This window comes from Culex quinquefasciatus, chromosome 1, assembly GCF_015732765.1.
Source record: "Culex quinquefasciatus strain JHB chromosome 1, VPISU_Cqui_1.0_pri_paternal, whole genome shotgun sequence".
Taxonomy (NCBI): domain Eukaryota; kingdom Metazoa; phylum Arthropoda; class Insecta; order Diptera; family Culicidae; genus Culex; species Culex quinquefasciatus.
Window position 1 is genome coordinate 55,229,044 of NC_051861.1, and position 70,587 is coordinate 55,299,630.

At 42.2% G+C, this 70,587-nt stretch overlaps 6 protein-coding genes and 1 long non-coding RNA gene across 11 annotated transcripts in view; 4 read left to right on the forward strand and 3 right to left on the reverse strand.

The window, feature by feature from the left end:
* Positions 1-9,918: 9,918 nt before the first annotated feature.
* On the reverse strand, positions 9,919-12,084 carry LOC6042030. Of its 4 annotated transcripts, none has more exons than XM_038249692.1 (5): positions 11,953-12,084; positions 11,870-11,895; positions 10,752-11,594; positions 10,550-10,689; positions 9,919-10,478 (listed from the first exon to the last, which is right to left on the reverse strand). In XM_038249692.1, exons 3-5 carry the CDS (start codon positions 11,166-11,168, stop codon positions 10,439-10,441), a joined length of 597 nt encoding a protein of 198 aa, XP_038105620.1. In that variant the 5' UTR covers positions 11,169-11,594; positions 11,870-11,895; positions 11,953-12,084; the 3' UTR covers positions 9,919-10,438. The 4 variants fall into 4 exon arrangements, with proteins under 4 accessions (XP_038105620.1, XP_038105621.1, XP_038105623.1 ...); XM_038249693.1 differs by having other exon boundaries at positions 10,752-11,432; positions 11,497-11,895; XM_038249695.1 differs by having other exon boundaries at positions 10,752-11,131; positions 11,211-11,895.
* A 4,070-nt stretch (positions 12,085-16,154) lies between these two features.
* On the reverse strand, positions 16,155-17,349 carry LOC119771180. Of its 2 annotated transcripts, XM_038266719.1 has the most exons (3): positions 17,295-17,349; positions 16,428-17,232; positions 16,163-16,340 (listed from the first exon to the last, which is right to left on the reverse strand). In XM_038266719.1, the coding sequence occupies exons 1-2, from the start codon at positions 17,306-17,308 to the stop codon at positions 16,917-16,919; spliced, it is 330 nt and encodes a 109-aa protein (XP_038122647.1). In that variant the 5' UTR covers positions 17,309-17,349; the 3' UTR covers positions 16,163-16,340; positions 16,428-16,916. The 2 variants fall into 2 exon arrangements, with proteins under 2 accessions (XP_038122646.1, XP_038122647.1); XM_038266718.1 differs by lacking the exon at positions 17,295-17,349 and having other exon boundaries at positions 16,155-16,340; positions 16,428-16,964.
* Positions 17,350-19,059: 1,710 nt separating this feature from the next.
* Positions 19,060-22,346, forward strand: LOC6047885 (nucleolar protein 58). The gene is made up of 5 exons (XM_001864832.2): positions 19,060-19,317; positions 19,808-19,884; positions 20,252-20,689; positions 20,913-21,313; positions 21,523-22,346. The coding sequence occupies exons 1-5, from the start codon at positions 19,273-19,275 to the stop codon at positions 22,248-22,250; spliced, it is 1,689 nt and encodes a 562-aa protein (XP_001864867.1). The 5' UTR covers positions 19,060-19,272; the 3' UTR covers positions 22,251-22,346.
* Positions 22,347-26,238: 3,892 nt separating this feature from the next.
* On the forward strand, positions 26,239-28,754 carry LOC119765632. Its single transcript, XM_038249897.1, has 3 exons — positions 26,239-26,733; positions 27,232-27,342; positions 27,406-28,754. Exons 1-3 carry the CDS (start codon positions 26,358-26,360, stop codon positions 27,825-27,827), a joined length of 909 nt encoding a protein of 302 aa, XP_038105825.1. The 5' UTR covers positions 26,239-26,357; the 3' UTR covers positions 27,828-28,754.
* Positions 28,755-29,091: 337 nt separating this feature from the next.
* Positions 29,092-30,498, forward strand: LOC119771267. Its single transcript, XR_005279127.1, has 2 exons — positions 29,092-29,295; positions 29,451-30,498. It is a non-coding gene; the product is annotated as an uncharacterized LOC119771267 (long non-coding RNA).
* Positions 30,499-38,015: 7,517 nt separating this feature from the next.
* Positions 38,016-39,421, reverse strand: LOC119765580. The gene is made up of 2 exons (XM_038249756.1): positions 38,578-39,421; positions 38,016-38,522 (listed from the first exon to the last, which is right to left on the reverse strand). Exons 1-2 carry the CDS (start codon positions 38,755-38,757, stop codon positions 38,376-38,378), a joined length of 327 nt encoding a protein of 108 aa, XP_038105684.1. The 5' UTR covers positions 38,758-39,421; the 3' UTR covers positions 38,016-38,375.
* Positions 39,422-54,865: 15,444 nt separating this feature from the next.
* The window catches only part of LOC6047872 (inhibitory POU protein), a 62,508-nt gene continuing 46,786 nt past the window's right edge, over positions 54,866-70,587 (forward strand). Inside the window, 2 exon segments of the mRNA XM_038259279.1 lie at positions 54,866-55,229; positions 59,795-60,475. Coding sequence (XP_038115207.1) covers positions 60,350-60,475 — 126 coding nt within the window. The 5' untranslated portion in view covers positions 54,866-55,229; positions 59,795-60,349.

Sequence of the window (70,587 nt, forward strand, 5' to 3'; positions counted from 1 at the left end):
ACAAATTACTTATGGTCGCATCACCTACCACGGTGAATCCTGACCTCATACCCATCTTACTAACCCCTCAAAACTCATGTGATACTTTGTCGGAGACGCAGTCGATTTGGCGGTCCCATCACTCAAGTATCGGACTAACATTCCCATCCACTTCCCCGTGTCTTACCACTGGTCGTGGCCGGCGTCGGTATTGATCAGCACGATAGGGACCTTTGAAAATTGCGAAGGGGTGATGATTGGTTCCTACTTTTCATCTGTGGTCCACGGAGCAATGATTGGGGGTCCTGGTCAATAACGAAGTAGCAGCTACGGGTAGACACCAATGCTATGCTATGCTAAAAGCTAATTGTTATTTTACTGTGTTTTGTTTTCTCCTGAAATATTCCCTAATGTTAAGTCGTGTTTATCTGTTGCTATTTCTTTTGTCGCGGTGTTTTGTTACAATTTTAGGTCCTAAGCATGTTATAAAAGTTTACCAAAAATACAATAGTAATATTTGTGTTAATCCTTTAACCATTCCATAAATTGAGTAAGGGCTCAAACCTCACTTGTTTGAAAAAAGGGTGAAGATTGAAAACAATAGACAGTAAAAGAGAATTTATTTATAAAAATCAAGTATCAATAGTAAGAGAATGATGAGCGTATTTTGAAGAATAAATATGAGAAGCTAGATGTATTAGATGTAAAATTAGACAATAGTTAATAAATAGAGATACAAAACAAGCTTACATTATAGTAATGATAATTTATAGGACAGATAAAGAATTATTCAAATAAATAAATTCGCAATAAAATCAAAAAAAGATTCGGCGAATGATAAATAGACTTGATATTACTAGTACATTAAGGAAAAGTATATTTTTAAGGAAAAAAAAAACAAAGCATAGTTTGTTACAGCAGTATCAATTGATAGAAAAGAGTGGAAAAGCTTTGAGAGATAAGAGAATCAAAAGTTAGTAAAATTAAAATCAAATGTTGGATATTAAATAGAAGAATCAGTGAAGAATTGGGAATCAGAAGAGCAAAATAAAAATAGGAGATAGGTGGTAGCTGAGAATGAAGAGAAGAGAAACCCCGTTGTGCGATGTTTCAGGTACATCCGCAGCAGTTGACTCAACATACTGCGAATCAAAACAATACCGTCTACAATCACAAATTACTTCCCTTTCCCACAGTGTCGCGCCCCTTTCTTTTAGCCGTCTCGACTCTGACCCGCGGTGGTCAAAGGTTTACGATCCGTTTCCACAGGCCACCAGCTAGGTCATCATGGAAACCAAGCCAACGTGGAGGTAAGAAAATAGGACACTCGCAAGGAACCAGAGCTATACTGTTCTGATCAAGATAATTCGGATGATCTAACAGAACTACGGATGTAGTTAGTTACGCTCTTTCCAGGATGTTCCTTACGTGGACGTCAACCGAAGAGCATGCTCTTAGGTATCAATCCTTGCACGGTCCGTGGGGACATGTGAAGGTCCCCGCGGGAGCTGAGCTGAGGCTACCGGGCGGGTTGCAGTTGGCGGATAGCTGAATGCTCTTGCATGTTTACACTGCTGAGCACCCGGACCAACAGCGGGAAGTCGATCAGGACGTGGTGGAATCCAACGTGGGCAATGTTGTTGTTGTTTTCCTACAAAAAGCCACACCAGTCCGTTAAATCCTTCCGACAAAGCGAACGAATGCCGCTTTAAGCGTTCAAAGGCCCATACTTCACAAACCTAAATCCAAGATGTGATGCGATTCGTGTCGAGGGATTCATGGCTAGGAGGGTTTAAAACAGCCTAGTCGCGAACGGTAGCCTGTGGGGCAACAGGGCGCTCCCCACAGTATTGTAGCCCTTACCGCGCTAATGCAGGGCAATGGCGTGGCGGACGGTATATTTCCCTAGCGACTCGTGGGATGAACCAGCATGTTGTCAAATTCAAAAATTTCAAAGGAGGGTTCTGATGCACCCAAAGCATCGGATCAAGAAGAAAGTCCGGTGGAAAACGCGGAGTCTGGGGGGACTACCTCCCAGCCTGCCTTAGTAGTACCAGCCGAGGCGATAGCGAACCAGCCTGAGACTGCGGTCAATGGCCCGCTGATCGTGAAAAATGCTGTGTATCAGTTCGCGAAGACTGGTGCAGGGCAGAAGATGGTGGGGACCTACAAGCGATCCCTCTCTGAGGAAAAGATCCTAGGGGACCCAAAACGTGTGAGGACAGGGCCGATAGAGCGGATGATAACTCCGAAACTACCGCCCATTCCGGGACGAAATAGGAGAAAACCTCCTACCATAGATAGCGACGCAATACGCGAACGAGCGCACGTGGTGCTAAACGACCTCCTGCCCGAGGGTAGCAAGACTAACGTCTACTACACCCTCGAGGAAGTCGCAAGGCTAAACGAGCACATCAGAAGCGCTGGCAATATCAGAAGTGACATCACCAGATCTGGACTGTCACTCACGGTGCTAGTGCGTCAAGCGGAGGAACTCTGGAAGGAGATGCGATCGAAGTACAATACCCTCGCTGAGGAGGCTAGTACGGAGAAAGCTGCGAGACTGTTGCTGGAGGAGAGGGTGAAAGCCCTCGAGGTCCACAACGATTCTCACTCTTCCATCGAAGTAGAGGACCAGGTAACCCACAGTGAATTTAATTCGCTACGGGAGAAGAATGCAGCCCTCCAAGCAACGGTTGAGGAGCTATCCAAACCCATTGCGGAGCTTGCAGCTGCTAAGCCGGCCTCCATCCCAGCTGCGCTCGACAGCGAAGTGTACGCACTTCGCGAGCAGAACCAGGCGCTCAGCGCCGAGGTAGCAGCCATGAAAGAGACGACCGTCACACCACCTTCGTGTGAGTCTCAATCAGGGGCCCAATCGCCTCTTTCTTCAGAGCTTGCGAAGGCACAGCAGGAAATCCTTATCCTGCGTGAAGAACTGAAGGGCCTCAAAGAGGAGAAGGACAAGTGGGAGTCGGAATCGAAGTCTGGAAAGTCTGGCAAGACTGGAAAGAACAAGGGCAAGAACAATGGCAAGAACCAACAAAATCAGAAGCCAAAGCAGGCGAAGGGTGGCGTCCAGAACGCAGATCCCAAGCCTACAGTTCCAATCACGCCTTCAGGTAGCAAGGATGTTGGCACCAGCCCCGATGGGGTGTACCAAGGTGGCAACCCGGGCGACGAAAGCAGTGATGGAAACGCTAATGATGGTTTCACGGTGGTGAACCGAAGGAAACCTAGGTCCAAGCACAAGCCCCGTACGAGGAACGAGGCTATAGCGATAAAGGCCGATGAGAAAAGCTACGCGAGTCTATTGCGAAACTTGCGCTCTAACGAGCAGTTTAAGGAGCTTGGTGAGGCTACTAAGTCGGTGCGGCGAACTCGTCAGAACGAGCTTCTCCTTATTCTTAAAAGGGGTACGAAGCCCAATTCCGAGTACGCCCGACTGGTTAACGAGAGCGTTGGAAGTGACGAAATCAAGGTCCGGTCACTCTGCTCAGAAACCACTCTCCAGTGTAAGAACCTGGATGAGACGGCGACGGCAGAAGACCTCCTTGACGCCATAACAACGCAGTGTCTTACGGGCACCCTCTCGGTACCCGTACAATTAAGGAAGTACAATCAAGGCACGCAGACGGCTACCTTTAAGCTACCAGCGAAAATCGCGGCCATGGTGCTTAAGGTGGGTAAGATCAAAGTCAACTGGTCAGTATGCCCAGTGTCTGCGATCGAACGCCCAACCGTCTGCTTCAAGTGCCTTGAGTACGGTCACAAGTCATGGTCCTGCAAGGGACCTGACCGTAGTAAGGTATGCAGACGATGCGGCGCCGAAGGCCATCAGTTGAAAGGCTGCACGGCTAAGGCAAAGTGTCTAATCTGTACAGGGGACGATAGCAACCATGTTACGGGAAACTATAACTGTCCCAGCTTTAGAAGCGCGAACGAAAAGCTGCGACCGTGCAATGATACAGTTGAACCTCAATCACTGTGACACGGCGCAACAGCTGCTCTTTCAGACGGTGGTCGAGAAGAAATGCGACATAGCGCTTCTCTCGGAACCATACCAAGTCCCGGAGGGGAATAGGAAATGGTTGAGCGACCCGCCAAAGGCTGCGGCAATCTGGGTAACGGGTCAGTTCCCAATACAAGAGCTAGTAGCAGCAGAGTGTAACCTCCTGGTTACACAGCGCCGGTTAGATCAAAGTGAGGAAGGAAATAACTAAAACGAATTTGCCCGCCTCTCCTCACAAACTGTAGATCGGGCGTAGGACCGGCTCTGCCTTTCTTGAAAAGGTCAAAAGAAAATTGAAAAATACTACCTACGTGATGACGTGGCCCAATCGCGATCAGCCACGATCGATTATCGGCTTTTCCTCTTTGCGCTTTCCGCGATCGTCCGAAACTTTGGGGGCTCGAGGCAAGAACGATTGTCTGATCTAGCCCATTAGCATTCGAACCGCGCTCTGAGTCGAATCAAAAGTTAAAGAACACGAAGTTTACGCCAAACCACGTCTTAGACGCTAGAAGGGTGAAAAGATCATCGAGTGTAGCGAGTTGAACTCGATCAGTAGTAGGTATAATTCTGTTGTACTTAGTGCAAAATTGTAATACGTTGTGAATTACTAGGGCGAACAGCGCCGAGAGGCACGTTAAGAACAACGAAAGTGGAAACCGCATATTGTGTGCAAGAATATCTGCTGATACAAAGGTATAGTGCGTTAAACACGGGTAGGGCCCTTTTCCTCATGGTTGTCGTGTTTCTCGCCTGAAGAAACCTTCAGGCGAAGGTTTTTTTGTTGGCCTCTCGTCCGCAGCTCCGGAAATTGCGTCGGCGTCGGCACCCACTCGCACGTGTGGGATTGTGGGTCACCACGTTACACCCGCGCCCTGCCGGCCGACACGCACTGGACTCGAGCTGAGCATCTTACCGTCCGCCCGCGATCGAGCACACGCCGAAAGCTGTCGAGCTTGACGGCGGCCTACGGGAGAAGATCGCAGTTTACCTGCCCCGCCCACGTGGTGGAGCCACGCGGTGAACCAGCCAAGCGCGACTTAACCGCAGCATACCTCGCCGGCCGACGACGGCCGCTGCAAGCACACATCGCTGAATCGTACCAGCCTGCCATCGCAGAACATCCTCGTGGTAAGTCGCACACACACCAAGAATACGACACGTTTGCCCTGCCATTCACCGGCCAGAAAAGTGACTGTTTAAAGTGAACACGTGTTAAAAAGCCCTATACCGCAACGCCTCGCACATCCAACGAGAACGTGGTATCAGTCCGTAGGAGGTCCTCGTTCAAAAGCCTCTGAGCAAGTGGACGCTGACCGTAGGGGAAATCCGGTCCTGTGACCGGTCGCCTGGCCTACAGCGTGCCAAGTGGACACTCTCTGGGTGCACTTGTCACAGTACGCCAGTGGGTTATCCGTAGGGGTCCGATAAAGCCCTGAGACATTGGAGCCCACCGACGGCAGTTCTAACATTGGCCACGTGGGAATCTCGTTGTGATCTTCTCGACGCACCTGAACCGAGAAGATAAGTTGCTTTCGACCTGCGGCGACGCCGCTGGGAATCGGCATCTAACGAACACCTGCCACGTGATCCTGGTCCAGACCGCGCGCCCAGCGCGGCCGAACATTGATCGCCGAACGCGGCGAGCAGATCATCACCACAGCCACCTGCGGCTTGCCGAACACCGTTCGAGAAACGCAGCTAGCAGATCAGCCCGCAGCCACCTGCGGCTTGCGTCGTGAATCCCGGTGAGCAGAGCATCCCGCAGCCATCTGCGGCTACCCGAACGCGCGCTGCACCAGCTGTTCGCGCGACACGACCAGGGAGAACCGACACCATGAACTCGTGAAACAAGGTCAGATAGAAAATGCATGCAAGTTCCCCCCAAATACTGTAACTTGAACCAAATAAACCCCATGGTACTTCTGTTCATCCCCAAGCTTGCGTTTTAACTTATTGCGCGCTAGAGAACTATTTGGTTTCGATTGTTCTTTCCGTTCTTGTTGATATTGGGCATTTTGCCGCCTTGTTATTGATTGACTCCTTTACCTGCCCTGAGCATTGACTAGTCGGGAAGTAGCAGACCTCTCGCAGTACGGTCCCGAGACCGTACTGGCGCGAAAGCGGGAGCGTTTTCAAGGAAGGTTGAGTCTGGCCTGGGTTTTGGATTTTGCAGATGTTGAGTGTGGGAATGATGATGCTATGAGACGCGGGTTCGATTCCCGCCTTATCCACTGAGCTTCTATCGGATGGTGAAGTAAAACGTCGGTCCCGGTTTCTCCTGTCTCGTCAGAGGCGCTGGAGCAGAAATCCCACGTTAGAGGAAGGCCATGCCCCGGGGGGCGTAGTGCCAATAGTTTCGTGAGTGTGGGAATAGGGTTTTCCAAATTCTTTTTAGTTGGTTCTTCCTTGCCTCGACTTAGCTGAAGCGCACCCACGCCCCCCTTAACTGTTACAAGAGGAGGGCTTCGTGATCGCTAAGGTTAACGGGGTCTTCTACTGCAGCTGCTACGCTCCCCCGAGGTGGTCTATAGACAGGTTCGACAGAATGCTGGATAGACTGACGGACGCACTCACAGGCAAAACCCCCGTAGTGGTGGCCGGCGACTTTAATGCATGGTCCACACAATGGGGTAGCCGCGAGTTGAACCGTAGAGGCCAGGACCTACTTGAGGCACTTGCCAGGCTAAATGTTGATCTAGCCAACGAAGGATTCACGAGCACGTTCCGTAGGAACGGAGTCTCGTAAATCGTTGACGTTACTTTCTGTAGTCCCAGCCTTATGGCAAGCATGGACTGGAAAGTGGACGAGGGCTACACTCACAGCGATCACCAAGCGGTAACGTTTAGGATCTGCCGTGTGGCCCGCGGACCCGCGCAACCGACCTCCCGACAAGAATGCCGGTGGAAGACATCGACTCTGAACAAGGAAGTCTTTGTCGAAGCGCTAAGAAGAGAAAGTGCCACTCGGGACATTCTAGAACTCGACTGCGACGGGTTAATGACCATCCTGACTGACACTAGTGATGTAGCTATGCTGAGGTAATCTAAGCCAAGAAACGCGCGATCCCCAGTTTACTGGTGGAACGAGGACATAGCTGCCATTCGAGCAGCTAGCCTGAGGGCCCGGAGGAAACTCCAACAAGCTCGCTCCGAAGAGCAGAGGGAAGCCAGGCGGGTGATCTACAAATTCGCCAAAGCTACCCTTAGCAAGGCAATTAAAGAGAGCAAGAGGAACTGCTTCGGCAACCTCTGCCAAGAAGCCAACAATGCACCATGGGGTAACGCCTATCGGATTGTTATGGCTAAGCTGAAGAGTGGCGCGGTTGCCATTGATCGTTCACCAGAAATGATGTCACGGATCATCGACGGGTTGTTCCCTCACCATGAGGTTGAGCCCTGGCCAACGACTCCCTACTACCATGAGGGGTTGACGGTAGATGAACAAATCATCACGAATGAGGAACTTATCAAAGCCGCATCAGCCCTCAAAGCGAATAAGGCACCGGGGCCCGATGGGATCCCCAACCAGGTCCTTAAATTGGCGATCGAGGAAAACCCGGACATGTTCAGGTCGGCTCTTCAAAAGTGCATTGACACAGGAGTCTTTCCGGACCGGTGGAAGCGACAAAGGCTCGTCCTGTTGCCAAAACCGGGGAAGCCACCCGGCGACCCATCCGCGTATAGACCCATTTGTCTCATAGACACCGCTGGCAAACTGCTTGAGAGAGTTATTCTCAACAGATTAACGATTTATTTAGAGAGGGGTCTTTCAGACCGTCAATTTGGCTTCAGAAAAGGAAGGTCCACGGTCGACGCGATTAAAGCAGTCCTTGAGAAAGCTAAGATCGCAGTCGAACCCAAGCGTCGAGGGATGCGCTTCTGCGCTGTCATCACTCTAGATGTCAAGAATGCTTTCAATAGCGCTAGTTGGGACGCCATTGCGAGATCCCTCCATAGATTTCGCGTCCCCAACTACCTGTGCTAGTTGCTTAAAAGCTACTTCGAAAACCGAGTCCTTCTCTATGAGACGGACGAGGGTCTTCGCGAACTGATCATCACGGCGGGGGTCCCACAAGGCTCCTTGATCGGTCCTGGGTTGTGGAATGGTATGTACGACGGGGTGCTGACCCTGGAGTTACCGACGGGCGTTAGCATAGTTGGCTTTGCCGACGACATCGTCCTAATGGTGCTCGGTGAGTCACAGCTCCAAGTCGAGGTACAAGCAACCGAAGCAATACGGACAATCGAAGAATGGATGGGGTTGCACCATCTAGGGCTTGCGCATCAAAAGACAGAGGTAATTACCGTGAACAACTTCAAGTCTGCACAGTGCATTAACGTCAGAGCAGGGAACTGCTCGATCGCCTCGAAGAGGTCTTTGCTCTACCTGGGTATCCGGGTAGATGACAAATTGAGTTTCAACAGTCATGTAGACTACGTATGTAAGAAAGCTATGAAAGTGATAGCATCCCTATCTCGCATGATGGGGAATAACTCTGCTGTCAAAAGTAGTAAAAGGCGTCTACTGGCAACAGTGGTCGGTTCTGTCCTCCGCTACGGAGCACCGGCATGGGGCGCTGCCTTAGAAGCTAAAACTAACCTACAGAAGGTTACGAGCGTCTATAGGCTAATTTGCCTTAGGGTATGTAGTGCGTATCGCACCACATCAGCAGAGGCGGCCTGCGTACTAGCTAGCATGATCCCAATTGGACTACTCGTCCAAGAAGACATGCGATGCCACGAGCTAAGAGGGGTCAGGAGGCATCGTGCTTCGGCCAGGACAGCCACTATGACTGTTTGGCAACGAAGCTGGGATGACTCGACCAAAGGGCGATGGACACATCGCGTGATACCCAACCTAGAAAGGTGGGTAAACAGGACGCATGGGGAAATAAATTTCTACCTAACCCAAGTCCTATCGGTGCATGGGTGCTTGCTTCAGACAGTACCTACACAGATTCGGACACGCAATCACGCAGAAAAAAGTTTTGTAGAATCAGCCTGTATGAGGTTTGAATCAACAAAATTTTTGTTGAATATAATCAACGCCGATTTTGTGTTGAAACAAACCTTGATTTTTTCGATTAAACAAAAGTCTTTTGTTGTTTTGAAAAAGCTGCTTTGACGTTTAGCGTTGATTCAACAAAAAATATGATTTTCAAATCAACAAAACGTTTTGTTGATTCAAATATGGGTCATTCCATCTCAACTGTGCACGAAAAAGTGCAAATTTGAAAATTAACCTCTCCGATCCTGCTCAAATTTGGCAGAGCTGTTGATACTATCAAAACATTGAAGAATCCCGAATTTCATCCAAATCGGACCACCCCCTCCATTTTTGTACCTCCCCAAAAAATTGACTTTTTGGCGATTTTTGACCAAACCTCCTAGTTTCAAACGGCGATAGCTCAGGAACCACAAATTTCAGAAGGTCGGTCTTAGACTCAATTTTGAAGGAAATTGGACGTAGAATCCATTTCCGTGATCAAAATTTTGATTAATTTATTTTTTCTACCTGTATTGCGCAATTGAAAACTTTAAACGGCCGTATCTCAAAACACCCCAACTTATTTTTTTGATTTGACCTCACCATCGTGTTTCCCGGCCAATTTTACATAAGAATCACTTATCGACAGAAATGAATATGTTTCGTTCCAGAGATATCGAATTTTAAAGTTTTGTGTTTTCTAGATTACACAGAAAAAAATCCGATGGTAATATCGCATCAAAAAGCATGCACATCACCTTTGTGAAAAAAAGCGCTTAAAATTACATCCATGAATGTACACCAAAAAATGTGTAATATTACACAGAGCCCATTTTTGGAACCAGGGATAGATATCGAATTGGTTTTTACCTAGAAATGTCATGTAAAACATAAACAAACGAAATATTTATACTCGATATGATTTATTGCTTTTTTTTCTCTTTGAAACACTAAACATGAACTTAATTATTATATTAGAGTCTTTTTACCGCCACATTTAAGCAACTGGCCGTCCAGCTCGCGAACGATTTGCTGCTGCTGTTCGGCCGAAATTCTTCCTGGGGCCATCGAAGGCAGCTGTAGGGGATGGTTTGCTTCTGTTCGGCAAAGTACTTCTGGATAACTTAAAGTCGAACTCGAACGCACCGTTTGCCGACCCAGCTTTTGATGGATGAACCGAGATCCGTGCTGATCCTGGGAAATCTCGGGTCACGATGGTTCTGGGTGTCAGCTGAGACCGTCCCGAGGGTCGACCCAACTACATTCGCAGCCGCGGCTGCTGCATACTACATCATACCGAAACTTACAGTCACTTGCCGGCCAGAGCGTCACGTCGTCAATCATCTGCAGCACCAGATTCATCTTGGACGCGTTGCTCACGTCACCGAGGTAGAACGAGCTGCGCGTGATGGCTTCTAAGCAGGTTTGGCACCCCCGCTCGCGGGCGGCCAGTGTGATTAGCATGTCCTCCTCGGCCTGGTTCTTCGAGCCTTGAATCTGGGTTTTGATCGTGAAAAAAGAAAATAGTTGTAATCTGCGTTGACGCGAGGTTCGCGTTTAAGGCTTACTTATGCTTCCAGGAACCGGCCTCCTTTGGAGACAATCTTGTAGGCGATGTCCTGCGATGTTTCCGGGTCGACGTCGGGCACTCGACGTAGACCTTGCCGACGAGTTTAACCGACATGACGCCACAGGTGCCGAACAACAGCTGCAATTTGTAACTACACAATTTAGACCATATTCCAGAAATCACTTAAAGAAGTGCCTTACATCCTTCGCGACCTGCGGATCCGACAAGCACGCGAGTGTCACGTCCGTCATCTTTATCACGTCCGAAGGCGTTTCGGCGACCTTGGCGCCCGCCTCCTGGAACTTGTGGCACTTGATGGCGATGCGGTTCCACACCACCGAGTGGCCCGAGTTGAACAGGTGGCAAGACGCGCCACCGTTACTGGGCGGTTCAGCAGGTGTGAAACGGGCACATTGCGACGTACCGACGAGAAGGTATTTAGATCCAGCGTCGACACGTCGCCGGAATTGTGTAGTTTTCGCTTGCGTTTCGGTGATGGCGAGCTCGTAATGTCCTCGATGGCTGCTATCGCGGCTTTGGTCTTGTTGCTGATGGCGCGGGCCTTGGGCGTTGAAGCGACCTAGAACAACATCCAGGTTTAAAAATTCTTCAAACATTTAAACATAGAAAAAGACAACAAGAAAAGCACATACACGTACACGTAGGAACGTACATTATTTTTGGCGGCGGACTTTTTCGTCGCCGTGCTGGGCGTCGTCGGGGTCTCGGCCATTTCGAACGCACTCGGCATCGTCATGATGTTCTCGTCTTCCTTGCCGTCCTCACTTTTGTCATTTTCCACCTCGCGCACCAGAGCTCGACATCCGTATCGGGACGGTTCAAACCCGACTCCTCCACGGCTGGCCAATAGTTTATCTATGCTGTGGAGGTCAGGCCAGGATGAGTGATTCTCTTGGAGTATCGGGGCACCACTAACAGGTTTACTTCGTTGGTCATGTTGCCGAGCATGGTCCGGACATCATTTGAAATTGTGGTATGATCTCGATCAGAAAATTTCCAAAATGGCAGCTTAGTTGCTGAACCTGTTGAGAAAAACAAAGTGATTATCGGCGACACGCGGAGGACACAAATCTCATCTGGCCAATGGCCGGTAGATCGATTTGAATCACAGAGTAGGTGCCCATCCCTGGAAATGACCGTCGACGATTGAGTGGAAGCCGTCAGCTTGCCGCATACTTGAAGTTGAGTCCTACGCTGATTCGTAATCCAAAATTATTCTTTTCCGACCATCACCGATTGTACCCTTTTGTCACTCGCCGGGAGAAAAATTACCGTCCTTTTAAAGCCAGAAACTAACCGGAGATTTACGGAAGGTTGCAAGTCCTGGAATTAGTAAAAGTTTGAGGTATTTTTTTTAGGCAGAAGAGGCAAAACACTTACCTGCACAAACGATTTAATCCTTAAACGAATCCTACTTTTCACTTGAAATTTGTGATTGAATCGTTTGCAATGTTTTGATTAGAGCGAGTTGAGAACTGTTCGCCAATTTTGACAGCTAGATTCCAGCTGCTGATGTAAACAACACGCGAATGCAATATTAATTAAAAGTGTGTATAATATTACACATTTTGGGTGTAAACGGTGATAGGCAAAATTGTGAAGTTTAGTACTACTAAACTGTGTAATATCACATAAAAATATCTACACGACCCATCTTTACATGCGAGCGTTTTACTACTTTTTTTGCTGTGTACCTACATCAGCTTCATTCGCCGCATCTGCTAGAAGCACACAGGCGAGCTGATCAATAACTGCTACCTGGTGTTCTGGGAGATGATTAATTTAATTTATATTTTTATAATTTTACGCAAATATTTATTCAAATGGCTAATAGGGGAAATTCTCGTATGTTTGCCAGGTTAAGTCCTCGCTCCTAGTTTCATCCAATTTGCTCATTTTCACTATTTGAACAACAAAATTTGCAAAACTTTTGATAGAAACTTGCTTGTTCACTTCTCATTGAGCTATTTATCACTCGATTTCAGTTGAAAACGCTTATTTTGAATGCACCGTTTTTTAACGTGTTGCTAACCGTTTTAGAGTACCTTCGAGGCCATGACTAGGGCCTTTGTCATGGGCGGTAGCAAAATAGTGCCATTCAGCAAAACCCCAAAACATGCTTTATTATTATTATTATTATTATTATTATTATTATTATTATTATTATAGTTTATTATTGACACTTTGCCATAATTTGGCAAATCTGATTTATGGTTTAAGAGATTGATCATATTAAATCAATTTTTATATTGTGAGCCAGCTCCATTTGATTAAATGATGATTTTGGTCAAGGTACATTTAATAAAAAAAAAATCCTTACACGTGAGGACAGCAGCCGTATTGTGTTCCAAGAATCTAAGAATTAAAGAAAAAAAAACTGTAGTTCGGACGGTGTCAAAATCATCGCAACTAAATTTGGGGAATTAGCCACTTTGCAGCAGATCAAACTTTGTTATTTTCTTAAATTTTTGGTGGAGTATGAAAAGGATTTCTGGAAGGTATCCAGAAATCCTTTTCATACTCCACTAGAGTAGGGTAGGGTAGTCATCAATGAGACACTTTTGGTTTTCAACTTTCAACGATTTTTCTAATATTTTCATCAGCATGTCTTAATGAGCTTTTAGTTGTATTATCTTTCTTTTAATGTGTTCTATCATTGACCAAAATATGAGATCGATCCGACATCTACAGCCAGAGTTATTCAACTGTCTCATTGTAGACGCACTTGGCAGGAACAATGAGACAGCTGGGGAACATTTTTCTAGCAAAACATCATGTTTTTGTATTGTTCCATTGCAAGTGACTTGCCTTGAACATTTTAGAGCAATTTTGCCAACATGAAACTTTTAATAACAAAAGTTACACTAAAAAGTATTTAAATTTTGTAAAATCCATATATTAATACCAAATAACTTTGTATTTTTGGTTAAATGAAGTTTAAATTCTATAAATATGCCAAAAATCACTTTTAATTCATGTTTTGAAAGATTTCCATCGATTTTGAAAAGTTTATTGAAGAAAAATCAAAGTGTCTCATTGCTACCCATGGGCTGAAATGAGTGGGGAACAATGAGACAGTCCTGGATTCTGGGTTATTCTAAATTTTGGCCAAATCTAATGAAAGGACATTGTAGCCCAACTTAATCCCTATGGAACGTCGAAAGACATTTGAAGAAATATTAGTTTTGGTGTAAATGGCAGCCTACGAGCGAAAAAGTATTTTTTGTCCATAATTTACTTTTACACCCCAGAATCAAACATTTATGAATTACTTTTCAAGGGAGCGTCCATAACCAAAGCCACTTATATGGCAGACGTGTATCCAGTAGACACACCTTTCCCCCAAATATGAGCCTGATTGGTTGAAACTACGACTTGTGAGAGCCATTTTATCATTGTTCCCCGTGTCTCATTGATGACTACTCTACCCTACAACGTATAAACAATTTTTTTCATATGTTTTACTCAATAATGTATCGTGCACTTATTGTTCAGTGTTACTAACAAGATTTCATTTCCTGCTCGCTTCGTCGGATTCCAATTCTGCCCTTAACTGTGTGCCGTTATTACTCTATCCTATGGGTTAGCACAGAAATTCACCTCATTATTTTTTTTGAGCAGATACACATTCGCGATTAAACTCCAGATTCCTACAGTGTTATACAGTTATTTTTTGCCCAATTTGATGAAGATTATTTATGATGAAATATTATTTCAATAAATGACCAGGTAGCAGTTATTGATCAGCTCGCCTGTGTGCTTCAGATGCGGCGAATGAAGCTGATGTAGGTAATCTCAAAAACACTAAACTTTAAAATTCGATATCTCTGGAATGAAACATATTCATTTCTGTCGATAAGTGATTCTTATGTAAAATTGGCCGGGGAACACGATGGTGAGGTCAAATCAAAAAAATAAGTTGGGGTGTTTTGAGATACGGCCGTTTAAAGTTTTCAATTGCGCAATACAGGTAGAAAAAATAAATTAATCAAAATTTTGATCACGGAAATGGATTCTACGTCCAATTTCCTTCAAAATTGAGTCTAAGACCGACCTTCTGAGATTTGTGGTTCCTGAGCTATCGCCGTTTGAAACTAGGAGGTTTGGTCAAAAATCGCCAAAAAGTCAATTTTTTGGGGAGGTACAAAAATGGAGGGGGTGGTCCGATTTGGATGAAATTCGGGATTCTTGCATGCTTTGATAGTATCAACAGCTCTGCCAAATTTGAGCAGGATCGGAGAGGGTAATTTTCAAATGCTGTTCCGCTTCAGATGGAATGACCCATATGCTTTATTTTTCTGCGTGATCTCACCCAATTGCCCGAACTGTTCAGGCACCGTCGAAACGGTGGAACACGTGGTATTTGAATGCCCCCGGTTCCAAAGCAGCAGGGAGATTTTGTTGCTGGGATGTGGTCCTGACACATCGCCAGACAACCTGACATACAGAATGTGCCAGAGCGAGGAAGCATGGGGTGCAGCTTCCACAGCTATAACGCAGATGATGCTTAAACTGCAAGAGAAGTGGCGCACGGACCAGCGTGCGTCCCGGAACGAAGGGCCCCGGGCCCAGTAGTTCTGTTGACATATTAAAGTTGAGATATTAAAAATTGATGAAAAGGCACGCGATGATAGAGCGTGCCTCTCGGAACAACCGTTCCGAAATGAGAGCGCAACTAGCGCTGCTCCTCCCCGACGTAATATCGAAAGACAGTTCCGGGGAGGTTGAAAGCTTACCGTGATATTAGGGCGGGTACGTCCTATGCAAAAGAAAAAAAAAGGTATCAATCCTTGGCCTGCAAATTGAAATAGGTGCAATTTATAACAAAATTCAGGAAACTTTCCTATGAAATAAAACATTTTGATAAAAAAAATCTTTATTTCTTTTGTTTCAACAAACATTTGGAACGGTTGTGAATGGCCTTGTTACGGACTACGGCATTGTCGGGAACAGAGAGTTTCAGGAGGATCTCGTTACGGATTCTTGGCCGCATCGGCGGTTCCTTGTTCACGGAGGACGCGCCTGGCCCAAGCGCAAGTCGACCAATTCATTGGCGTACGTTTCGGCAATTCGCAGGATCTGCTGGGGGACTGTCACGTTACGTGCGAGTGGGAAGTACCCGGTGGTGAAGACGGAGTTGGGTTCCGCGAGGAGTTTGAAAAGTTCGTTGAGAACATTCTGCTCGTTTAACTCGCCGCCGCCGCATGTGCTCGCTTAGTTTGGCATTTTTTACCGCGTGCTGGGAGGACATGGAGCTCTCGAGGGCGCGCTTGGCCCGCGTTTGTACAACTTTGGGATGACTCGGCCAATTCACTGCACCGAAGTTAGGTGTTCAACCTTCTGGTTGTCTAGCCTTGTCTTCAGGTAACAATCTTTGAGATGGACGACGTAGATGTAGGTTTTCCTCCAGTTCCCGCTTGGAACCACAATCAGCGGATTGTTCAACGGCGGCTTCTTCCGGGACTTTTCATCGAGTTTGTCCATAAAGGGGATTTTCTGGGGTTAGGGTTTAGAAGGAGTTTGAGATTTGGGATGATTGGCTGCTTACCGGAGCTACGGCGACAGTGACGGAGAAGTACGACATCCGGGCCCCTCTTCAACTCGCACTCGAATACTGGTGCGACGTGGAGATCACCAGCATCACCAAGCGCAGCCAGTGCCGCTTCGTATCTCCAAAAATCCTCTTCCAATCACGCCCAACTCCTCCCCGGAATGAATTACGGGCATCTGACGAAGATCCCGCGTACTCCAGGTCAACTCGGCGCCAGCTGAAATGACAGAGAGAATATGTACGTTTTTAATCCGCATTAAATTAGACCCATGGAAAGAGTTTAAAAATTTCAACCAAAACTCACCGTTGGTACTGCCCAGCGAAAGTTCGCTCAGGACGGACAGTGAGTCGTTGGCACGCGGCGCTGACGCAAAGGTCGGCTGTAACATCCTTCCGAACAACTTTGCTGGCGGACCGCTTCACGGACTCAATCCACAGAACAAATTTTTCTTGAAGCCACTCTGCCGACAGGATAGCTTGCTTTTCTACGCTGCCAATTGATGGTTCTGCGATGGTGAAATCGCCAGGGTCAATCAAATTGTCTCCCGCGGCCACTTCCGCATGTCCAATGTGACTTTGGTAGGACGACTGAAGCAGATCCGAACCAAAGCTGAATACGTGCTGATTTCGGGATGCCAATGCGTCGAACATTGACGGTGGTGGCGCCGCGAACTTCCCATCTTCGGTGGTGATGATTCTGCGAGTTCATCATACTATCATAGTCTTCAGAGTAGTTTTATCTGATTGATCGAATCTGGGACGAGGTGTTGCGTACGGCGAGCCCGCTCGGCTGTTAACTCCCCCATTGGATGCGAGAGAAGACTGCTGTTGTTGTTGTTGTTGTTGCTGTCGTTGTTGTCGTCGGGTTGCTTGATGCTTTGGAGCTGATCGCCATGTGATCCCTAGTTTCCGTGTCCGTGACCCCGACCTCCTCCGTCCGCGTCTCGGACTTGCGATGGCTGATAGTGGTTGTTCTGCCCTCCACCAACCACACCGGTAACACGGTGATGATTCTGGGTGCCACGCCGTTAAACAGCGGGTACGAATGCGCCTGAAGGTTGGTGTTGATCTTGTACTGCAGCTTGTTGGCGATAGCTTGGCTGTTGCCGCTAAAGAGAAAGAAGCGATTGTAGTTGGTATTCCGCTGTCGGCAGGGTAGGTAAACCATCACCATCGCACTATCATTGATGCATATTTCGGTGCGTTCCTCGTCTCTTAAACCTTCTCTTCTCTTTCGCAGCCGAGTGATGGTCGGCTTGCTATCGCGAATATCGAAAGCCCATCACATCGACGAGAAATACCCTATCGTTGGCTCGGATGGAACTATCGTTCCAACCCGAGAGACACGCACACGAAATTGTTGTATAAATAATATAAATACACTGGAGCTCACGCACACAAATGAACTCATTTCTACAGGGCTTACGGGCGAGAGAATTTCACGATTGCTCTTTCTCTTGCTTTTTGAGCGAGGGGACTGGCTGTGTGTTCGTTGCTCGCTATTTCATCGGCGTCGTTTTCGCTTCGCTCTCTTGATGCAGTTTTGGGAGAACGCCGAAAATTTGATGATTTTAGCGAGGGACGATATCTAAAAGCCCTCGGCCATCGGCGAGGAAATGAGAAAATACCATTCCTGCTGGCGATACGGTGAAGATATTATCACTGCCGCGGAAGAAATGAGCGTGGTTTGATCTGATCAGGGCCGGTTAAGTTGGTGTTGAAGGTTGAGCCACCGCGGTCATCGACACCGGGGGCGAAAGAAGCTCGCTTACTGAACGCTTGAAGCGGTGATGTTGGCATTGGAGGCGCATCGTGGTTGAACCTGGCGAGGACTGCGTTGACATGGTATTACCCTCTGTTGGCATCTCCGATGATGAAGAGAAGTTGCCAAATGAGGTAGCCAGACCCCTGGCTGTAAGATTTGAATCGGAGCGCAACAGTGGTCGGTGCACTGGCTGGCGTAATCGAGCTGCTCACACTAGAGGTCGCAGCTGGCAAGGGTTGCAGCAATCTAGAATACAAAAAAAAAAAAACAAGAAAAAGTGTATTCTCCACCTTCGTGTGGTTTTGCACCATCCGGATCGTCTGAAGATGCAAAATCATAGAAAATACATTCCTTCTCCAATAAGTTTTGCACCTTCCGGACTGTCCGGAAGGTCCAAAAACAAAGAATCAATTGTCTCCTTTAACCTTGTTAGCATCTTCGGAATAATCCGGAGGGAACATAAACAGAGAAACAAATTGCTCCTCAAACGTTATATGCACCTTCCGGAAGGACCAAAAACAAAGAAACAAATTCCTCCTCCAACGTTCTTTCCACCTGCCGGACTGTCCGGAAGGTCCAAAAACAAAGAAACAAATGATTCCTGGAACCACGTTTGCATCTTCCGGACAATCCGGAGGGTTCAAAAACAATGAATCAAGTTCCTCCTTCAACTGAATTTGCACCTTCCGGACAATCCGGAAGGGCTCAACATAAACAAGTCAACTTTGCCGGCAAAAAGAAAACTGGATTGCCACTTTCGCCAGCTGCGAAAGTGGTCCATCAACCTTCCCGAACTGTTCCGGGACAAGGAAAAACGGCATTCGAGCAATACTTACCTCCACTTTGAAGAAAAGTTCACTGCTAAGTGCAAACTACAAGCACCAACTTGACATTTTAATCGCAAGTCCAAACTACTCAAACGATAGTTAAGCTTTTGAACTGTTGTTTGAGTGAAAAATTCACTCAAAATCAAGTTCAGAAAACCACTCATTTTCAGTTCGAGCTCCGAACTTGATTTTGAGTGGATTTGAACTTGATTTTGAGTACATCCAGCCGACCGTGCACATGTGTGAGCGCGTGTACCGCGTCGCGTTGCGCTTCAGCAATGTTTTGACAGCTGCGTGCGCGTCGCTTCATTTTGCTTCATCAACATCCGGTACCGTACCTCACGCACTGACTGACGGGCGACGGCAGTTCAGCTCAGCAGGCGGAGATTTGAAACGGCCCTCACTTTTACCTCGGATCTTGTTGCGCGTGGACGCTTGTTCAAAATGTTGCCATTGAAAGTTTAAATATTATTTCAAAGTCGGAAGTGTAAGTGCGCTGTTAAGCTCGGGGAATTTATTTTTTTACATTAGAGATTCGATAACTTACAGCAGTAAAAATGTTCGTGCTGTACGAAACACCGGCGGGTTATGCCATTTTCAAGGTGAGTAATAAATGTTTTTGTCATTCTTGGAAAACACTTTTTTCTTTTGTTGTGTGTAATGTAATGAAACTAGTCATTTTAAAAGTATAATTATTATGATCTAAAATGTCTGAACCAAACTTTATCTAAAATTGTTTAAATAAAAGCATGGACGAATCCTTTGTCTAAGCCATCCAAGTAAGCTCTGTCTAATATAGGTTATGTTTTGTCTAAGCGTCGACATGCACGCTTAATAATCTGAAGTAATTTTTTAAATTGTCTTCTAATTTCATTCATACAATTTTTTTATTATTTATTATTTTTCAAGTTCAAAAGTAAGGTAAATAAAGTTGATTTTCTTGGTCTTGTAAGTAAATAAGCCAAGTATGCAAATTAGCCACATGTTTTCTAGACTTTGCATCAGAGTTCAGAGGTTCTCAAGCGTATGTTTTTTTAATCATTAAATTTTGATGATTGTTCGACCTTAACATGTATTCTTCATTCTTTCCAGCTGCTGGACGAGAAAAAGTTGCAGCAAATTGATAATCTCTATCTAGAGTTTGAAACGCCGGAGCTGGCAAATAAAGTGTAAGTCGTGTTTTTTGCATTCTTGTTTTAAAGTCGATCGACGCCTCGTTCCGCTTGTTCATTTGCGATTTTTGAAAAAGCTTTAAATTTGTCGTCGTAAAGTAATTTTTCATAAACGCTTCACCCAACATTCAAAGAAGGATTCAAGAGTGTTGATTTTGTTTTATGAACATTTTCGTCTTCATTAGGTTCTACACCGACTCGGTTTAGAGGTTAGGATTTTGACAGCTCGCGTGCACTGTTTACATTTTTGCCACGTGTGCGTCTGTCAAAATGCGGGTGTGTGCATAAAACCTAATTATTATTTTTTATCAAATCATATAAAACTAAAAATGTGAATAAAACTGATAAAATGTCTGTTTTCCAGTGTAAAATTGAAGCACTTTGAAAAGTTTGCCGACACCACCGAGGCACTTTCCGCTGCGACTGCCGCCGTCGAGGGCAAGGTTTCCAAGTCGCTTAAGAAGACGCTCAAGAAGCTCGTTTCGGACGATGTCCAGAACCAGCTGTTGGTGGCGGACGCCAAGTTGGGCAGTGCCATCAAGGACAAGCTGTCGCTGCAGTGCGTCTCCAACACGGGCGTCCAAGAGCTGATGCGGTGCATCCGGTCGCAGTCCGAGAGTCTGCTGTCCGGGCTGCCGAAGAAGGAAATGACCGCGATGGCCCTCGGTTTGGCTCACTCACTTTCCCGGTACAAGCTCAAATTCTCGCCAGACAAGATTGACACGATGATCGTGCAAGCCCAGTGTCTGCTGGACGATCTGGACAAGGAACTGAACAATTACATGATGCGCGCTAGAGAGTGGTAAGTTTCGTCGGTTTTGTTCCTAAACAACTAGGTATGTCACCTATTCCATAAACATCGCAAAATTAAAACGGGGTTTCATACTCAAGTGATGTTCCGCGTGTCACTGGGACTGCTCCACATGTCTCTGTTGAGTAACGCAATGCAAACTGATGAGGTGGCCCGGCGATCATGAAAGAACCGCTCGTTACACGGCATTGATAGGTTTTTGGGACTCTTTCAGGTACGGCTGGCACTTCCCTGAGCTGGGAAAGATTCTCACCGACAACATTGCCTTTATAAAGACGATAAAGCTAGTTGGCACGCGTGACAATATGGCCACGACCGATCTGTCGGACATTCTGCCGGAAGAGCTCGAGGAGAAGGTCAAGGAAGCGGCCGAGATCTCCATGGGCACGGAAATCTCTGAGGAAGACATTACCAACATTCAGAACCTGTGCGACGAAATTCTCTCCATCAACGAGTACCGGACGCATCTGTACGATTACCTGAAGACGCGCATGATGGCGATGGCACCAAATTTGACCGTTCTCGTCGGCGAAACCATCGGAGCCCGTCTCATCGCGCACGCCGGGTCGCTGGTCAACCTGGCCAAACATCCCGCTTCGACTGTGCAAATCCTAGGCAAGTATTCCAAGCTAAACTCCCTAAATCCTCTAGCGCATTTCAATGATGATATTAAGGACATGGTTTCGCGACTAACAAGATATGATCAGAAATGATTTCACCTTCCTTGGCTGTCTGAAGCAAAATTTGAATCAAATCATAAAAAAATACCGTACCGTAAAAACATTTCTCTTAACACTGTCTGTATCTCTCCATTCTCCCACCAGGTGCCGAGAAGGCGTTGTTCCGCGCACTCAAGACCAAAAAGGACACCCCAAAGTACGGTTTGATCTTCCACGCCAGCCTGATCGGTTCGGCCAGCGCCAAAAACAAGGGTAAAATTTCCCGATCACTCGCGGCCAAGGCATCGCTCGCGACCCGCGTGGACGCGTTCGGTGAGGACGTTTCGATGGAACTGGGCACGGAACACCGAGCCAAGCTGGAGATGCGTCTGCGGCTGCTGGAGGAGGGCAACATGTCGCGGCTGTCAGGCACCGGTAAAGCCAAGGCCAAGCTCGAAAAGTACCACGCCAAGAGCGAAGTGAAGGTGTTTAAGAGCGGCGAGGATAGCACGCTGCCGATCGGCAAGAAGCGAAAGCTATCTGAAGGGGCAAAGATCGAGGAGATTGAGCCAGAGGTTAAGGAGGAACCGTCCGATGAACCCAGCGCCGGAGAATCGTCCAAAAAGAAAAAAAAGAACAAGCAGAAGGATCTCGATGCAAGTACGGCTGAGGTTGCCCACGCCTCAAAAAAGATCAAAACCGAGGACGAGGAAACGCCACCGGAAGAGGGCGCTGAGCCACAGAGTGAGAAGAAGAAGAAAAAGAAAAAGAAGCGAGAGAGCCAGGTTGCTCAGCCAGAAGAGGACGAAGAGGAACCTGCTGTGACGGAAACGCCAACGTCACAGAAGAAAAAAAAGAAAAAGAAGGTGAAGGAAGAAAGTGACGACAGTTGAATTTAAAAATCGTTATTTTAATGTCATTAACTTGGATTATGATCCCTATTTTAAGGGATGTTATAAGTGAAATAAAAAAAGCATGGTAACCCTACCAAAAATAGGTTTAATTCAACCCTCTGGCACCACTGTGAATGGCTAGAACGTTTGACAGTCACCAAAACCTCGAAGAGCCCACGTAGTAGTATTAGTGAAGAGCCCACGTTGCTTATCGTGGGCTCTTCACTAATACTGCTGCGTGGGCTCTGTGAGTGTAGCAGTATTGGTGTTGTCTGTTTGTTTACACCAAATCTTCAAGATACATCACTTTTTGTGTGTGCAAATCTGTTACGAAAAAAGGTGAGAACTGTTGCTTCCGATTGACCTGGAAGATTTGCCGGGTAGTACTGGACCGGGGACTGGCCAAGTCCCGCTGTAGATCCTTCCGAACAACTCGCTGCAATCTCCGGCAGGGATTAACGTCGACAGCGGGGAATAGGGAATCGAAGGAATCGCGTGCTTGTGTAGAATCCGATCTTTTGTGGAATCACAAGAAGTTCATCGCGAAGTGGTTCGAACAAATCTGAACTTCTAACTTGCAAAACCATCTTTATCGCAATTTCGCGGGGCATTTATCCATAGTCTCTGGCGGATAGGGTCCTTCGGGAACTTGTGTTTGGAAATCCGTACCGTGTCGTTATTTTTTCATGGAAATCATTTCAACATTATGAAACTATGCGTTTTTTTACCACGCGGTTTTTTTATTTTCAAATTTTGACAGGAAATGCGTTCTTCATCTTCTTTGTTGTCTTCATGTTCGCGTCGAACATTTAGGTTTCATAAACATGGCCGTTGTGACAGAGGGCTGGTTTAATTATAATCACAGTCTGTCATCTTGGATTACATATCAGTAATTTACCACAAGTAACCAACCACAAGCACTAAATCAAAACTCTAAATTCACTCTAAATCAGCTTTTCCGTTGCTATGACACTTTATATAGGCTTTGAAAATGCTTCAAACCATTGACAGCTTGAAACATTATTTCTTGCCTGTATTTATACAGCAATTCCATTTGAAAAGAGCCTAAACCAAAAAAAAAGTTCTCCGATCGGGCTCAAAATTTTTCTGGGGGTTCCTTGGCCAAAATAATTAGACCCGTATTTTTTTGTTTGGCCATTAGGGTGGCCTACATCGTGCTAGGGTGGTTCAAAAATGGCAATTTTCGTCATTTTCGCAAAAACCACTTTTTCTAAAATCATATCTCCGCGCCATTTCATCCGATTTTAGCTGTCTTAGACGCAAAGAAAGGTGATGAGTTTGGCTATTTGGGAAAAATAGTAAAGTTCCAAAATCTAGCTTAACTATTGAAAAGTCGTATGAAAACTTAAAATGGCGTTTTGACCGTGTCTGGACCAAAGAGCCTATGTCTGAAAATATTTTTATCGGATTCCTCGGAAAATTTCACATAACATATCAAAAAATTGGCGATGTCGAACCGTACGTTTTGGAGATACGATTTTTTGAAAATAAAAACTGCGTTTTTCGACGCGCCACGCGCAAAAACGGGAAAATGACGAAATCGGCAAAAATCAACTTTTTCACTAAAACTGCGATAACTTTAAAATTTCAGCGATGACCTATACATGTCTGGGTACCAAAATTTTCGTAATTGAGAGACGCAACTTTTGGTACCATAACATCTATAGGTCATCGCTGAAATTTTAAAGTTATCGCAGTTTTAGTGGAAAAAGTTGATTTTTGCCGATTTCGTCATTTTCCCGTTTTTGCGCGTGGCGCGTCGAAAACGCAGTTTTTTTCAAAATCATATCTCGGAAACGTACGGTTCGACATCGCCAATTTTGATATGTTATGTGAAATTTTCCGAGGAATCCGAAAAATATTTTCAGACATAGGCTCTTTGGTCCAGACACGGTCAAAACGCCATTTTAAGTTTTCATACGACTTTTCAATAGTTAAGCTAGATTTTGGAACTTTACTATTTTTCCCAAATAGCCAAACTCATCACCTTTCTTTGCGTCTAAGACAGCTAAAATCGGATGAAATGGCGCGGAGATATTTTAGAAAAAGTGGTTTTTGCGAAAATGACGAAAATTGCCATTTTTTGAACCACCCTAGCACGATGTAGGCCACCCTAATGGCCAAACAAAAAAATACGGGTCTAATTATTTTGGCCAAGGAACCCCCAGAAAAATTTTGAGCCCGATCGGAGAACTTTTTTTTTGGTTTAGGCTCTTTTCAAATGGAATTGCTGTATAATTATAGAGTAGCAAATTAGAGCTTCGAAGCATTTAATATAAAATGTTTCTAAGCTTTAATAGAAAGCTTTCAAAGTCACTATAGAGTAATTCCTTAATGTACCGTAACACTAAATCAACAACTGAAAATGCTTCGAAACTTGGACATTTCTATAAATGTTTCAAACCATTAAATCAACACTAGTGAAAGGGAGAGAGCTTGGTACTGGGGAATGCTTTTTGCGTTCAGCTCCCAATTGTCGGTAAAGTAGTTTTATTTTTGTTTTTCTGGAGCGAAACTCTATATCAACATTTTTAAAAGTTACTGTTAACGTTAACTGTTAACGTCGCCACTTTAGCTTTAATCTCACTCTACAAGAGAATAAAGAGTGTTGTGACAGTAAATAGCTTACTTTATATTTTGATATAGAGATGAACTGCCGCTCCAATCTAGTCCGTCCCATATGTAAAAAGTGAGTGCTGAGATATCGCCGTGAGAAGCCCAGAAAATGTTTCACCTTTTTTTACATTTCTAATCACCAATTTTTACATAATTTTTTCAACAATTTTTTCAATATTGGTTAAAAAAGTACCCCTATCCTTAAATTTACTCAAAAAAGTTAAAATTTATAGGTTAATTTGAAAAATTTTCATGCTGGGACTAACCTGATTTTATTTATCCATCAATAAAGGCAAGTCTGTTAGGTTATCAAGGTAGGCTTGATCATTTACAACAGAAATTTGCCTGTCATTTGTTGGTTTGTTTTGGTGGTTTTCCAAATTATTTTTATCAAAGATCTAAAAGTTTGTTTGTTTCAGGTTTATTAAATTGGAGGATGATTCTATAAAAGTTTCAAGCAGCGAAAATTTAGCCAGCAACGTTCTACTATTCCTATTTCTTTTGCTGCAGAACAAATAGATATTTGATTGCATGTATCAATACCTGGGCCCTTAACTTGAGTAATCAAGAATCGTTTAACGGAAGGGAACCTAATCCCGAACCAGACCATGGCTACTCATTCAAGAAGGGAAAAGTACTGATTGTATTGAATATTAGCTCAATGGTATGTAGTTTATTTTATTACCGTGGTTATCCCATGCATGAGGAAAAAAAAAGGCAAAATAAGTTTTCTGCTATTACGCTTCAAAATTCAAAATATACCGTCAATATGAAAAACTTTGTGTTTTTAAGTTCTGCGAGTACTTAGGTACATAATCTGAGTAAATATAATTATTTGACAATTTTTGCTACTAATTTGTAAGATATTTTTTTACAAGAAACTGACTTGCCTTTATTTTGCATATGGGACAGCACCAAAGTGATTTTTATTTTGGATTTTTTAGAACAAACATAACTTTTTTATTAAATAGGCTTAAAGTAGAAGTTCAAACTAGACAATTTTTAGGTTTATCTCAAAATCGACAAAAATACATATGGGACGGACTTGATTAGAGCGGCAGTGAATTAAAGTTAATTTTTAGTGTCCCGTGGTTACTTGGGTAGAATTAAGTGATAATCGCAATAATCTTGGATTATACCTAAAAATCAGAAAATGTGGTTCCCTCACTTTTCCAGAAAATATCTTAATTTTAGGTATATTGGTTATTCAATTATACCTAAATTTTAGGGGAAAAAAACGCGATTAGAAATTTTATTACTGATAGCCGATTAGTAATAAAATGAATAAAATACCTTATTGCAGTCAGGTTCGATTATACCTGAAATTTAGGAATTTATACCTAATGTCCGTTTTGCGTGTAGTGCCGCGCTCGATATTTTTTCAGTCTCAACCTTCAATTTCCAACCTAGATCGATTCAGTTACTCGAGTAAATAGTCTGTTTACGTGCACCATCATTTAACTACAAAAAATGGAACAGTTGTTAAGATATTTAGAACCTGTAAAAGGCAACGAAACACACCTCCGGTGTGCAAGGTGTCTGGGTCAACCGACTTACCGCTTTGGCTACCCAAAGGGTCAAGCGTATAGAGGATGTAAATATCATTTAAAGAGAAGGCACGGGATTGAAATTCAAACTCGTCCAGCAGCGTCACCCCCACCTGCACCAGCGTCGACCCCACAGGGCAGGCCAAACCTGCTCCTGAACACAAGCGGCTTAGCGCCCCCACCCGCACCAGCGTCGACCTCACAGGACAGGCCAAACCTGCTCCTGAACACAAGCGGCTTAGCGCCTTTGTCCCCGCCATCGAAAAAAGCGAAGGCTGGCATTATCAAGCGGTTGGTTTGTAAGTTGGAGTTGGATTTTGAAAAATAAGGACTATTTAATCACACACACACACACACACACACACACACACACACACGTGTGGCTAGTTTTTTGAGCATACAAGATTACCGTTAAATCGCTGATTGACGAAATTTCAATAGAGTTATCTAAGCCCGAGCTCACGCACACTAGCACGCCATTTGTTTTGCTGGCTGGTACAAAATTTAACCTCACTTTATTTTCGTGTACGTACGCACGTAGAATGCTTATCTACGTGCGTATGTATTGCGTGTACGTACACGAAAATAAAGTGAGGTTAAATTTTGTCAGCCAGCAAAACCAAATGGTGCGCTTGTGTGCGTACGCGAAACGTCTTAAAGCTGTATTAGGTTTTACGCCGACTCGGTTTTTTGGTTACAAATTTGACAGATTGGCTGCACCGTTTACATTTTTTGCAAGTGTCAGTCAAAATGTGACTGTCACGCAGTAAAACCTAATATTGTCAATTTTTTTTCAGCAACAAAAGTGGATTCTACGTCGACGGACGCACATCCCCAGCTAGGCGGTCGTCATGTTGCGTTCTCCCTGTCGCCGATTCGGCCCGATGAGGGCCACATAGCGAGGAACGGTAAGTTTTACTTCCGCAACCACACCACATAAATATGGGCTAAATTGATGCGTTTTTCAACAGCCTACAAAACACCACACACCCGTCCTCGCGCCCAGATCAAACCAGCCCACAAGACGAACGCTGGCACCCAAGGACCGAAGGATGCAGCACGGCCATCCAACATGGCCGCATCGGCTGGCAATCTTGTGCCCACCAGCCAAGCTAGCACATCAGACACATCCACAAGCGAACAGAAATATACCGTTGAAGACCACAGACCGACCACCAGCACGCCAGCAGGTGCAAAAGGGCCCGCTAACTTGTCCGTGAGGCATCTGTTCGAGCTGATGGACAAGCATTCGCACAAAACGACACCGGCTGTGCCAACCACCAACGTTGCCAATCAAAACCTCAACTATATTGGTTACGATGCCGGATTTGCGCACTTTTTAGATCTGTTGAACCGAGGAAGTCTTGAGCGACGCTTTCGGCGTCTGACGTAATGAATAATTACGAACTAGGCCAAAGCCACGCCAGGGATTTGCAGGTGCTACTGCATGGACAAGCGAACGCATCATCGTCGCCGCCACCGGAATTGACCCGAGACGGACCGTTGCAAACGAATCGAACAGAGCCGCCGATGGTCATGATGACGTCACTGCCCGATAGAGTCCAATTGCCACCGCAGCCGCCGACAACGCCATCCGTTGAGATCTGGGAGGAGTCGATGATCTCGCCCAGTCCAGAAGACCAGCCGCCGATACCGGTAACGCCACATCGTGATCAGACACCGAATAAGAAGGAGCCGCCGCACAGGCCACACGCCCGCCCAAGTTCCCCGACGCCGAAGCCTAAACGGTGGATTCCACGACATGCTGTCGAAATGGAATACAAATCTTTGCGCAAAACGCTCAGCTCGATGGCAGTTGAAGCTGGCAAAAAAGGCCCAGGAACAGTCCAAGGCCGTAAAGCTGCAATTTCACTGCCTCCGAGGGGTGCTAATGGAAACGCGGTATACAAAGTTTTTCCATTTCGACGACACACCATCTGTAGCGCCAGCGAACAAAACGAGGAGCCTGGCATCCGAGTCTCTGGCTCGTTCCCATTTGGGAACTTTCGAGGGCGGCTCATCTACTAAGGCGATCCAGCCGGCGATCCCTCCGGATGAAATGGTTGAAAAACGTATGGTCCCGCTGACCAACGTTAAGCGACGGATGCAACTAGCGCTGGGAGATGGAATTAAATTTTCCAATGAGGCAGCAACAAAGATGAGGGCTTTTGTTAATTAGATTATTATCCACCGGTGTCTACCGCGGTAAATGAAATACTTCATTTTAACATTTCCAGATACATTTTCGTGTACCATGTTTTGTCCAGGAAGGTGCTGTGTCCTATCCCTCGCCTAGACCAGACCAAAATCCATGATAAAGCTGTCAGACCAAATCTGTCAGACCAAGACTGTCAGACCAAAGACCAAAAAGTAAACAATCTTGGTCTTCGACGTAGGTGCACACAAATCAAGAAGAAAAAATTAGAAAAAGAATTTTATTTTTCCAATTTAATGACTGGGTTTGGACTGCAAAATTGAATGTACGTCAGAAAATGATTTAACAGTGCGGCGTCCTGTACACCGACAATTAAATAAGCAGTTAAAAGCCTTATTCATCCACTTCAATTTTTGATCGCGTTTTCGGTTTACACCTGAAAAATCTTGAAATTATTTATACGGATTTGTGATTCCTCTCTTTCCATCATTCCCTTGGTTTTGTCACTCGGGGAGTGCGTTCAGTGCTGCCGTTGTTGCAGCACTCTGTGAACGCATTCCAGAAATGTCATTTTGACAAATGACACTCAGTGAACGTATCTCCGAAATGTCAGATTGACAAATGGATTTTGATGTTTTTTTGTTTTGTTTTTCCATCGGGAGTTTTTATTTGCTAAGTCGGGATTTTGTTTGCGCCGCCAAATTCGGTGAGTATTTTGAAATTCGTTTTTGATTTTTGGCGGAGTAGGTAATTTATGTGTCCAGAAATCAAACAGGTGTGGTGAACAAAAATACTAGAGCGATTTATTCGTACTTGTTTGGTGTGCTTGCTAAACCAGACTAAATTTCTTCACTCCCACAGGCGCAGCAGTTGGAAAATCTTCCAGGTACCGGATGTCCTCGTCCTCCGGAAACTGGTTCCGCCGGGAGAGCGGCAGTAGCGGGTGGTAGAACCATCCTCGAACTCTGCTTCGGATGAACCGGATTGCTCCTGATCGTCGGATTCTTTAGAGTCGTCGTCCAAGAATTCCGGATTGCAGGCACTGGTGCTGCCACCGGATCGGCCAATCCAAAACCGTGGAAGAAGATCAATGGAGCAAGGGTTGCATCGCTTAACGAATTACTCATTTTCGTTGTCGAGTCGGTAGATGAAACTGCGCGCAATCGCTGCAATGCGGACCCCGGGTGTCCACGATGGAACTGCCGCAAAATCTGGTGCCGGAACTGGTTCGGGAACATCACGCAGCCGTCCACAAGACTGAGCGATTCCCGTTGGTGCAAGTAGGGAAAAACCTCGGGATTGGTGACCGACCCCGCGCTGCTTGGCCATTCGTCGCGGATGTACTTTACCACGGCCTGGAGTATGGCATTCGTCGCAGTGGCTTTTTGGAGAGCTGCGAAAGAAACTAGCACTTTGTCGATCGTGTCTGCGATGATGCTTACCAGGTCATCTTCGAGCGTGCCACCACGTACCCCTCTTCCGGTTGGACAACATGTCGGCACAGTTGAAGTCGCTCGTGGGCATATGCTGGATGTCGAAGTCGTAGTTCAGCATCATGAGTGCCCAGCAATAGAGGCTATTCACGGTGTGCAGTGGAATTCTCTTCTTAGACTAACGCGAGCCTTTTCAGATTGTCTGTAGTTGCGCTCAGCGAGTGAGCCATCAGGGAACTTTTGTAGAATGACGGCCTCGATTGCGGTGCTCGACGCATCCGCTGCAACGATGATTGGCAGCTTCGGATCGTAGTGTGTTAGCAGTAGGATTGACTGAAGAACCTCCTTGAACTCCCCGAACGCCTGCTGGTACTCAGATGTCCAACGCCACGTGGTGCCCTTCTTGAGCAGCTGGCAGTAAATCAAGATAACAAAACAATTAGGTAACATTACAAAAAAAAAAAAAAAAACAAAAAGTTCAAGATGGTATGTCAGAGACATAACCGAAAGACATAGGACCAAACAATTTGAATTTGTTGTTGGATTGCTAGTGAAATCTGGAATAAGATTATTTTATTTTGTTTCATAGATTTGTCGGCAAAATTGTCATAAATGTTCTCCCAAGGTGAACCTTCCATGAGGGCACCGGCAACTCCAGGTTGTGGCCACTACTGTCGAAATGTCGAAATGGCCATTATTATGTTCAGTATCAAAAACCATGAATTTTGATACCCATATTGCCACAACCAAGGCCACAACTCGTATGTTTCTGTAAATGTCCCCCCGGGCCCCGAGGGAACCTTCTTTGAGGGCACCGGCCACTCCAGGTTGTGGCCACTACTGTCGAAATGGCCATTATTATGTTAAGTATCAAAAACCATGAATTTTGATACCCATATTGCCACAACTCGTATGGTTCTGTAAATGTCCCCCCGGGCCCCGAGGGAACCTTCTTTGAGGGCACCGGCCACTCCAGGTTGGGGCCACTACTGTCGAAATGGCCATTATTATGTTAAGTATCAAAAACCATGAATTTTGATACCCATATTGCCACAACTCGTATGGTTCTGTAAATGTCCCCCCGGGCCCCGAGGGAACCTTCTTTGAGGGCACCGGCCACTCCAGGTTGTGGCCACTACTGTCGAAATGGCCATTATTATGTTAAGTATCAAAAACCATGAATTTTGATACCCATATTGCCACAACCAAGGCCACAACTCGTATGTTTCTGTAAATGTCCCCCCGGGCCCCGAGGGAACCTTCTTTGAGGGCACCGGCCACTCCAGGTTGTGGCCACTACTGTCGAAATGGCCATTATTATGTTAAGTATCAAAAACCATGAATTTTGATACCCATATTGCCACAACTCGTATGGTTCTGTAAATGTCCCCCCGGGCCCCGAGGGAACCTTCTTTGAGGGCACCGGCCACTCCAGGTTGTGGCCACTACTGTCGAAATGGCCATTATTATGTTAAGTATCAAAAACCATGAATTTTGATACCCATATTGCCACAACTCGTATAGTTCTATAAATGTCCCCCCGGGCCCCGAGGGAACCTTCTTTGAGGGCACCGGCCACTCCAGGTTGTGGCCACTACTGTCGAAATGGCCATTATTATGTTAAGTATCAAAAACCATGAATTTTGATACCCATATTGCCACAACTCGTATGTTTCTGTAAATGTCCCCCCAAGCCCCGGGGGAACCTTCTTTGAGGGCACCGGCCACTCCAGGTTGGGGCCACTACTGTCGAAATGGCCATTATTATGTTAAGTATCAAAAACCATGAATTTTGATACCCATATTGCCACAACCAAGGCCACAACTCGTATGTTTCTGTAAATGTCCCCCCGGGCCCCGAGGGAACCTTCTTTGAGGGCACCGGCCACTCCAGGTTGTGGCCACTACTGTCGAAATGGCCATTATTATGTTAAGTATCAAAAACCATGAATTTTGATACCCATATTGCCACAACTCGTATGTTTCTGTAAATGTCCCCCCAAGCCCCGGGGGAACCTTCTTTGAGGGCACCGGCCACTCCAGGTTGGGGCCACTACTGTCGAAATGGCCATTATTATGTTCAGTATCAAAAACCATGAATTTTGATACCCATATTGCCACAACTCGTATGGTTCTGTAAATGTCCCCGGGCCCCGAGGGAACCTTCTTTGAGGGCACCGGCCACTCCAGGTTGTGGCCACTACTGTCGAAATGGCCATTATTATGTTCAGTATCAAAAGCATGAGTTTTGATACCCATATTGCCACAACTCGTATGGTTCTGTAAAAGTTCCCCAGGCCCCGGGAACCTACTTCGAGGGTACCGGCCACTCCAGGTTTTTCCACCACCAATTCGAAATTTTTCATGAGAACCGCCGCATCATAGTGGCTTCAACGCGGTCCGCTTCGCTCGAATTTCCTCCTTCTGCTGCTGGTGGTTCTTCCTTCTGGTTGCTGGTCCTCTTCTTCTATTGGCCGCTGCTGCTGCTGCTGCTACGCGCCGGCCCGACGTGCACAGTTCGAGTGCTCGTTCCAAAGTGACTTGCTTTTGCGAAATTTTCTGCTTAAATAGCGGCAGAGCCGGAGAACGGCACAAAGGGGCGCGGTCTCGAATGCATACGCTCGCTCTGATTGGTCAACTGTCCGATTTGTACTGAAAAATTACACATTTTGATTGCATGTTTTAAGTGCTTTAACTATGTTTAGTCAAACTATCTATGTAGTTAAACAATAGCTGAAGTCTTCCTCTTTCGATTGGTGGTCCAACCGTCTGTATTGATTCACAGGGAAAAAAGATATAAGCGTTCAAAATGTCCCCTTTTTTAACGCTTAAATGTGACGCTTTGGATCGAATTTCTGAACTGGCCCCCCAATATAGTAAGTAGAGACATAGTCCCATGTCAAAAAAAAAAAAAATATGCAGAGCAAAATATGAGAAGCAAAAGAATGTCAAGCACACAACCTAGCACACAACACAAAACAGATCGTTAAAGGTATGTGGAACAGATAAAAAAAAATATTTCTAACAAGATTTCTAAAACAAATAGGAGAAATATACCCCGTGGGCTTTGGTGATGAAAGCTAGTCTTAAAGTCTTTACGTTTGGGGACGATAAGATTGGTTTTCCCAGGTCCTGTGGGTTGTCAGGACTTTGGCAGCCCTACGGCGCATGCCTCCGGGTGGCGGATGGAGGATAAAGGGATGAGTTAACTGTAGTGACAGGCTGCAAGGGATCCGGATCCTCAGCAGTCTTCAAAACGGTAAGCTGTCCTATGGGCAACGCTTACAAAGATGTTCTCTTAAGAACAAAACGACCTCTTTGAAGAAAAGCGCTCATGCGCGACCAGATCACCACATGATGGAAAGTGCTTTTACTCTGTAGTACTAGCGCGAGTACTCACACGATAAGCTACGATGCGCGACGAAATGCTATTGTTGTCATATTTATGTTAGTTTATTTTCGGAAGATCCTGCTGTTCTTTTTGTTCTGTTCTTTTCGAACCAGTTCCAGATCATACAAGCAGCCATGAATGAAAACATGAACAGCCAAAGAAAGCAGCATACACCAGAAGGAAGGAAGACGAACACAAAAAGGACGATGAGAAACTACAGCGTCTGTGTGGCTGTAAGCGATTGAAACTTCAACTTGGGGATCACCAAGGCAAGTAGGCCATCAAACAATTGCAGATCCCGCAAAAAGTGCCTTTTTCCAGTGAGTGGTAAGATGGGTACTACACGCAGAAAAATAAGGCATATTTGAATCAACAAAACGTTTTATTGATTTGAAAATCATAATTTTTGTTGAATCAACGCTAAACGTCAAAGCAGCTTTTTCAAAACAACAAAAGACTTTTGTGGAATCGAGAAAATCAAGGTTTGTTTCAACGCAAAATCGGCGTTGATTATATTCAACAAAAAGTTTGTTGATTCAAACCTCGTACAGGCTGATTCTACAAAACTTTTTTCTGCTTGTACCCAAGGTATTACCCATCATCAGGTATGTGACTTTAGTTGTCTTTATTATTTATAGTCGGCTCACTGGTTTTCAATCTCTATGTATTCCTCCTTCTGTAGAAGATTTATTTAGTTCTTCAAATTTTATATATATCGATGCTTTCTTTTTTTCCATTTCTCTTTATCCCAACTTTTCTCTATTTTGACGGTCCTTTTGATTTTATTTTAACTTTATTTTTGTTGATTTGATTTCAAAAAGGACGATCATGCTTTGCTTAGATATTCTAATAGAATCGGATTTTGGATTCTTATTTTATCTGTCCCTTAGTTATTGACAACCAGAAAGTCGACTCTTTATATTTTTCTAAACTATTATTAACTTTACAGGTTATAATATATACAGTAATTTCCATTTAAAAAAAGTTTTATTGGCATTTTCCCTTAAAATTAATTTTGCGTTTATTGCTTTGTCGGAACAGTCATGTTGTCAATCAGTAAAAGTCCGTTAGCGTATGGAAAATGTACTCCGTTTGCACGTGCTACTTGATCCTGGTTTTGGGAGTTATAACAGTTTTACTTTTAACAGTTAGAACCTTCAAAACTAGTTTTGGGGAGCTCTTGCAGACGGTGTTTTTATGACACTGTGGGGAGAACGAAATATGAAATTAGAAATAAATCGAAATAACAGCGCGAGTGTGTTTCATCTCGCGAAGCAATTTTGGGTTGTTTCTTTTCTGAGTGTATCTCAAATGTCACATTCAAAACCAAAACAAAATTTCGCCGCGGCACCAAACTGAAATTTCGCAAGTGGAGTTGCGAAGAGACTAGCGCCGCAACCAAAAAGGATCAAGGAACCGACCTCAAAGTTCTGCCAGGAATCGCTTTATGGACGTGAATTTGATGTATAATTCCATGAAGTACAGCCTAAAAAGGCTGATTACGGCGAGTTCGGGTTTCAAAAGGTCAATCCAAATTTTAGATGTTCATGAGAACCACAAAATCAGCAACCGGATCAATTCGTGACGGTACTAACGGACCAGATTGACGGTCACTCGGTAATTTTGTTGAGGCCAGATAGCAACCCAGCCCAAGATTGTGACCAAAACCTTTAATATTCTGTGTCTCCTCCTAAAGCTGGGAACAAACTCAAAATCATCACATGACCCAACGAAAACAATTAGGATGCTAGTTTGAACCCCTAATGTTCCGGAACATAAGATTTTACACTAAAACCCCCGATTACGCTCAGGCGTTACGCCTTTTGTTAGGTTGATTTCTCGAAAACAGTGTAATGTTTCTACAATCTTTTGAAATCAATTTGTAGATCTGCACAAGACGTATAAATTGCTTTAAAAAGATTGCAAAAATGTTGGGGAGCGGCTGTGGCTGACTGGTTACGGTGTTCGCTTTGTAAGCGAATGGATCTGGGTTCGATGCCCATCTGCTCCCAACGAGAAAGTTAAGAACACATAAAATTTGAAATTGAACGAAAATCATAGTCGCTCTAGGCGGGGTTCGAACCCCCGTCTTTGGATTGGTAAGCAAAAATGCTAACCGCTAGGCCATGACGACTTGGTGAGCGTGGATTGGAATTAGGAATACTGTTACAGAGAGCGAGTTGTGGCGCTATAACCACGGCAAATAGTGTCCAGGGCATTCGTGGAAATACAATGTCCCATCCCAGAGGGTCCCGGAGTACCAAAACTTCTTAGCATGGTGCTCCCAACGAATACAAACAAATCACGGAGCGTATGGTGGTGTGTCCCCACGCTTCTTCCTCCCCTGTCGATTCAGAATTGTGTTGTTGTTCGAACACTCAGTGCTCAAACTCAACCCAATTACGAGTCATCTCTGCGATATGGCTTTACGCAGTAGGCCTGGCCGCTTTAACGCTTGTGTTGTTTCAATGCATTCCGATGCAATGGCGCACTACAAATGTTAATAAATGACAAGAAGAGTGCTAGGCGTCATCTAACCTAAGGCACTCTCCAGGATCCCTTCGAAAGATTGGCTGCGCTAGGGTCTGATTAGATTAGATTAGATTAGAAAAAGATTGCAAAAATGTTGCGTCGTTTCAGAGAAATCGACGAAATACAAAGCGTAACGCCTGAGCGTAATCGGGGGTTTTAGTGTAATCACTAATTAAACATAATTGTCCCAATTTTTCTTAAATCCAAGTAGAACTCCACGATTTTTTTCAACGACTCAAGCAAAACCAAGCAATCAAAACAAAAAAAGCTAACACACTGATTCAAAACAGTTTGACAGATATTTCGCGACAGAGAATCGTCGCGAGATTTAAACTCGCTTAATTCGGTTTAGTGCCGCGGCGACAATATTTACAACAATACACACTCTCACATACACAATCTCATTATAACCTGCCCAATCATGTCCTCTTTCCCCGCTCCCCATGGGGTGTAAGTGGCACTTCACAGGCTAACACATTCATTACCTTTCCTTGACACAACCGGACTTGGACTGACTTGATCCTAGCTGTCCCACCTCGCTTCGCAAAAAAAAAAAAAAAAGAGGGGAAATATACCCTTTCTCAGCCTATTTCTATTATCGGCCTATCAGCAATTTGAATAACCGCCTTCATAAAGTGTTTTTGACTGTTCCAAAGTAATAAATTACTCAAATCAAAGTGAGCAAGCAACTCTCCATTGTTGATGTATCAAAAAATGTTAATTTAATAGCGGAAAACTGCAAAAGTAATGAGAATTGGTCGAACGGCTTAGACTGATTAAAATGGGTAAATTTCCCTTATATATAGCAATTTATTGCTTAAAAATAAAAAATAAAAGAAGAGAATTTTACAAAAAAGAATCGGACAGCAAAATGGTTGACTTTTATAATAAAAAAAAATCAAATAAGGGCAGGACGAAGTTTGCCGGGAAAAGCTTGTTTAATATACATTATTTTTATTTTTAAAAATGTTCGCATCCTTTTATCCCTTTTATCGGTATGTCAGATGGACGTAAACTTCACTGTTTTTAACTGTTTCTACATAATTACCGTCATCTGAGGCGAATTTTCGACAGCTGTTAAGCCAGGTTCACACCTACTTGGACACCGAGTTGGCATGCTGCACCCAGTACTCGATGATGCCCAGACAGGTTTCTGAAGTTGGCCAGCAGATTCTCCGAGCCTAGCGCCATCAGCTGGCTCGTGTGACTGTGGATGAGGGCCTTGAGCCAGCAAAACACTGTGAACAAAAACGAAGCTTTCATGTGCTCCCATCGATCTTTTCAAACGAAAAAAAAAGAAAACTTACTGCACAGTTTTCTGCTGCATCAACGTGGGAATCTCCATCAGCAGCGCCGAAATGTATTGCTCGGGAATGCGGTCCGCTGAATCAGATCTGGCTCCACGGACGAACGGACATGACACCACGAACAAATTTGACTCATTTTTCTGAGGCAAAATTCAAATTTCAGCCATATAAAAATACGTTAAAACCGCGATGAAACACTAGCGCCGTCTGTGCTCACATTGGCGAACTATATTTATTTTGATGTTATTCCACTTTCCGTCAAAATGTTGTCATGCTGCGGTGATTGAAAAATGTCATTATCATTATCCGCTACCAATAGCTTTACATTGCGCGCAGTTCATGTTGCGGTGAACGTTAGTTCTACATTTTTGATTGATATCAACAATACTATCTGGAGCGAATCATAAATATAAAAGTAAACAAAACAAGCAGGATGTGCAAACTTTATGTTAAATTTAGTAAGTTAGTTTATTTTGTTTAACAATTTTCCTGGATATTTGAGTTTTTTGTCATTTTGCTCACGATGCAGCATCATGTTTTTTAACGAGTTCTGAAACGAGTCTAGATTGTCTCGCAGATGAGGATTTACAGTGGAGAGTGGAGCATGGATTAAAGAATTGACTGCCAAAATAAAGGGGGGGAGGTCAGGCTGTGAAAGGTTACCAAACGTTTGTTCCGTCGGCGTTTGTAGGTGAGGTAGTCTGTCGGTGAGAGAGATAAGTTAATAAGGTTTGGTTTGTTGAAATAAAACGCAATGAAGTTTAGATTTTCCCACTTTTTTTATTAGCTCAACAAGTATGATGATCGCACTGCGTACCAGTACTCTGGATAATCGCTTGTCCCATCCATTCTAGCACGATCGAGGGTTCACTTTTTAATGCACCAATGACTTCCGGGGCGAACGTATCAGTTTTGGCTCCGTCCGTTGATTGAAATAGGCGTAGGGGGTTGATCATATTCAGCTTTATTTTCTATTCATGATTATGTACGAGCTGCCAGGTTCCAACTGCTCCTCGGAATTCAACCAAACGTGGACGAAAACAGACAGTTCTGCTGAACCAAGCGGGTTGCCGTTAAACACGTCCTCGCCATCTGGAGTGATCGTACTGTTAGAGTTGCCGGTTCACTTTTCTTTGTCCTCCTGGTCACATGGGCCACCAAGGTCATCGTTCAACTCGCTCGCATGTCCAAGGGCAACTTGGCTGGTGGGGTTTTCGTTCATCTCGTCCTCGGATTCCAGCCACTCCTCATGCGCGGTACGGTTCCACGACTGCAAATCATATTTATTTAGAAAAAAAGTGTTTACATGACAAAGCAAATCATACCCTTGGCCCGGTCCATGATGCCGTAAATCCTCTCCCACAAAACGGCTTGTTCCAGCCTGAGCCACATGGGAGGGAAGAAATGAACAGCCAACAATTTGCGGAACGGTCCCGAATCGAAGCCCTCTGCCTGGTCGACCCCGAATCCGGAAATCTTCTTCCGCAAAATGCACCTAGCTCCATTCCGTTTCGCTTGTTGGATCACGCGAAACCTCGCACTTCCGTCCCATTTTATTTGAATTTTCTACGACCACGGACGAACGGACATGACACACGCAACACGCAAATCGACGATTCTGAATCAAACTCTGAAAGCAAACTGTCAAGTGGAGCAAACTGACAAATTTTGTTTTGACATTTGCGCTCGCGTTCTGAAGGCAAGCCGAGAAAAATAAGAAGAAGACGAAAAAGAAGACCAGCTTCAAAATCAAAATGCTGGTGTCATGTCCGTTCGTCCGTGCTGGCTCGTTCCTGCTGAACACGCTGCGCAGAATTTCCGCGTCCTCTCTGTGAAGTCCCTGCAGCAGCAAATGGGCCATATTCTTCTGCCTTATCGCGGAAGACTTCCAACCGTCCCCGCCATCCCCCGTTAGCGACAAGTTCTCCAGCCGGTCCTCCATCGGAATCTCTACCGTCTTGAGCGTCTTCTAGCCCGCATTGACCAAAAATTCCACCGACGCGCTGTCCATCGTCGGCGTTCGCGTCTTGAGCTGCTTCGTGCTCCTTGCACTGGAACGAGGCGACCGGTTCGCGCAAAACCACGACCGGCTTCTGACCCCTTCTCCTTGAGCTGTTCGAACTTGAGACCGTACGCGATCAGCATTTTCGGCAAGTTGGGCGAGAATTCCAAACTGGCAGTGAAGATGGAAAGGAGCGTTCTTTTATTACGTAACGCAAAATTTTGGATTTTTGACCCCTTCCCCCTTTGTAACAAATCGTAACAGATGAGCCATCCCCCTACCCCCTGTAACGCGTAACGCAAGGTCTTTTTGCAAATTTTTATGAGTGCTTATATGAAAATTTTGCGTTACGTAACAGAATTTTTCAGCACACCCCCTCCCCAATTTTCGTAACATTTCGTAACAGACACCGACACCCCCTAACTGCGTTACGTAATAAAAGAACGCCCCAAAGGCGGCCGACCACCAAAAAACAACAAAACAAACAGCTGTCAAAAATTTACCACTTTGGTGAGTCGCTGCACCTAGCTTTTTGTGTGGTGAGCCTGGTCAATGTTTTGGTGGAATTTCAACAGAGAAATGTTTCATTTGAAATATTCTGAAATGTGTCATGCGACACCCGCAGACCGTTAACCGCATTCAAATTAACAAAAGCCCTTAGATGTTGTTGGTCGCTCTGTTGAAAGAAATCCGCGGTTCAAGGGAATCGAGGGAATCAGCTTCAAACTTATCAACTTCGCCACACCGTTACTTTCACTATTTAAACTTCCACTTTTCCGGGACGCTGATTCTTGCGACCGAAACATAGGCCCGCTTTGAAAATTGCAAATCCACGGCGCCCAGAACTGGGTTCCTGGTCAACCATCTTTCTGGAACAGGTCCGTAAGAAAGTAAACAATGCATCACTGCCCATCATTGAAAATTCGGCTATTATGCCAAATCAAGTATTCAGAGAAAAACGCGTTTTAGTGTTTGTCACAAAATCTCCGTCAAGGCAATTTCCCATAAGAGTGGCATATTAGCCGTTTGGTTTTTCGCATCGGCAGCCATGTCTAAACGCTATATCAGTAAAATTCAAGTTCCAGAAGATGCGTTGGAACATCCTCTACCACCTAGTGCTAATATCTCGTTTTTGCAAAAAGTGGATATTAGCCGTTTTTTCAATGGTGGGCAGATCATCTGTAATGAGAAGCAGAGTAAATTTAAGTTTAATCGATCTGATTCTTACAGAAATATAGTATATTTACCATTGCTAACTGCTTACAAATGTTTTCGTTGGTCATTAAACGCAAGTTCCATCAAAATATCGTCAATAATTATGTAAGGTATGCACGTCAAGAAAAATTTCAAGTGGGAAGAGCGGTAGCGAAAGCAAGCCAGAAAGGGTGAAGAAAGGCCCCAAGAAAACGTTCCCTCTCTTTTGTTCTACCGTTCGTAAAGCTGTTTCTTGACCCCCTTTCTTTTGAACAGCATACCGGCCCTTAAGAGGTAAATCTCCAGTCACAGCAACTTCTATGATTTTCAATATGGCTGTCACTTTTTTGCACGACACATTTGATAAGCGTGGGACGAAAAAAGAGCGTGATATTCTGTTTAATCTGATGTAAAATTACATCTTAAAACACGCTCCATTTATGTGCATCAAATTTAATTTTATATTGGGTTAAAATTTACGCATTATTAGATTTTGCAAAATGTAATGATTTATGAAGGCAAGACAATGCAAATTTGGCCTTATTACGGCAAAATAAACATAATTTTACATCATATTCTTAATTACATGAACAAATATTACATCACATTAGCGATTCCAGTAAATGTAATATTCCAATTTTTTTAGTGTGTATTAACGAAACGTCGATGCGTTGACCAAGTATCATAATCTATTTTAATGTGTTTATAGTAACCTATCTGACCAACCCCTAGGGGTGTAAATACATTTTTTGACATACTGTATTGCCGGTGATTGGAGATTCGGGGGACGGCTCTCATTCGTGTGCTGAGCGATGAAAGCCGGGCGCTGAGTGTCAACAAGCGGTAAGCAAAAGTGGTGAAAATTTTCGCCCTAATGGGCAATTAGCGATTTGCCAAGAAAAAAGTTAAGAGTGCTATTTTATTGCTTTATTTCTAATTTAGAAGGAAATAGTAAATTATTCTTGCTCACCAAAATGAAGATAATGACTGCACGTATCATTATCAAGCGGCAGATTCCTGCCAGATTTGGTGAAATGCTCAATTTCGTTGAATTAAGTTTAGTAGACCCAAAATAGGTACTAGGCCCAAAATAGGGACAAATACCCTATTTCAACTAAAAATATTTATGCACTGAATTTCTGTTGATGTGCTCTATGGGATTTATTTTCGTCTGCTATTTAAATGATTTTGTTCTTTTCTAGCTACAGCATTCTTTATATACCGTAAACTGGGGTCAATCGGGACACATGGGGCGAATTGGGACAGCAATTTTAACCATTTTGGAGCACAATATTTTGATTTTTCTTGTTGGTTTCGGTTAGAACAGTGTCAGGCCAACAAAATATGTACATCCACTTCCAAATTTAAAAGCTTTAAGTGCTCTAAAAACTGCTGTCCCTATTCAGACTGTAGTCCCGATTCACCCCAGATTGGTTTATCCCTTATTCCCGAATCCCATATGTCGTTTTCCCGAATTTACACATACCCATACCCGAATGGTTATTTCCCCGAAAGTTCCATTTTCCCGAATGATATTAACTTAGATATAAACTAAATTGTTTTTTTAGGGATATTTTTACAAAAGTATGACCGTAATATTAAACTTTCCTAGGTGTGTTTGAATATGAAAAAAAAAAACAAATAACCGTAGAAGGCCATTCATAAACCACGCGGAAACTTCAAGAAAGCGGGGTTTTGAGATCATCCTCGTTCAATAAAAAGATTTTTTTTGTATGTGTAATTTTCATTAAAGCGCATTTTTTCAAAACGGTATCCACGTGGTAAGGATTGCACAGCAACGATATCTTTAAGCGACGACTCGAAGCGCAGGAATCAGTTTGTTCTAGATTTAGTTTAACTCTTTAGTTAAATCTAAATAGTTGATTATTGAATTACAAAATTATTACCCGAAGTGAACTTTTGACAAGGCCTTTGGATAACCGAGTCTGGACTGTATTTTGATTTTCAACTAAATGCAAAAAAAGCGAAAATATCAATGTATCAAATCGACGCTGTCGTGCTAAATTGTCGTTTGTCGCTTTTTGACGTTTCGAGAAAAACGCGTGTTAGTGTTTGACCTTGAATAAACGAAAAATAGAGCACGCTATGTAAACAATAACAAACACGTTTTATTTGGTTGACCATTCTGTGCATTGTCGTGGAATTTGTTTGAATTTGGTTGCTGAGGTCCCGAGTTATAATTACGAACGTTCACGGTAGTCGGAAATGTACGTGTGTCAAACGCATTCTGATCTGAAACCTCTTTGACCTGTTGTCGCACTTACAGCAATTTTCAGAGTGTGTCAAGTTAGCACGAGACGACATTTTTCGGTTTTTATTGAATATCTCAGAATTGAAATCGAATTTTGGGAATTTTGGGCATTGTGTGCTCGACTGCGACGAAATGAGAAAAATAGGCAAATGTATTAAGCATCACGCAGCTATTTAGATTTGTTCATTAGAAATATGTACTCGGCTCAAAATGTTCTCCTTCTCTACATCATTTGTCATAGTCGGAGTTTTTGTTGGATTCGGCGGAGTCAGTTCTTGCAGGCCAAGGATTGATACCTAAGAGCATGCAATGGCACTGACCTTGTTGCGTGCTCTTCGGTTGACGTCCACGTAAGGAACATCCTGGAAGGAGCGTAACTAACTACATCCGTAGTTCTGTTAGATCATCCGAATTATCTTGATCAGAACAGTATAGCTCTGGTTCCTTGCGAGTGTCCTATTTTCTTACCTCCACGTTGGCTTGGTTTTCACGATGACCTAGCTGGTGGCCTGTGGAAACGGATCGTAAACCTTTGACCGCCGCGGGTCAGAGTCGAGACGGCTAAAAGAAAGGGGCGCGACAATGTGGGAAAGGGAAGTAATTTGTGATTGTAGACGGTATTGTTTTGATTCGCAGTATGTTGAGTCAACTGCTGTGGATGTACCTGAAACATCGCACAACGGGGTTTCTCTTCTCTTCATTCTCAGCTACCACCTATCTCCTATTTTTATTTTGCTCTTCTGATTCCCAATTCTTCACTGATTCTTCTATTTAATATCCAACATTTGATTTTAATTTTACTAACTTTTGATTCTCATATCTCTCAAAACTTTTCAACTCTTTTCTATCAATTGATACTGCTGTAATAAACTTTGTTTTGTTTTTTTTTTCCTTAAAAATATACTTTTCCTTAATGTACTAGTAATATCAAGTCTATTTATATTCGCCTAATCTTTTTTGATTTTATTGCGAATTTATTTATTTGAATAATTCTTTATCTATCCTATAAATTATCATTACTATTCTAAGCTTGTTTTGTATCTCTATCTATTAACTATTGTCTAATTTTACATCTAATACATCTAGCTTCTCATTTTTATTCTTCAAAATACGCTCATCATTCTCTTACTATTGATACTTGATTTTTATAAAATAAATTCTCTTTTACTGTCTATTGTTTTCAATCTTCACCCTTTTTTCAAACAAGTGAGGTTTGAGCTCTTACTCAATTTATGGAATGGTTAAAGGATTAGTACAAATATTACTATTGTATTTTTGGTAAACTTTTATAACATGCTTAGGACCAAAAATTGTAACAAAACACCGCGACAAAAGAAATAGCAACAGATAAACAGACTCAACAATAGGGAAGATTTCAGGAGAAAACAATACGCAGTAAATAACAATAAGTTTTTGAATTCAAACTAAAAATAAAACAGTACTTGCTTTAACGAAAATTGATAGGCACACTATAAATGGTCAGGCGCTTATACTTACATCAAACCCTACGTAATGTACCACCCCCGGCCGAGTTAAAATGCGTAACCGGAAAAGAAGGTGTGCATGCCTGGCACGAACACTCAAAGCGTGTTCTAGCGTGCTGCTCGTACTGACTCAGAGCAAGGGTGAGATGTAGGTGTAAGGGCAGTGCGTGTTCGTCGGGAACCTAGTGCATAAGATCGGTCAAGGCCCGTTCTTACACTGAAAATTGCGAATTGCGAATTGCGATTCGGCGGAGTCAGTTCTTTTTGAAAGGCAGTTGGAGTAACTAAATCTCAAAATCCGGAATTCGAATCCTTTAACTCCACAAACCAGGAAAATATTCAAAATTTGAGTGAAGCTGGAATAAAACGTTCGTAAAAAACTCGGAATTTTTTGAACGTTCAATTGTGGACATGATACTTCATTGATCGCCACTTCCCCGAAACCGGTCAGGCGGGTATGCCCGTTGTCCAGAACCGCGCCCGCGCCCGTTCTGGGCAACGGGCATACCCGCCTGACCGGGTTCGGGGAAGTGGCGTTCGGGGAAATGGCCGTTCGGGGATATAGTCATTCGGGAAAATGATTTTCGGGGATGTGGAAAATTAGGGGAAGTGGCCATTCGGGGATGTGGCCATTCGGGGAAATGGATTGTTCGGGGAAATGATTTTCGGGTATATGACATTTTGGGAAAGTTTCTTTTCGGAGGTGTGGCATTCGGGGAAATGTCTTTTCGGGAATGTGGGTTTCGGGGAAATTTCATAGATTCATAGCACTGTTTATTGTTTTGTTTAAGCAATTTTTATTTGCGATACAAAAAACAAACAAACTTTGGTCACCAAAACTTAAAGGAGAGAAATTGAATTAAATAGAGAACCAATCTGCAATCTTCTATGACGTCTGCAATAAACGTCTAAAATATATTTTCAAACGTTTTCGTAGCCATTCAAAAAGGTGCGCTATAAGAAAATCTTGCACACGTGGCTCTAGAACGTTGTTCTCACGTAGGCGCGCTTTTTTTCATCTCCTCTTGGTGTAATGTAGTATATTGCTATTTGGTCGTCGTTTGTTCGTTCGCTCTCGCCGAGAGTTTGTTTGTTATTTACGAAACGAAACAATATGAAAGGAGCTTTATTTTTTATTGAAGATATGGCGAAATGCTTTTTGCAAATTGTTTTGTTTCATAGCTTCTTATTGTTGCGAATAACCATAAATGTTTCGGTTTCGCCGCACCCATTTTGCAGTTTTAATCTGGAATATTGTCTGCTCGTGGTGATCACACTACACGACTTTCCCGGGGCCACTCAAAACCATGCTGAGGGGAAATATGCTAATTTTCCCGGTCGGAAATGGCGGACACAATTCTGGCGTTCGTCTGGGGGCTTGCGCCAGCCATCTGGCAGAATTTCTCCCAGATTTCCCCCAGATTTCTGCCATGATTTCTGGCGAATATGACACAAACCGGTCGTGCACGGTTCAACCGATTGAACCGGTTGTTTTTTGTGCCAGACAGCTGGCAGAACTTTCGCCCGATTTTCGCCAGATTCATCTGGCGTTACGCAAAACTTGTCTAGGATAAGTGTGCCAACTGTGTCTGAACTGCACGACAAACGTCCGCCAGCGCCAGACACTCAAATTTACCAGATTATTTTCCGAGTGGGTTCCCGGTCGGAAATGGCGGACACAATTCTGGCGTTCGTCTGGGGGCTTGCGCCAGCCATCTGGCAGAATTTCTCCCAGATTTCCCCCAGATTTCTGCCATGATTTCTGGCGAATATGACACAAACCGGTCGTGCACGGTTCAACCGATTGAACCGGTTGTTTTTTGTGCCAGACAGCTGGCAGAACTTTCGCCCGATTTTCGCCAGATTCATCTGGCGTTACGCAAAACTTGTCTAGGATAAGTGTGCCAACTGTGTCTGAACTGCACGACAAACGTCCGCCAGCGCCAGACACTCAAATTTACCAGATTATTTTCCGAGTGGGTTAGGATGGCTGGTACGTAACCATTACTTTCAACAATTCAACCGACATGTATTCGAAAAATGGGAGAGCTTTCTGTAATTTTCTTTATGAAACAAAGCATTAGAATCTAATAGCGATGTAGTTTTTCCAAAGCATTTCGCTAAAAAGAATGTATTACGTATTTTACTAAAAGGTTTATCTTTATAAACTACGTAGATATTTAAAAGGGTGATGAATTTCCACGGTTCATGCAAAAGAAATAGATAATAAACAGTATACTATAGGTTAATAAATAATAATAAATGAAAACAATTAAAAAAATTTACTGATAATAACTATTTACAGAAGAAAGGACTATTGCTAAACTTTCAGATTTATAATAGTTATAAGATATTTAACAATATTGAATATTATTTCTATATATTTTATTTGTAGTGAAGTTTGATCTCTATGTTTTTCTTCACATATTACAACCAAGAACTCGAACAAAAATTACAAAACAGCCCCAATTGATGTTGAATACAAGTGGCACTTTGAAAATCAAATCAATATTTTTCTGTATCAAATGCCAGATACTTTTTGATAAGTTATGTGATCAATAAAAAATATTTATGGTTTCCCAACCGACCCAGGATGTAGCCCCTTGCACATCAATGATTCTCCACAAGAAAATCTTTAATATAGCTTACCAGCAGTTCAACAAACAAAACCCAGAGTGGGAAAAAAAAATCGAAAATTTTATTAAATTTTCATTCTAATGTACATCTGGAGAGTAAACCCATTGTTTTTGGGCAGTGTAAATCAAAGGTATTATGTCTTGAAACATTCATATGTCTGCTCGGGCAAAGAAAAGCCAAATAAAAGTGGCATGATGGGGGAGTTTTAATTTATCGCCAATATAGTGCCATAAATATGATGGGAGCATGTAATCTAGTTTTGGGATTTTTATTGCATTGCAAATTTTTTATCAGCTTACTGATTTTATTGAACTAAAATATTTTCTTTGGAAAAAATTGCAAAATAATCTAACGTTTCAATAAAGTTTCCAGAAAATTAAAAATAACTTTAGGTTTATGCTCAAAGCATACACAATTTAATCCAAATTGTCCAATTTCGAATAAAACTACAAATGACTGACAGTTTGCATTTCTAACGTAATTTGATAATGTCTCCAGTTTGTCAAATCGACACACTAATCATCTGCCAATCATGACTGGCACAACCAACAATTCCAGCAGTTCATGGTAAGGTTTCTTGGTTGGCAAACTTGACATTATTTTTGTGAATTTCATCAAAATTTTGATTAATGTTTGAAGCATGTTGACACAACATAAAAATCTTGTTTAACTTTAAACACTTTAATGAACAGCGATTTTCCAACCATCATACAAATTGGTATTATGAACAGTTTTTTTTAGCAATTTCACAGCACCAATTAAAAAAAAAGATTTGTATGTACCAATATCTAAGGTGAATCGGGACAGCAGATTTAGCAATGTTCTTGCACACTATTTGGATATTTTTGACCGGTTCCTGGTTTCGGAGAAAAAACACAAAACAATAAAAATAGTACACTGATTTCCAAATACTGACATAATGCAGCCCCAATTTTATCCTGTCCTTTACACAAACTTAAGGGATTTTATGGACAATTTCATAACTAAAAGAATAATATAGAAACTCTAGGGACCATCCAGAAACCACGTGGGCACTTTAAGTCTGCGATTAGCAGAGAAGCGAATCAGACGTACGTCCCTCACACCCCGGTCGGAAAAAAAATCTGGTAAATTTGAGTGTCTGGCGCAGGCGGACGTTTGTCGTGCAGTTCAGACACACTTGGCACATTTCTTTTAGCCAGGTTTTGCGTGACGCCCGACGAATCTGGCAAAAATCTGGCGGAATAACACACAGCTGTCTGGCACAAAAACGAATCGGTTCAATCGGTTGAACCGTGCACGACCGGTTTGTTGCATATTCGCCAGAATTCTGGCAACATTCTTGGGCCAGTCGGGGGGAAAATCTGCCAGACGTCTTGCGCAGCTAAGTGCAGCGCCCAAGACAAAACGCCCGCCAGGCGCCCCCCTTTTCCATCTGGGACACCAAAAAAAGGGCTAAAAAGTGCAAAAATGCCTCACGGCAAGAACAAGAGGCGGTCCTCACCAGCAGGATCGGCAGATTTGAAGAAGCTAAAGAATGCCGAAGCGCTACCTGCAAAGCCAGGCAGTTTGAGCAAGGACGCTCAAAATTCGTCTGGAAACCAGTACGCTACTATACCCTGTGGACGTGAGCGAGAAGGAAGAATTTGAACGACGGGAAAAGTTGCCACCCATTTTTGTGAAAACATCGTCATCGGACTCGGTGCGAAAGTGTCTGACCGGGTTTATCAAATCTGGTGCTTCACGAGCTTCCATTCGCTTGTGTGCTGATGGATTCAAAATTCTGATACCTACCAGAAAGAATTACAACTACGTTCGGGATTTCCTGAACAACACAAAGATTGAATACTACAGCCATGACGATCCAGGTAAACGCCACATGAAACAGGTCCTCCGTGGCCTGTACGACATGGATGTGAGTGTGCTGAAAGAAGAGCTAAAAACTTTTAATTTGAACGTGATCGAAGTCTTCAAGATGACGAGACACAACAAGGACATCAAGTATCGTGATCAACTGTACCTGGTTGATCTCGAGAAAGGATCGACAACGCCGTCTGAGCTGAAAGCAGTTCGGGCCATCTTCAACATCATCGTGACTTGGGAACGTTATCGTCCAGTGCACCATGGCGTAACACAGTGTTCGAACTGTTTGCAGTTTGGACATGGTGGAAGGAACTGTTTCATCAAGATTCGTTGTGCAACCTGCGGAGGTGAGTACAAAATTCAAGCTTGCGAAACAATCAACGAGGACATCGAAGCCAAATGCTTCAATTGCGGCGGCGACCATTCTACCAAGAATCGAAGCTGCCCAAAACGAGCTGAGTTTGTGATAATTCGGCAGCAAGCGACGACGAGGCACCAATCAAATCGTCGCAAAACACCACCAACCTTCACGGCCGTGGATTTTCCTGCTTTGGCGTCACCTGGAGCGGGATCTGTTCAAGTGGTTCCAAATCTGCAGCCATTGCCGTTGAATCAGCGGCAAAAAGTTGCAGAGAATACAACACCTCCAGGCTTCGGTCAGCAACCGAGGAAAAACCAACCAGCATCAACGGATGAAGGCAGTAGTGACCTGTTTTCACCACAAGAACTTCTGAACATATTCATCGAGATGACAACAACACTGCGTGGTTGCAAAACTCGTGCGGAACAAGTAAGAACGCTTATTTATCTTAAAATACAGTTCGTAGTTTACTCGTTCGCCGGGAACCGTGGTGTAGGGGTAAGCGTGGTTGCCTCTCACCCAGTCGGCTTGGGTTTGATCCCAGACGGTCCTGGTGGCATTTTTCGAGACGAAATTTGTCTGACCACGCCTTCCGTCGGATGGGGAAGTGGGGGAAAGTGGGGCATGTGTAACAAGCTAAGGAAATGCTCGTTATAACCCATTAAAAAGTTAAAAAATCTGTCGGATTTTATCATAATCATCTTATTCTAGGTCTTGACTAAGACTTTGTTAGAACAAGTTTTTAAAAAATCCTGTTTTTTAATGTAAAAAAATTATTTTAAAATTTTTGATTTTCCGTACGTTCAACTCAACTAGTGGGGCAAGACGAACAACCCGTTGGGGCAAGAGGAACAATGCATGAAAAAACATGTTAATTTGCTAACAATTGAACTGTTATCACTTAGATACATCAGATTAGAATATATTTGAAAGGTTTCTTCTATTTTTAAGATTCAATAATAATATTTTACTAAAAATTTTATCGTTTTTACGAAAAAAAATATTACTTAGATGATAAATAGTAAATTTTCATAATATCACTATATTTTGTCTGGACGATTTTTTTTAACAATTGTTTATCAGTTTTTAAGTACTTTCATGTATTTATTTCCCAATAAAATATGTTGTTGCAGCAATTCGTATTTTTTTCCATACTAAAAATCCATATGGTGCACTTACCCCACCTGAACAAGATTTTTTATAAGCTCTCAACAAAAATAACCAAAAGTTAAATCATACTTTGTAATAGGTGCATGTCATTGGTATGGACACTACTGATCTAGGAAAAATAGCATTTTGGTAAAATGAGCCTTAAAACGAATCCTAAGCCTTATTTTGTACTTTCCAAATATTATAAGAAAACAAAGGTTTTGAAAAAAACTTTATTAAATCTTATGCCCCGTGGCGTTTACGTCGTTTTGCCGGTTATGTGGTAGTAGAATCAGCTAATTGCTAGCAACAATTCTTCATACTGGAAATAATCCAAATTGTAAAAATTACGGCCGTACGAGCGATTGTTCCTCTTGCCCCATATGGTCGTCTTGCCCCACCTTCCCCTAAATGTTGGCCCCGGTCTAACCTAGAGGGTTAGGTCGTTAGCTCAATTCAGGTGTAGGAGTCGTCTCCCTGGGTCCTGCCTCGGTGGAGTCACTGGTTGGCAGTTGGACGAACAATCCAAAGGTCGTTAGTTCGATTCCCGGGGTGAATGGAAGCTAAGATGTAAAAAGAAGTTTGCAGTTGCCTCATCAACCAAACCTTCAGACACCTAGTTTCGAGTAGGAATCTCGCAATCGAGAACGCCAAGGCAATGCTGTAGAGCGAATAATTTGATTTTTGATTTTTTTTAGTTTACTCGTTCTAATGATTTTGAATATTTCAATGAATTTACTTTTTTTTTTAATTTTAAGTTAGGATTAGTTGTTAAAGTGATTTTTTTTCTTTTTTACCCAAATGTATTCGATTCAATGCAAAAATGTAAAACAATTTGAAGTAAATAAATGAATGTGAACAGTTAATCATAAAACGAAAAATGTAACAAAGATGAAGAGCATTTAGCCATACCACTTAGAATGTAAATGAAATGTAATTATTATAAGAAAGTTCAATAAAGACATATTTAATTTGAAAAAACGTGGACACGGGAGGGGTTTGCGATTCCCAAAAAAGCGTCCACGTGGTTTATGGATGAACCCCTAACAATAATTGCAGTTTGTATTTAGACTTTAAAACCTTTATTTTTCGATATATTTATGTCAAGTTTGTAAATTTAACAGATTGATGCTGTCGTGCGTCGTGTTGATCTTGAATAAACAGAACCAAAAGCACGCAATAACAAACACGTTTTGTTTGGTTCTCAGGTTTGAAATCGAATTTTGGGGATTAAAATGCACGTGCGACAAGATAGCACGACAGCGACAAGATGACAACGATGTGTGAATTTACCATATATTGGCTGCATTTAAAATATAATTATCGAGGTTCGATCCCGAAACTTCAACTCTTGCTTCAACTTGTTTCTTCGGTAAGTCTCTTATCCAAATTTACCGGAAGTTTCGCATGTCCTGTTGGTATGTTTATATAAAATTACTTATCAAAATAGTGGAAATGGTTTCTATAAATGAATTTTAATAAGACATTTTTAATGAGTTATAATAGTCGATAAGGTTATCGCCAAAGCTGTGAATCTGTGAAACCTTTACGAAGAATGGATATATACAGAGCGCTAAAAAAATAATGTTTTTTTTGAGAGGGTTATCCCGCCGCACATCGTTGATGTCGAAACCTCTAAACTGGGCCCGTCCTGTCACGTCCTTCAGTAGTCTTGTCGTACATTACAACTAGAACCAGATCTGCCAATGAATTAGTACACTTCGACCAAATAAACACTGACGCTGTATGGATCTGACTCTAGAATAAATGCACAGTTGACAGTTGTATGTTATTCATAAGTCCAAAATGTTCAATTATTCATATAAGTCCAAATATTCAATTGTGGATCACTACCTAACTTGAATTGAATACAAGATTAAGTAATCTAGCCGAAAGCTACTCTTATCTCAAATCACCGACATTTTAATTAATAGCCAAAAAATCTAGAACGTTTCTTTTAAAACCTGTCTGGCTTCTTTAAAAAAACAAAAAAATAAATAATAGGTTAACAGTTCATATTTTACAAGTCGTGAATTGAAAAAGAGACGACCATTTGATCGTTAGAATTCCAGTAGATCCTCGATTCACAACAATGGTCGATACAATCATAATCCGACAACCGTTAGTTCAACGGATCAACGAATTTAGTCCGCTATTATTTCACTATTGATTGATCGAGGCTCTATGGAAATTTTGACACATTAGAATGGTTTTTATGCTACTTGAATGAAAATCGCCTATTCTGGTAGAATTACTAAAGTCACTATTACTATAGTTAAAATCCAAAATTCTACAAAAACTAAATTAAAAAAAAACCCGCATCCTAACCTGACACCCACATTAAGACAGGGAAAAATCACTTTTGTAGCGGTTCATTGTACAAATGTGATATTTCCACTATCGGAGAACATCCTTGTATCGATGACAGCTTACCGGCCATCGATTAAGCCGACGACGTTAAGCCATGAGACTGCGTCAAAGTGGGTTCTCGTAGCATGAAGTGGTGTCCATGTGTAAAAATGGAAGCTTAAGCAATATACTGAAAACCTCGATTTTAATTCCACATCGGATCAAATCACACTCCTTGCCAAACAAGCATCAAACCTATGATACTCATTCTGACAAAGTCCAAAAAAAATTTAATCATTAAATACAGCTTAGAACGGATCACAATCAATTCATGGCCCAAAATGCGAAATTAAGACCTTAGCGATTTTTGGGGATTTTACTGTACTGTGTTGAACTTTGCTGCGAACATAGAACACCGATCCGTTTAAAAAAGGAAATATGATCGCAGTCAAATCGAAAACGACGAGTGTTATGCGTTAAGATGTTTTGGTTTTATCCGTTCAATTACGGTAGAAAACCAAACCGATACCACTCTCTTCTACTTTTTTTATTCTCTTCGTTTAGTGGCTTTGGTACAGAGGTAGGTTCCTCTACCATTCCACCCCTATCGTCGCGTACATGTTTGGCATCACGAGCGTTAATATTTGCGTTGCCATCGTGCTTTGTTGACCCATTTGCTGGCCATCCTAAAAGGAGCTAAGGTCAGATTGAACGACGACGCCAATTTGTCGACACACGTGCGCGCAGGAAGTCCCGTATTCAATTTTCCGGTGCTTCCCAACTAACTGCTCTGCTTTTGCGCTAGTTTTCCCTTTGCCGGCTGGCCACGGATGGAATCGTCCTGCTGCTGCTGCTGCTTGTGTACGGTACAATTTTCTCTCTTGATTTCCGGATTGACAGTTTGTCTCGCTTTCACCAAGGCGCGCACACACCCGTCTGCCTGGAATAGTTTTGTTGTTTTCTTTTTCATTAGCATAGCGCTTGAATTATGTATTTCGACCAATCAGTTTGTCATCCCATTTCATTTCCACCTCTTATCTCTGCCCTGTGAGTGTGAGTGTGAGTATTGAGGAAAAGCGTTTATTTTGATGTATGCACAAGTGTAATCGAACAGATTTTCCTTTCGGCACACACTCAAGCCTTATTGATCGAAGGAAGAGGGGTGCCGTAAATGTGTATTAGGGTGACTGATGGCGGAAAATTTCAAAATAAACGTTAAGATTATTATGGATTAGTTCAAAATAAAATTAAAAATTACATTCAGTGCATATTGTCAACATCTTTTGTTAGATTTGATCGTTGCCAAAATATTACTGAAAGAAAACAAATATGACTCATAAGACTGAAAAACAATATATAGAAAAACGGGACTACAGTTCATGGAACATTTGGTTTAAATTTGAAAATGAATAATAGATTAATTTCGTTCAACCGAAAGCGTTGAACCCGCCTCCGGCTGAAAACTCTATAATAGAGAATAATATAATTGATGAGAGTTCGACTGTTATAATTAATTTTAAGTTTGACCGGCTACTCAGTCTGGGCAAAGGCAAACGCTGGTTTTGCTGTGTCGCACGTTTCGGCGCTGCTGATTGGCGCCTTCTTCAGGGGGAACTATTAATTAATTATTTATTGTTATAAACACATAATTGAGGACTTATTACAAAACCATACATAGTTTGACGTTTCTTGTTAGCTGCCTTTTCTAAGGCTAACGTCATAAAATCCATCAAAAGCTTGTGGTACACTGACTAACATTAACAAATAATGTGAGATTAGGACATTTAGGAACACACAATTGTTACAGATCACACAAACACTGCGACAGATATGGACAGCATTAGAGACAAAACTGCTTTGTTTGAACATTGTGTAAACACAGGCCTTTTTATGTTTTTTTTTTGCATAAATTGTTTGCAAATTGATGCTATCTTCGAACACAATCATTGCCGGATTTTTCTCAGCTAATTTTATTTTTAGTTAAATGTGAAAATAGTTGAAGGCCGCAAATTAAGGATATATATATGAGTAAAGAATAGCCTGAAATTTCTTTATTTATCGCTTTCGATTTTTGGGCAAAAAATAATGTTACCCTAATGAGCTCACGTGTGTTGGTAAGAACGCAAGAATACGCACAAAGTGGTAGTAGAGAGAAGATAAATCTGCTCAGCGCATGCGCTTAATAGGTCCTAGCAGGACAATCGACACGCCCACTTATAAATATTTCCGACATAACAATGTAAGCGAGAGGGGTAGATGGGACGTCCCTCTTTGATTGTTATATTATTTCTGAAGCGCCGTGCTCTATTGTTTGCGAACCACCTGAGTGTATTTTTAGAACCGTTATTTTGTATTTTGTTGCCTTACGGTGAATTCTGGTTTCAGTTGCAACATTCGTGCTACCGCGATTAGACATTCATTAAAAAGTTTTGGGGTTTCGGCGTGCTACATGTGCTACTCCAGATGACATTCCTTCCTGTTTGTATGGAACAACGCGCGACGGTTTAGACAAAGATTCAAAAGAGGAGTACGGATTCGCGAGTTTGCAGTTTACGTGGATGTTTGCGCCGACAGCGTAATGGATTTGAAAGAAAGCATTGGAAAGTTTTGCGATTGTGACTAGTGATTAGTAAAAAGGATTATCTTCATACAATTAAAACCACTCGATTAGTGATATTAGTGCTAAGGTACGACACATCAGTTGATATTAGATAAAACTAGAATTGTTAATGTTTATCAAAGAAATTACAGCGATGTTATGCGGGAATAATTTCTAAAACCAGTACAATTTGGGGTAGTTACGATAATCTGGAAATCCTATAATTATATAATTTTCTTCTTAGAAAGGTACTTAGAAGAAACATCCGAAGTTTATCTCCAATGTAAAAAATGCAGTTTCATTCAAAATGCGAACGACATATTGCGTGTACAAAATGCAACGAATTTTAAATCAATTTTATTTCAGTAAAATATGGTGATATTAAAAATAGACTACTTTTTCTATTGATATATTTCAAAGGATATTAAGAAAATACTGCATAAGACATCGTAATTTACTACAAATACGTTCGTGGACGATACCAGGGTCGGTGGTGTAGTGGTAACGTGGTTGCATCTCACCCCAGCTGGCCTGTGTGCGATTCCAGTCGACCCCGACTAGCGTATCTCGAAACGAGACATGTTTGAGTTGATCTAGACAAAAAAGTACATACAAGTTGTAGGTTGTATGATATAACCTACAAAGCAAAAAATCCGATGGTAAAATCGCATGCAAAAGCATGCACATCACCTTCGTCAAAATAAACACTTAATATTACACACTGCATGTACAATTTTTGCAAACACAAAAAAAAAGTTGCAACCGACGGGATTCAAACCCAGCACCAACAGTAAGGACTGGCGCCTTAGCCCACTCGGCCATCAGACCGATGTAAAGCTGTAAGGATAAACGCATATATGAGCTTGACATTTCGGTCAAGTAGGTTTTCCATACTGATGGGCTACATATTTCAGGGTGTAAAATCACATAAAATTGCATAAAATAATGCAATATTTATTTTACACCCAGGTCTTTTACACGCAGCTGGATTACTACATTTTTAGCTGTGTAGGGACCCTAAATAGGGAGTCTATTTGACGTACCCAAATAGACACAAGTTTTACGTATTCAAACGAGCATTTGCCTTCATGCCCAGCAAAACAAAAACTACGCCTTCGACTGCCAAAAATTTGGGTATAGGTCAGACAAACTGGCTTCAAAAATTGCAATATCCCACGATTACGTGGATCAAATCGGCTTATATATTATAGTCCTGTTTGCATGAAAAAGTCCGACTGTCAAAATGTTCGGATCGATATCGAAAATCGAACCTGAAACCCTTGACGTACCGTAAAACGGGGTGACTTTGATTGGGTTGAGATTTATTAGCAAAATGAAAAATACGAATTAAACGGAATGGTATGGAACCATACTAACCTTAGTATAAACGTGTTGAAACTTCCTCAAGAAGTTGTTTTCAACAAATTTTGAAAAGCTTTATCCATTTCGAAGGTTATTTTGTAACTTTTTTCCTTCTGGGATCATCCATAAACCACGTGGACAACGGGGGTTGTGGATGGTCCCTCTGTAGATTTGCTCGATTCTTTAAGCACCCTCAAACTCTGTTCCCTACTTTTATTTAATCAGCGATGGAAAGGTAGTCCACAGCTCAGCTCAGGATGCCAAATTCACACAAGTAATGCTTCAAAAATGAAATAAATGAAAAATATTTAAAAGCATTATAAGTTGGTTAACTATGAATATAAAAACATTGATAACTAGTATTATTTTAATACTCTCATAGTGAAATATTTTTCTCAATGAAAATGAGTTCATATCTGAAAACGGACTGCATCATCGGATTCTTTGGACAATTTACACTAAGTACATTTTGAACTTGTTTTTAAGAAAAGTTTTAAATGTTTGCTTCATATTTAAAGACATTTTTAGTCGAACAAGTTTAATAGTAAATTTGTATTTTTTTCAACTTCATGCTTCAAAATTGGTTTCGATAACAACAAAAAAAAAAAACGATTTTTTCATGAAAAATAAAAATGATTAGGTTGTGTTTCGACTAAACAGTCAGAGGAAAAATGAAAAAAAAAACTGGTAGTTTTCCTTCTTGTTTCGGAAGCCTAAAAACGTCCCAATAGAGTTAAAAAACAAATAACAATTAAACCGTTTTTTGATCTTTGTCACATGACTGCCAAGCCGATATAAGGACGACTGATGGAGTTATACAGTCGACAGCAATGTTTAAAAAAACAATTTCAAATGAATTGAACGTATTCTTACCTAACCTGAAATTCATGTGCATTTAAAAAAAAGTTATTAAACATAATTAATCTCATTGTGAATTTTTCAAATGAAACTTCAAAGTAACCTCACGGTCAATTTTATTGAATTGAATATGAACACTTTTAGGCTGAAATTTGTGTAAAACACAGTGACAATCAAAATCACCCCGGTTTTTAAACTAACGAAAAAAAGGTTTTTAAACTATTGAAAAACACTTTTTTGTGCCTGTTGGTATCGGCCATGACGGCCATGACACTTAAAGAGATTAACTATTTCAATGTACGAATGATCACAATATATTGTGTGGGTGTGCGTATAGTGTCAAGTTTAGTGCCTATATATTAGGATGTAACAAAAGTGACTTTTGACGGGCGAGCCCTCGATTTCCCAGGTTCCGGTGGGTTACTGAGCCTAAATCCAAAATATGAGCCTAATTCGTCATCTTTTTTTTTTCAAAAATGACGATTTTTGAGGCACTTTATTTTCAACATCGTTGGCTTGTAGGCCAAATCCTTGCGTTTGTTTAGGTAAGTAAAACATTTAAGTTCTGGAGCTGGAGCTAAAAAGCTGCTTTCGCCTTTTTTAAATCATCTTTTGTCGTCATTGTTTAAGTAATGGGTTACATACATGTAGAAAATCATAAAATTTCATATTACAGAAAATTCACTAAATCCACTAAAAAGATAATTTTCAGTCACTCCTGAATGTTTCATGAAGATATTTCGTGACTAAACTAAGTAAGAGACGATTTATATTCACAATTTTGCCAAACTTTGTGCTTTCGTCATGCACACAGGACCGGTTTAACGAGTCTTCAACGAAATTTTGAGCCGATTTGGTCAAAGCAGTGTTGAGATATTGTGGCCCCCATTTTTTGAAACTGCTGGCTTACAATAACTCTTTCTCGGCAATGGTATATCCAAACGGCTTCATATTTATTTTGTTAATAGATAAATATGCATATTTTGATGCCCTGAAAAAGGATTTAAAAAAAGTTTTAATGTGTGCTAATACCAACCTCGGACCTTTTTGACGATTCATATGTATGAAACCCCTTAACCTTTTAATGAAGCATTGTGTGATTTTTTTGGCATTATATGCCAAATTCAGTTCAAATCTATCGGCTATAGTTTCTCCGAGATTCACGGTGAGTGCAGCATTGGGTCTCGTTTGAATATAAGAAAATAAAAACACGTGTAAAAAACTACAAATTCAGAGCGCTGCTAGTAGTTAATGCTTATTGTAAAACTGTTAGAGGTCGAAAAATCGCATATGTTATGCAATTCAGCTTTATTTGGAGTATCATGGAGAATACTTTACAACGTATTTGCCATTTCGAAGATTTCAACCAAAATAAATATAAAGTTAAGGTTACAACCAGATGTACCCATAACATAGGCGTTTGTCGCAGAATGTCGCAAAATTTTGACCTCTCCAGTTCCAGTTCATCTCGCTCTAGTCGCAGCTCCGAGGCGTCGAAGGGACTCTGTAAGGGGAATGAGCCAGTAAAGCAGGAAAATCGTCAACTATCAAGCGGTTTTATGTGCGAAGCAGAGTAAATAAAACTCCACAATGTTCATAATATTTGTTCTTTTATTGTTGTTCCTAAATTCAACAATAACACTTGAAGAAATTCACATCCGAGCAGCGCGAATAAAATTTTATCTCACCTCATGAAAAATTCACCGTTCCTTTATTCGGTCTACAGAAAATGGGCGGCAAAAATTGTGTCTGAGAAGTTAAATACACTCTTTCGACATATTGTTGGAGCACGTGTGTGAGTGTGAGAGAGAACAGGCATTCACGTGGTAGCAAAAAAAAAAAACTCTACTCGGATGGTTATATGACTGCCAAAACACGGGGAGATACGTGTCCAATGAGCAATTTTGAACAAGCTGTGCAACTTGGGAAACGGAAGATTAAACAAATAAGAAGTTCTTCTTTTGATGCAGGTTTAATGATTGCCCACGCTCGATATAAAAAAGATCTGTTTTGTATGGAAATTGTCCACGTGGTTGCCTCTCGCCTCAGTTGGACTGGGTTCGATTCCAGATGGTCCCGGTAACATTTTTCGAGACGAGTTTTTTTCGAGCCCCGGTCCAACCTACAGGTTAATTCGTTAGCTCAGTCCAAGTCGTCTCCCTGGACTGCTTCGGTCGCGTCGTTGTTTGACAGTTGGACTCGTAATCCAAAGGTCGTCAGTTCGAATCCCGAGGTGGATGCTGTAAGCAGAGGTTTTGGATTATTTCATCGTTTCAAACCATCGGACACCTAGTTTCGAGTATGAAGTTCGCAATCGAGAACGCCAAGGCAATGCTGTAGAGCGAGCAATATCATTTGATTTTTTTTATAATACTTTCTCCACAAAGTCCAATTTAATGAATGTCACCTTATTTTCTTTCATCTTGCTTTCAGAGAAAAACACTACACTTCTACGAGTTAGTACGAAATGGCATTCTTAATCAGCTCGTAGAAACTCCCTATCTTTGCTGCCGTTGTCCTGTGGGTTGATAGCATCACGGCGGATATCATCAACCTGTCGATAACTTCTGGAAAGTTCCAACGGTCATTGGAAGCAAGCAAACAGACATGACTTAGTGACGGCGACAGTTTTCGATACACAATAGATATATAAAGAGTGGCATTTACGTTGAGTTGCTAAATTATGTAACAGCAGAACGAACAGGAGAAGTCAATTAAAGCGTGAAGGTGCAATGAGAAACCACGGGTAGCAAAAAGTGTGACATCGGCGAAAAGAAAAGAGACAGAGTAAAAAAAAGCAATTGCTGAAAAGACCCTATCCTGAGATTGAGACACTTGCTCGGTGAAGACGGTAAAGGAAGAAATTGTCAGTGACGGACTAATTTTCGTGCGAATTTTGGCCAGTAAAAGCGTTCCAAAATTTACTCGCCCACGCATTTTGACGCCTCCAAGGCGTTGAAGTTAGAGGACGAATTTGCTGGCGGTTGCATGACCATGTCTATGTATCCGTCAGCAGATAAAATGAAAATGAGCACCCCTAGCTGTTTCCCCGGCCGATACAGTCCCACATATCGAGGACCAGATCAGATGCGACGCTGCATGACCAACCCGTCGGTAAGTTTTTTTTCTCTGTAAACCAATCAAACTTTTCTTTATTTGTTGCGGAACCTTCGTAGAACTCAGATCGGACACTGGTTTCTTAGTGAACGTAAAGTAATAAAAAAGCAATTCTTAACATTCCATACACCCAAACGGTGGTCGCATCATTTTGCTACAAATCTGCGTGGGAGTATACTAGAATTTGCATGAAAACTGTCCTCATACATTTTATGCGATATAGGGGAGTAACAGTTTTGTCCGTTATCGACATTTATCGGAATTACTGGCTGTTTGATTCATTTGAAAAAATGAAAACTTGTTGGAACAAGGTTCAAACCAGCGTCACCTTGGTTGGTAATCCTACACGCTACCACCGCGAATTAGAGCGTCATCCAACTTGATAGGGACAGAGAACAAACATAATCTTCTTTCTGACCAAATGTTCGAGAACTGCAGATCGCTGACATGGGCAAAATTGATATTCGAGCTTGCTGCAAAATCTGTCATAAAAGGTACCATCTTTTTGTAGCAAATCCTCTATGACAGATTTTGATACATTTTCCCTGTGGGTGATTAGATTTGTTAGGGTGCTCGAACTACCAATGTCCGGATTGTGAGTCCAGTGCGCATTCCGATTTATCCACACGGGTGGGACCAGGAATTTGAAGCAATTTCAAAATTTTATCACAGACAAAATTTTATTTTGTTTCTTCTTCACGGCATGGCTATTTATTTTTTTTACCATGGGATAGTCACTAAAACGGCTTAATACCGTCAGTGGGAATGACTATGGCACTTTGGGGTATCAGGCGACCATAAATAAAAAAACGTTATTTAATCCACCGATGGTGGTTGGTGCCTTCCTCACAATTATGTACATATTTGTTTTTGTAGTAAGAATGTCAAACCTAAAAATTTTATCTAAATTTTACTTCTTGCAACATATCTACATGGAGTATGGGGTCTAGAATCCCAAAAATCATTGGACGTAATATTAAAACAACACCTACGGGGCTGCTTCATGAAAATTGTTCACTTTCAATAGTTATATTACTTTAAAGTTTTTTAAGCCTTAAGGCAGTATAAAAATATATCTGTTCATTTTTCCCGGGAGTTTCAAATCAACAAAATCCCGGGAGCCAGATCTCCGGATAGATCCGAACAACTTTTTCATCAAAATATTTGAGATCCGGCCTCTGAAATGTGTACAATCGACACTTAGGTGCTCATAACTTTTGATAGGGTTCTCAGATCTTCAATCTTTTGGGCTTATTGGAAAGGTCTTTTGATTACCTATCCAACGATGGGTCGCATGATAGATCCGGACAACTTTTTCATCAACATATTTGAGATCCGGCCTCTAAAATGTGCGCAAATGACACTAGTGCTCATAACTTTTGATAGGGTTATCAGATCTTCAATGTTTTGGGCTCATTAGAAAGGTCTTTCAAATACCTTTCTAAACATGTATGATCAGACGGGTTTTCTTACAAGAACGACCGTTTTTACAATCTTTCAAACTTTAGCCAGAATCGTTTTTTAGCATAACTTTTGAAATACTTAATAAATCTTCATAATAAATAATATAGGTCTTGTGGGACCCTAAGACGGATTGAATGAGACCAGAACGGCACAAATCGGTTCAGCCAGTCCGGAGATAATCGAGTGCATTTTTTTTCGGTGCACGGACTTACAGACATACACACGCACAAACATTTGCTCAGAATTTGATTCTGAGTCGATAGGTATACGTGAAGGTAGGTCTACGAGGTCAAATTAAGAAGTTCATTTATCGAGTGATTTTATAGCATTTCCTCAGTAAGGTGAGGAAGGCAAAACGTTACTTAATCCACCTTTAGGTGGTTGGTGCCTTCCTCACATTCATAAAGTGAATACACTAAACAGGGTATTAATAACACTTATTTTTATCAAAATATCTGAGATCAGGCCTCAAAAAAAGTGTAAAGAAAACATTAAAGTACTTATAACTTTTGATAGGGTTGTCAGATCTTTAATCTTTTGGGCTCGTTGGAAAGGTCTTTTGATTACCTATCCAACGATGGGTCGCATAATAGATCCGGACAACTTTTTCATCAAAATATTTAAGATCCGGCCTCAAAAAAGTGTATAAATAACACTTAAATGCTCATAACTTTTGATGGCGTTGTCAGATCTTCAATCTTTTGGACGCGTTGGAAAAGTATTTTAAATACCTTTCTAACAATATATCGCATGACGGGGTTTCTTACAAAAACCACCCTTTTTACAATCTTTCAAAGTTTAGCTAAAACCGTTTTTTAGCATAACTTTTGAAGTACTTTTCTAAACTTCATAATATTAACTAGGGTCTTGTGGGACGCCAAGACGGATCGAATGAGACCAAAACAGTCTAAATCGGTTCAGCCAGTCCGGAGATAATCGAGTGCATATTTTTGGGTGCACGGACTCACATCCAGACACACGCACAGACATTTGTTTCTGAGTCGATAGGTATACGTGAAGGTGGGTCTAGGAGGTCGAATAAAGAAGTTCATTTTTCGAGTGATTTTAAAGCCTTTCCTCATTGAGGTGAGGACACACTCTAATTATTTTTTGATATTTTTTTTCGAAAAAAAACAAAACGTTTTAATTAAGAAAAATTTGGAGTTTGAAGGTTTTAAGTTCAAAATTCATTGAATGGCAGACCTTCAAATGGAAAGATAAAACATGTTTCTTGACAAAAAAAAAAAAAAAAATGATTATTTTTCATAGCTGTACTGTGTAGCTGTAGCTTTTTTCCTGCATCATTATATATATTCAAAAAGGTAATTGATTCAACTATTCAATAACATTTAGCAAAACATGCTTTACAGGCTAAAAAAAACTAAAAATACAAAATATGGATTTATGGAAATACTTAGTTTTGTGTGCATTTGTTTTTTTTAATTAAATTTATCTTTATTGAACTTTCTTACAATAATTACATTTCTTTTACATGCTAAGTGCTATGGCTTAATGCTATCTATCTTTATTGTATTTTACGTTTTTTAATTTACTGATCATATTTATTTTATTTAGTTCAAATTGTTTTACATTATTGCATTGAACAGAATACATCTGGGTAAAAAAGAAAAAAAAATCACTTTAACAATCAATCCTAACTTAAAACTAGAATAAAACACTAAATTCATTGAAATATTCAACATCATTAGAACGAGTAAACTACGAACTGTATTTTAAGATGAATGTTCCAAGGGTTCTTACTTGTTCCTGACGAGTTTTGCAACCTTACTTGTTCCTGACGAGTTTTGCAACCACGCAGAGTTGTTGTCATCCCGATGAACATTTTGTTCAGAAGTTCCGTTGATGCTGGTTGGTTTACCCTCGCTTGCTGACTGAAGCCTGGAGGTGTTGTATTCTCTGCAACTCTTTGCCGCTGATTCAACAGCAATGGCTACAGATTTGGAACCACTCGAACAGATCCCGCTCCAGGTGACGCCAAAGCAGGAAAATCTACACAGAAAAAAAAGTGTAATTATACAGGACACCGAATTGATGTTTTAAATGTAAACATGCTCAATGTAAATTTGAAATTCGATGTAAATCGTTATAATGCATTTAAAAAGGGTTCATGTAAATTGAAATTGAACGTAACCTCTGAACTCAATGTAATTGATCATGTTTTTGTTGACATTTGCCAAATTTGAATGTATGAAAAGCATGTAAATGAACTGCTGATGTAAAATGGGTTAAATGTAAAATTAAAAAGCATTTAAAGTTCAATTTAATCTTTGTGTTTTGATTGTCAACAGACCAAAACAAAGCAGTAGATTATTTTGAGCGAGCGGTGAAGCGGAAGAGTTTGTTTTGCTCCGCGTTTAATGCTTAACTTACTTAAATAACATAACTTTCTGGAACCGAATTAAAGTGTCCGGAGTGACAGTGTCAGTTCCAAGCTGGTGTAAAGTAAATCAGACTCCTTAGGAGAAGGACTGAATTCAGTCAATCGGTGGAAATGTTTCGTAAGTGATGGTCGCGTATTTTAAACTGCTCTGAAATAATGTACCTTTTAGACATTTTTACCAGTGGCTGGCCTGGCGCGGCCCCGTAGACATTAGGTGACAGTTCCGGGAGCATCCTCCTCCTCCCTCGTCCCGGCAGGAGGCCAAAATTCAAGTTTCTTCATGCAACTGATTCTGGCCGCTGAGGCCGAGGCGATTATATTCTTGTCCTGGAAGTGGCCGTCGTGAAGATTGGAGGTGAGTTGTACTGAATGGAATATCCCAGTCCAACTTACCCTCTGTCAGCAAAATTGAATTCGACAAAACGATAAAATGGTCAGCGGGAACGGGAAATGGGCATGTTGTCGGCACCGGCGAAAGTTTTGGGCTGATTCCGGGAGATGATCTAGGCTGGAACACCAGTGCATCTGCTGCAGATTTGTATTTTCTAGTTGTCTTCTTTGCCCGCGGGATGCGTCCAAACCGAAGATATCGTTCCTCAAGTATCAGGTCGCAAACAATCATTTGATTCACAATAATGCAAAAGTGTTTTCAAATTCGGCTGGACATTAGTAGAATTTTAAAATTGGGTCAAAGAATATGAATAAAAGTATAATATCAAAAGATCAAACGAAATGTCAAAAAATTGTTGATATACTACACGTTGACGAAAAGAAAGTAATTGAATTAAGATTGGAACAAACCTCAAATTTATTCGGTTTTATGTACACTCAACAATAAAGTTACCGGTTGAAAGGGTTAAAAGTATCCTTTTAGACGGTATTTGAATTTTCCTCTGCAAAAGGGTACATTTTATCCTTTTATACGAGTTTAAACTACCCTTTTATTTCACCTCGCTTGCTTTACCCTTTCATAAGGGTAATCCCTTTTGTAGCAAACGATACCAGCGCCGCCCTGCCGTGTTTGGTGTCAGGTTTGGTTTGAGCGAGGCGTCGGTTCCCTTGCGTCAGGCCTTCGCGAATAAGTTCCGGCTATTCCGGACCACTTCTCGCTACAAACAAAGATCCGTCGATTAGAGGATGATGTGGACGGTAAGGCCGATCGGAAACGGTTGGAGGAGCCATGTCGACAGGAGCAGAACAAACCAACGAATTGCTTTCAGCAAACGGGTATGTTGCAGTGATACTAATAAATTGAACATTTTAAAATAGTTCCAATTTTTTCAGGCTCAAATCTGTATGTAAAGAAGAAGGTCCTGCGAGACGGACAGCAGCTCGAGGTGGAGGTGTTCTACTTAGCGTATCGTTCCGCCGACGATGTCGAGTTCCCCGCCGACGATGTTGAGTTCCGGGTGACGAAGCAGGTGCATCCAGAACGAAGTCTGTGATCACTATCTAATGAAAATAGCTCTAACCCAAAATCCAATTCCAGATAGTCTCCGTTGCGTGCGCCCCATCCGGTGTCAAGCATCTACACCACAAAGCGCTCGATTACGACGTGGGCACGGCACCGTTATCTACAACGCCGAAGCCAAGAAGCGAATTGCAGCCGCCAGCAAGGACGAATCCGTCACCAAGGAGCAACGTGACGCTGTAAAGCTTCTGCTCAGCACGATCGACCTGACGAACAAAACCGTTGGCGACGCCATTTTCGATATGCTCGTCGAAACGGTCCTCCACTATCGTGGCTGGAGCCTCTAGGACTGGTTCGCGGCGTACTCCGACCTGCCGAACGTGCTGATGAAGGTCAAGGTGGAAGATCAGAACGTGTTCACGACGACCGATGCCGAGCGCATCTGCCGGAAGGTCTGCAGGCCGCCATCAACGAAATCGTGGCCAAGTATCCTTGCGGGAGGTCGTTTGTGCGACCGTCCGGAATCAAGGACGTTGGGCGGGAGTACGCCGAGTCCGAAACCAAGAACGGCAAGCTGCAGCTGGCGCTCGAAGTGGCCAACATTGTGTATGACCGAGCTGGAGGTGTTGACGCTCGGCCGGAACTGGCCAAGATCTAAGGGAGGAGGCACGCACATCAGTTTATTGTTATTTCCGACTTGCACATGCTACCGAAGAAGATCCTGCGGGACTGTCCCTTCCGACAGCAGCTCGAGATGGGCGGCAAGGTGCGCCTGGCGTATCGCCCCGTCATGGTGTCGAGTTCCCGCCGAGGATGTTGAATTCCGGGTGATTGAGCAGGAGCGCAATTAACGACAACTTGCCAAATCCGGGACGATTGAACCGGACCTTCTATTCTCGACCGCACCTTCCAGCATTGTCTCATCAGGCCACGTCGAGACTTGCAACATTTTAGCTTGGAAGCAGAAAAGAACGGTGACTTTGTCGTACGATTTGAGGTGAGCAAAACAAAGTTTTGTGCTAGGTTTTGTGTCATATTATTTCTAAAAGGTTTTAACTTTTCAGACCGAAGCTCTCCAAGAAATTGTCGTTCCGCTTTAGAATCTCCTGGTTTCGAGCAATCGCCTCCCATAGTTTGGAAAAAGTACTCAAACTGCGAAATGCAAAAAAAAAATGTTAGAGGGTTAACATCTTTACATTTAACTGTAAACATTCATTTATAAAAAATAGAAAATAAACTTGTTTTCAGGGCAAAACCTATTTTTTAAGCGAACTTATGGAAATAAACAGTAGATGCCACCACTGATTAAAAAACAAAATTGACTAATAGATGTCGCTAGTGTGCAAGCCGCTTCAATACCATTATCCATTTAAAGGGTACTGAGCCAGTACCCTTTTGAAGGGTTTCACCCTCGTTCCCTTTCAAAAGGGTGACGACGGGTAAACTTGAAAAAGGATAGAAAGTACTTTTAAGGGTTATTCTGATTTTGAGTGTAGGAAGCGTGTAATCTAGTACTTCTTGAAAGTTGTTCTACACTGCTTTTGATTATTTCTACAGCACCGTGTACATATTTTTGTTTTGATTCACAGCAAGCTTTTTTGCTTCTGTCACTCGATTGGTGAGAACAGGTTTTTTGTGTTTTTCGGTAAAAAATCCAAGCACCTGCGGCGGTCAGATAGAGCCGAATCGAAAACGTGTGAAAAATACCTGGTTCGGCAATAATCTTACCAACAAAAGCCTTGACTGTAAACAAATAAGAGGTATGTTGAATGTTTCAAACAGAGCAATAGTTTTGACGATTTTGTATCTATAAATTTAACAATTTCCCCATTTTCAGTGCAAAAAAAAAACAAGTTCAACCGCAACAAAACTGACTCGTGAAGTTCATAAAGATCTGGCGTTCTCCGTCGTATGCTGACACGAAAGGTATATTTCGGACTGTTCGGGACTTGTGCGAGGACGGAAATTACTCCTTTGTCTGGAAGGACGCATTGCATCACCGTGATCGTGACGACTCTTGGCTAGATTATCTCTTAGAGATCAGGTGTTCCTGCCGTCGTCCAAGAGTTTGTGCCGCCAGAATCGCCGGCCAAATGGATGGTGTTCGTCACGTGATCATAAAGTGGTAAGCCCGGCAAGTGCGACATGGTCCTCACGGCGGAACAGCAGCGTGAAATCATGTTTTGTAACGGATTCCACTTATCTTTCAGCACATTTCTAGAGTAAATTTTGTAAAACAGAAGATCTCTTCGTGACGTAGGTATTGAACTCCTCGTACATATTTCCCTCTATCTAACCGTTCCGCATTTCTCAGGACAAACTGCAGATCTGCTGCGGTGTCAAAAAGGCGTTCCATCAGAACTGCAACGGATGCACGCACTGCCGCTGAAAATGATTTATTCAAAGCAATATGGACTCATTCAGATCGCTAGCCTGGAGCAAAAGTACCGTCCGACAGATGCCGTTCAAATCCGAAGATCGTCAGCTGACAGACTTCCAGATAAGTATATTCCGTGGATCGTTTTTCGAAAAGTTTTAGATTACCAAATTACTTTCCTTCCGAAACACTTCTGAACTTTGCTCGGGTGAATCTGTAGTCTGGTGTAATTTTGAAACTCTTTGTTTATGTTTCGAGGTACAGAAAGATTAATTTCATCTAGATCAACTCATTTTGTCCAAAATGAAACAAATCTTTCTGAACTACGATCTACAAAGCATTTGAAATTTACATCGGATTCTAGATTCAACCGGGCAAAAAATTTTATGGTTTGGTAAATTTACGTATGTTTCATCGTAAATTTACATGACTTGGAAATATTTTGCTTAGGCCTGTTTACGTCGGATGTCATGTAAATTTAAAATGAAATTGATGTAATTTCGCATCATTAATGACGTGCACTTTTGGTACATCATAAATGATGTAAATTTACCCGATTTTTTTTTTCTGTGTACGTCCGTGAAAGTTAGTGGTGTTTTGCGACGATTTGGTTGGTGCCTCGTCGTTGCTTGCTGCCGATTTTTTACAAACTCAGCTCGTTTTGGGCAGCTTCGATTCATGGTCGAATGGTCGCCACCACAATTGAAACATTTGGCTTAAATGTTCTCGTTGATTGTTTCGCAAGCTTGAGTTTTGTGCTCACCTCCGTACGACTCTTGATGAAACAGTTCCTTCCACAAGGTCAACTGCAAGCAGTTCGAACACTGTGTTACGCCATGGTGCACTGGACGATAACGTTCCCAAGTCACGATGATGTTGAAGATGGCCTGAACTGCTTTCAGCTCAGACGGCGTTGTCGATCCTTTCTCAAGATGAACCACGTACAGCTGATCACGATACGTGATGTCCTTGTTGTGTCTCGTCATCTTGAAGACTTCGATCACGTTTAACTTAAGAGTTTGGAGCTCTTTTTTCAGCACACTCACAACTATGTCGTACAGGCCACGGAGGACCTGTTTCATGGGGCGTTTACCTGGATATTAAGTCGTTTTCGAGTAATTGACGAAATACAAAGCGTAACGCCTGCGCACTATGCGACGTTTAACTGTATATCGAAAATCTTTTAACGTAGGATTTTTTCTAGATAGTTTACCAATATTTTTCCAAAATATGGTGGGATTGTATGACTCTACCTGCAATACCAATCGTTTGAAAATTCACACGATCTTACCCATTGGGCCATTAATATGGGTAATATTGGGTAAAATGATGATCAAATACAAAGATACAAAGAAAGGGTCAAACAAGTCATTCAATAGTGTTACTTGTTCAGTGGAATTATATTGACATGCTACATTGTTTGAATATTTAGATACTTTTTAAGCAATATCAAAAAACATATTGAAATATATTTTTGGCCTAAAATGTACCTCGACAGCTGCGAAAATGACAGTATTTGTTCAAGGAATGCTGTGTAAGTAGAAATTTTTTTTCATTGAAAATTCGGCCCAGATATGTTATTTATCATCATCAATTTGTGCCCTTTCATAATCACATGAGTTTTGATGGGTTAGTAAGATGGTTATGAGGTCAGGATGGTAGGAGATGCGACCATAAGTAATTCGTTTATCGGTTGAATTTTTTTTAAATCTTATGCAGCCGGCTGCGGAAGGATACATAATTGATTATTTAAAATGTGTTTTAATCAAACGCGTACCAACCGAGCAGTAATGGATTGACTTATCAATATATTTTACCTGTTTGAACAATTTAGAAAACGCGAGCAAATTAAAAAAAGTAAATAAAAGACGCTTTACTCTTTATAAAATGGGTATTTTTATGAGTTAATACTAAAACTGCCAGTTGGAATGAATTATTACGATCAAAAAAATTGAATGAAAAGAAAACAGGACACCGCGTAAACGATTGTGATGAAATTAAAAAATAACTTAGCCGAACTAGGCCGGCGGCGCGCCTTTCGATCAACGATTATAAAAGAAGGACTTATGAAAAAATATTAAATAAATGGCGCCGATAAACACGATGCAAAGTAACCGCGAGGTTCCGCTACTCACAATCGAATCTTAACTGCGATCCAACGAAAATGGAAGAGATCGAAATGCAAAAACGAATCTGGGCGCACTAATGGTCCTAAATGCCGGCGCGTCTTTCGATAAATGATTCTATAAAAATGACGTTTTCACCGTGAAAATTTAATGATAAAGAATGGGCTTTGAAAATCACAAAACAATTAATGTAATCTTAATTAAAGCACACAAAAAACACCAATCACTAAAAAAACTACGCTCGAAACACGAAAAATCCTGCACAGCGTCCGCGTGCCTTCATTTCCCGCAGCCGCCTCTCGAATAAATTTCTGTTTGATTTTAAGATTA

Bases quoted from the DNA above. Each gene is read 5' to 3' on its own strand.
- LOC119771180 (XM_038266718.1), bottom strand. From the start codon at position 16,774: ATGTTCGACGCATTGGCATCCCGAAATCAGCACGTATTCAGCTTTGGT. The intron at 16,341-16,427 runs GTGAGTTTTGGT...CTGTCATTTCAG, and splicing joins TTCGCTGGGCAGTACCAACG to CTGGCGCCGAGTTGACCTGG.
- LOC119765580 (XM_038249756.1), bottom strand. From the start codon at position 38,757: ATGGAGCTAGGTGCATTTTGCGGAAGAAGATTTCCGGATTCGGGGTCG. The intron at 38,523-38,577 runs GTATGATTTGCT...TATGATTTGCAG, and splicing joins CATCATGGACCGGGCCAAGG to TCGTGGAACCGTACCGCGCA.
- LOC119765632 (XM_038249897.1), top strand. From the start codon at position 26,358: ATGGAACAGTTGTTAAGATATTTAGAACCTGTAAAAGGCAACGAAACA. The intron at 26,734-27,231 runs GTAAGTTGGAGT...ATTTTTTTTCAG, and splicing joins CATTATCAAGCGGTTGGTTT to CAACAAAAGTGGATTCTACG. The intron at 27,343-27,405 runs GTAAGTTTTACT...GTTTTTCAACAG, and splicing joins GGGCCACATAGCGAGGAACG to CCTACAAAACACCACACACC.
- LOC6042030 (XM_038249692.1), bottom strand. From the start codon at position 11,168: ATGTTTGAAGAATTTTTAAACCTGGATGTTGTTCTAGGTCGCTTCAAC. The intron at 10,690-10,751 runs GTAAGGCACTTC...TACAAATTGCAG, and splicing joins ATCCGCAGGTCGCGAAGGAT to CTGTTGTTCGGCACCTGTGG. The intron at 10,479-10,549 runs GTAAGCCTTAAA...ATCAAAACCCAG, and splicing joins GCCGGTTCCTGGAAGCATAA to ATTCAAGGCTCGAAGAACCA.
- LOC6047885 (XM_001864832.2), top strand. From the start codon at position 19,273: ATGTTCGTGCTGTACGAAACACCGGCGGGTTATGCCATTTTCAAG. The intron at 19,318-19,807 runs GTGAGTAATAAA...CATTCTTTCCAG, and splicing joins CGGGTTATGCCATTTTCAAG to CTGCTGGACGAGAAAAAGTT. The intron at 20,690-20,912 runs GTAAGTTTCGTC...GGACTCTTTCAG, and splicing joins ATGATGCGCGCTAGAGAGTG to GTACGGCTGGCACTTCCCTG.